At 34.5% G+C, this 52,500-nt stretch overlaps 1 protein-coding gene, 6 non-coding genes and 1 pseudogene across 7 annotated transcripts; all 8 read left to right on the forward strand.

The window, feature by feature from the left end:
* The first annotated feature begins 1,064 nt into the window (after positions 1 to 1,064).
* TRNAS-GCU (transfer RNA serine (anticodon GCU)) lies at positions 1,065 to 1,146 on the forward strand. The gene has a single exon. It is a non-coding gene; the product is annotated as a tRNA-Ser (tRNA).
* A 1,917-nt stretch (positions 1,147 to 3,063) lies between these two features.
* Positions 3,064 to 3,145, forward strand: TRNAS-GCU (transfer RNA serine (anticodon GCU)). The gene has a single exon. It is a non-coding gene; the product is annotated as a tRNA-Ser (tRNA).
* A 1,917-nt stretch (positions 3,146 to 5,062) lies between these two features.
* On the forward strand, positions 5,063 to 5,144 carry TRNAS-GCU (transfer RNA serine (anticodon GCU)). The gene has a single exon. It is a non-coding gene; the product is annotated as a tRNA-Ser (tRNA).
* Positions 5,145 to 7,062: 1,918 nt separating this feature from the next.
* On the forward strand, positions 7,063 to 7,144 carry TRNAS-GCU (transfer RNA serine (anticodon GCU)). The gene has a single exon. It is a non-coding gene; the product is annotated as a tRNA-Ser (tRNA).
* A 1,917-nt stretch (positions 7,145 to 9,061) lies between these two features.
* Positions 9,062 to 9,143, forward strand: TRNAS-GCU (transfer RNA serine (anticodon GCU)). The gene has a single exon. It is a non-coding gene; the product is annotated as a tRNA-Ser (tRNA).
* Positions 9,144 to 11,060: 1,917 nt separating this feature from the next.
* Positions 11,061 to 11,142, forward strand: TRNAS-GCU (transfer RNA serine (anticodon GCU)). Its single transcript has one exon. It is a non-coding gene; the product is annotated as a tRNA-Ser (tRNA).
* An 8,342-nt stretch (positions 11,143 to 19,484) lies between these two features.
* Positions 19,485 to 20,039, forward strand: LOC131641155 (uncharacterized). Its single transcript, XM_058911470.1, has one exon. The coding sequence runs from the start codon at positions 19,485 to 19,487 to the stop codon at positions 20,037 to 20,039; it is 555 nt and encodes a 184-aa protein (XP_058767453.1).
* Positions 20,040 to 33,007: 12,968 nt separating this feature from the next.
* Positions 33,008 to 34,775, forward strand: LOC131641156 (KIN14B-interacting protein At4g14310-like; annotated as a pseudogene).
* The last annotated feature ends 17,725 nt before the right edge of the window (positions 34,776 to 52,500 follow it).

Consider the following 52,500-nt stretch of genomic DNA (forward strand, 5'->3'; position numbering starts at 1 on the left):
GGACGTGTGAATTTTCTAACCAAGTCACAAAGCTTATGAGTTTTAAAAGACACTCAACACCGTATTCATGATGAAGTTATTTGGATTTAAACCATCTTTTTGTTTTTATCTGATGAGCCACGAGATATCTTAAACTAAAAATTTAAGTGTATAACAACAAAGAAATAAAGGTCGGGCAATTCTTATTTTAATGATTTTGGAATGAAAGTTTGCAAGAGTGCCCCAATTGGATGAAATTTTTCAGCTTGTAAAACAAAATACATGTTGAGAAACACATCTTAATTAGAGTAGAAATTGTTTTCAAATATTCTAATACATTTCTATTCAAATAAAATGTGCAGGGAGGGGTATTTAAAAAATGGAAGGCACTAAAATTCATGTTAAGGAAAAATATAACCAATTTTGAAGGTATTGTTTTTGAAAAAAGGTTATCTAAGTTATAGAAAGGAAGTTTTTGCCACCACTTTGACATGTGAAATTACATTTTGAAGGAACAAACCATCATGTTCAGTCTTTCTTCAATCTATAGTAAACTAAAACTGAATAGACATACTAAACAATCCTCTTGTCCTTGAGTAAGATCTTAAGAGAGAAGGCTCAAATTCAACATTGTTTCTCTCATTTTTCAAAAAACAAGTGTTGTTATCCGTGTTACTATGCAATGCATCAAGATATGAATCTTCAACAATTTAGCATATAGTAGTCCGATATCCAAATAAACATAAAAGTTTGTGTGTTTGGTGTTTTCTTTGGTTTCGAACAACTTTTTTTTGGATATTGTAGACTTTTATAAAAATATCAAAATTGAATTTTAGTGGTACCACATTTTTACAGTCAGGTGGTTTCGACGACATTCTCGTGAAGAAGTTATGAATATGCAACGTTTTAATATATTTCAAGATGTGAACTATTAATATGATATTATGGAAAAAAAACCAATTTCTTAAATTGACATCTTTTATGAATGCGAAACTTACTCAAGTTTTATAAAATTATAATATTTGTTCGACTTAATCATTTTGAGTAGAAATTTTAAGAAAATGACTTTCACAACAATACAAGCAGTCGCTTTGGCCGAGTGGTTAAGGCGTGTGCCTGCTAAGTACATGGGGTTTCCCCGCGAGAGTTCGAATCTCTCAGGCGACGGGTATTACTTTTTATTACATATAAAAATTGACGCTAGTGTGCCATCTCAATTTTCAAACCAAAGATAAAATCGGAAAAATACTTGCTAAATCCAATCATTACAATGGTTTTCTATCTTGAGCCTTGGAGTGGTTGTTTATATCAATTACTCAATCTCAGTAGAACTTAATTAGTCATTACGTGCCACTAAGAGCAACCACCCATCTGAAATATACCATATAAAAATTCCCATCCTTTTCAGATCATCCTTTATTTTACCATTTGTTTAAGAACATACTACTTAAATATGGTTTCAAAGAGATGATTAAGAAGAGCTAGTAACACTTGAATACCCTTCTGTTTAGATTAATCCAAATTCCAAAAGTCTTGATGATTTCTTTTGTGCTTTGGCTACACAAGTCTCATTACACTCATAATTCTTTGAGAACTATCAATTTAAATCTACTATCTAGAATCTTCTTTGAAATCTGATTTTTTTTAGTACATCAGGTTTAGGTACGGCTAGAGCAAATCTATTAAGTTTTAAAATAACTTTGTCTTGTATCACTCCAAAACACACTCCCACATAACACTTAATGTCACTCTTTGATTGAGTTCCTGTAGTTGTGCCAATGACAAAGTTTCTTTGATCATGTGAGTCCATGTTTGTGTGCTTGCAAATTGAAATAAGAACAAATGCAACAAAATTCTCTAAAATGGTATCCTCAAACTCCATAGATTTAACTTTACTATTGGAAGTGAAGCAAGCATTTGAGTGATCACTCTATATCTAGAGATATTACATATACTACTAATGTTATGCATTGTTTGCTAATTGTTCATGAAATGATTTTACTTTCATGAATCTAATTATGGACGTGTGAATTTTCTAACCAAGTCACAAAGCTTATGAGTTTTAAAAGACACTCAACACCGTATTCATGATGAAGTTATTTGGATTTAAACCATCTTTTTGTTTTTATCTGATGAGCCACGAGATATCTTAAACTAAAAATTTAAGTGTATAACAACAAAGAAATAAAGGTCGGGCAATTCTTATTTTAATGATTTTGGAATGAAAGTTTGCAAGAGTGCCCCAATTGGATGAAATTTTTCAGCTTGTAAAACAAAATACATGTTGAGAAACACATCTTAATTAGAGTAGAAATTGTTTTCAAATATTCTAATACATTTCTATTCAAATAAAATGTGCAGGGAGGGGTATTTAAAAAATGGAAGGCACTAAAATTCATGTTAAGGAAAAATATAACCAATTTTGAAGGTATTGTTTTTGAAAAAAGGTTATCTAAGTTATAGAAAGGAAGTTTTTGCCACCACTTTGACATGTGAAATTACATTTTGAAGGAACAAACCATCATGTTCAGTCTTTCTTCAATCTATAGTAAACTAAAACTGAATAGACATACTAAACAATCCTCTTGTCCTTGAGTAAGATCTTAAGAGAGAAGGCTCAAATTCAACATTGTTTCTCTCATTTTTCAAAAAACAAGTGTTGTTATCCGTGTTACTATGCAATGCATCAAGATATGAATCTTCAACAATTTAGCATATAGTAGTCCGATATCCAAATAAACATAAAAGTTTGTGTGTTTGGTGTTTTCTTTGGTTTCGAACAACTTTTTTTTGGATATTGTAGACTTTTATAAAAATATCAAAATTGAATTTTAGTGGTACCACATTTTTACAGTCAGGTGGTTTCGACGACATTCTCGTGAAGAAGTTATGAATATGCAACGTTTTAATATATTTCAAGATGTGAACTATTAATATGATATTATGGAAAAAAAACCAATTTCTTAAATTGACATCTTTTATGAATGCGAAACTTACTCAAGTTTTATAAAATTATAATATTTGTTCGACTTAATCATTTTGAGTAGAAATTTTAAGAAAATGACTTTCACAACAATACAAGCAGTCGCTTTGGCCGAGTGGTTAAGGCGTGTGCCTGCTAAGTACATGGGGTTTCCCCGCGAGAGTTCGAATCTCTCAGGCGACGGGTATTACTTTTTATTACATATAAAAATTGACGCTAGTGTGCCATCTCAATTTTCAAACCAAAGATAAAATCGGAAAAATACTTGCTAAATCCAATCATTACAATGGTTTTCTATCTTGAGCCTTGGAGTGGTTGTTTATATCAATTACTCAATCTCAGTAGAACTTAATTAGTCATTACGTGCCACTAAGAGCAACCACCCATCTGAAATATACCATATAAAAATTCCCATCCTTTTCAGATCATCCTTTATTTTACCATTTGTTTAAGAACATACTACTTAAATATGGTTTCAAAGAGATGATTAAGAAGAGCTAGTAACACTTGAATACCCTTCTGTTTAGATTAATCCAAATTCCAAAAGTCTTGATGATTTCTTTTGTGCTTTGGCTACACAAGTCTCATTACACTCATAATTCTTTGAGAACTATCAATTTAAATCTACTATCTAGAATCTTCTTTGAAATCTGATTTTTTTTAGTACATCAGGTTTAGGTACGGCTAGAGCAAATCTATTAAGTTTTAAAATAACTTTGTCTTGTATCACTCCAAAACACACTCCCACATAACACTTAATGTCACTCTTTGACTGAGTTCCTGTAGTTGTGCCAATGACAAAGTTTCTTTGATCATGTGAGTCCATGTTTGTGTGCTTGCAAATTGAAATAAGAACAAATGCAACAAAATTCTCTAAAATGGTATCCTCAAACTCCAAAGATTTAACTTTACTATTGGAAGTGAAGCAAGCATTTGAGTGATCACTCTATATCTAGAGATATTACATATACTACTAATGTTATGCATTGTTTGCTAATTGTTCATGAAATGATTTTACTTTCATGAATCTAATTATGGACGTGTGAATTTTCTAACCAAGTCACAAAGCTTATGAGTTTTAAAAGACACTCAACACCGTATTCATGATGAAGTTATTTGGATTTAAACCATCTTTTTGTTTTTATCTGATGAGCCACGAGATATCTTAAACTAAAAATTTAAGTGTATAACAACAAAGAAATAAAGGTCGGGCAATTCTTATTTTAATGATTTTGGAATGAAAGTTTGCAAGAGTGCCCCAATTGGATGAAATTTTTCAGCTTGTAAAACAAAATACATGTTGAGAAACACATCTTAATTAGAGTAGAAATTGTTTTCAAATATTCTAATACATTTCTATTCAAATAAAATGTGCAGGGAGGGGTATTTAAAAAATGGAAGGCACTAAAATTCATGTTAAGGAAAAATATAACCAATTTTGAAGGTATTGTTTTTGAAAAAAGGTTATCTAAGTTATAGAAAGGAAGTTTTTGCCACCACTTTGACATGTGAAATTACATTTTGAAGGAACAAACCATCATGTTCAGTCTTTCTTCAATCTATAGTAAACTAAAACTGAATAGACATACTAAACAATCCTCTTGTCCTTGAGTAAGATCTTAAGAGAGAAGGCTCAAATTCAACATTGTTTCTCTCATTTTTCAAAAAACAAGTGTTGTTATCCGTGTTACTATGCAATGCATCAAGATATGAATCTTCAACAATTTAGCATATAGTAGTCCGATATCCAAATAAACATAAAAGTTTGTGTGTTTGGTGTTTTCTTTGGTTTCGAACAACTTTTTTTTGGATATTGTAGACTTTTATAAAAATATCAAAATTGAATTTTAGTGGTACCACATTTTTACAGTCAGGTGGTTTCGACGACATTCTCGTGAAGAAGTTATGAATATGCAACGTTTTAATATATTTCAAGATGTGAACTATTAATATGATATTATGGAAAAAAAACCAATTTCTTAAATTGACATCTTTTATGAATGCGAAACTTACTCAAGTTTTATAAAATTATAATATTTGTTCGACTTAATCATTTTGAGTAGAAATTTTAAGAAAATGACTTTCACAACAATACAAGCAGTCGCTTTGGCCGAGTGGTTAAGGCGTGTGCCTGCTAAGTACATGGGGTTTCCCCGCGAGAGTTCGAATCTCTCAGGCGACGGGTATTACTTTTTATTACATATAAAAATTGACGCTAGTGTGCCATCTCAATTTTCAAACCAAAGATAAAATCGGAAAAATACTTGCTAAATCCAATCATTACAATGGTTTTCTATCTTGAGCCTAGGAGTGGTTGTTTATATCAATTACTCAATCTCAGTAGAACTTAATTAGTCATTACGTGCCACTAAGAGCAACCACCCATCTGAAATATACCATATAAAAATTCCCATCCTTTTCAGATCATCCTTTATTTTACCATTTGTTTAAGAACATACTACTTAAATATGGTTTCAAAGAGATGATTAAGAAGAGCTAGTAACACTTGAATACCCTTCTGTTTAGATTAATCCAAATTCCAAAAGTCTTGATGATTTCTTTTGTGCTTTGGCTACACAAGTCTCATTACACTCATAATTCTTTGAGAACTATCAATTTAAATCTACTATCTAGAATCTTCTTTGAAATCTGATTTTTTTTAGTACATCAGGTTTAGGTACGGCTAGAGCAAATCTATTAAGTTTTAAAATAACTTTGTCTTGTATCACTCCAAAACACACTCCCACATAACACTTAATGTCACTCTTTGACTGAGTTCCTGTAGTTGTGCCAATGACAAAGTTTCTTTGATCATGTGAGTCCATGTTTGTGTGCTTGCAAATTGAAATAAGAACAAATGCAACAAAATTCTCTAAAATGGTATCCTCAAACTCCATAGATTTAACTTTACTATTGGAAGTGAAGCAAGCATTTGAGTGATCACTCTATATCTAGAGATATTACATATACTACTAATGTTATGCATTGTTTGCTAATTGTTCATGAAATGATTTTACTTTCATGAATCTAATTATGGACGTGTGAATTTTCTAACCAAGTCACAAAGCTTATGAGTTTTAAAAGACACTCAACACCGTATTCATGATGAAGTTATTTGGATTTAAACCATCTTTTTGTTTTTATCTGATGAGCCACGAGATATCTTAAACTAAAAATTTAAGTGTATAACAACAAAGAAATAAAGGTCGGGCAATTCTTATTTTAATGATTTTGGAATGAAAGTTTGCAAGAGTGCCCCAATTGGATGAAATTTTTCAGCTTGTAAAACAAAATACATGTTGAGAAACACATCTTAATTAGAGTAGAAATTGTTTTCAAATATTCTAATACATTTCTATTCAAATAAAATGTGCAGGGAGGGGTATTTAAAAAATGGAAGGCACTAAAATTCATGTTAAGGAAAAATATAACCAATTTTGAAGGTATTGTTTTTGAAAAAAGGTTATCTAAGTTATAGAAAGGAAGTTTTTGCCACCACTTTGACATGTGAAATTACATTTTGAAGGAACAAACCATCATGTTCAGTCTTTCTTCAATCTATAGTAAACTAAAACTGAATAGACATACTAAACAATCCTCTTGTCCTTGAGTAAGATCTTAAGAGAGAAGGCTCAAATTCAACATTGTTTCTCTCATTTTTCAAAAAACAAGTGTTGTTATCCGTGTTACTATGCAATGCATCAAGATATGAATCTTCAACAATTTAGCATATAGTAGTCCGATATCCAAATAAATATAAAAGTTTGTGTGTTTGGTGTTTTCTTTGGTTTCGAACAATTTTTTTTTTGGATAATGTAGACTTTTATAAAAATATCAAAATTGAATTTTAGTGGTACCACATTTTTACAGTCAGGTGGTTTCGACGACATTCTCGTGAAGAAGTTATGAATATGCAACGTTTTAATATATTTCAAGATGTGAACTATTAATATGATATTATGGAAAAAAAACCAATTTCTTAAATTGACATCTTTTATGAATGCGAAACTTACTCAAGTTTTATAAAATTATAATATTTGTTCGACTTAATCATTTTGAGTAGAGATTTTAAGAAAATGACTTTCACAACAATACAAGCAGTCGCTTTGGCCGAGTGGTTAAGGCGTGTGCCTGCTAAGTACATGGGGTTTCCCCGCGAGAGTTCGAATCTCTCAGGCGACGGGTATTACTTTTTATTACATATAAAAATTGACGCTAGTGTGCCATCTCAATTTTCAAACCAAAGATAAAATCGGAAAAATACTTGCTAAATCCAATCATTACAATGGTTTTCTATCTTGAGCCTTGGAGTGGTTGTTTATATCAATTACTCAATCTCAGTAGAACTTAATTAGTCATTACGTGCCATTAAGAGCAACCACCCATCTGAAATATACCATATAAAAATTCCCATCCTTTTCAGATCATCCTTTATTTTACCATTTGTTTAAGAACATACTACTTAAATATGGTTTCAAAGAGATGATTAAGAAGAGCTAGTAACACTTGAATACCCTTCTGTTTAGATTAATCCAAATTCCAAAAGTCTTGATGATTTCTTTTGTGCTTTGGCTACACAAGTCTCATTACACTCATAATTCTTTGAGAACTATCAATTTAAATCTACTATCTAGAATCTTCTTTGAAATCTGATTTTTTTTAGTACATCAGGTTTAGGTACGGCTAGAGCAAATCTATTAAGTTTTAAAATAACTTTGTCTTGTATCACTCCAAAACACACTCCCACATAACACTTAATGTCACTCTTTGATTGAGTTCCTGTAGTTGTGCCAATGACAAAGTTTCTTTGATCATGTGAGTCCATGTTTGTGTGCTTGCAAATTGAAATAAGAACAAATGCAACAAAATTCTCTAAAATGGTATCCTCAAACTCCATAGATTTAACTTTACTATTGGAAGTGAAGCAAGCATTTGAGTGATCACTCTATATCTAGAGATATTACATATACTACTAATGTTATGCATTGTTTCCTAATTGTTCATGAAATGATTTTACTTTCATGAATCTAATTATGGACGTGTGAATTTTCTAACCAAGTCACAAAGCTTCTGAGTTTTAAAAGACACTAAACACCGCATTCATGATGAAGTTATTTGGATTTGAACCATCTTTTTGTTTTTATCTGATGAGCCACGAGATATCTTAAACTAAAAATTTAAGTGTATAACAACAAAGAAATAAAGGTCGGGCAATTCTTATTTTAATGATTTTGGAATGAAAGTTTGCAAGAGTGCCCCAATTGGATGAAATTTTTTAGCTTGTAAAACAAAATACATGTTGAGAAACACATCTTAATTAGAGTAGAAATTGTTTTCAAATATTCTAATACATTTCTGTTCAAATAAAATGTGCAGGGAGGGGTATTTAAAAAATGGAAGGCACTAAAATTCATGTTAAGGAAAAATATATCCAACTTTGAAGGTATTGTTTTTGAAAAAAGGTTATCTAAGTTATAGAAAGGAAGTTTTTGCCACCACTTTGACATGTGAAATTACATTTTGAAGGAACAAACCATCATGTTCAGTCTTTCTTCAATCTATAGTAAACTAAAACTGAATAGACATACTAAACAATCCTCTTGTCCTTGAGTAAGATCTTAAGAGAGAAGGCTCAAATTAAACATTGTTTCTCTCATTTTTCAAAAAACAAGTGTTGTTATCCGTGTTACTATGCAATGCATCAAGATATGAATCTTCAACAATTTAGCATATAGTAGTCCGATATCCAAATAAATATAAAAGTTTGTGTGTTTGGTGTTTTCTTTGGTTTCGAACAATGTTTTTTTGGATAATGTAGACTTTTATAAAAATATCAAAATTGAATTTTAGTGGTACCACATTTTTACAGTCAGGTGGTTTCGACGATATTCTCGTGAAGAAGTTATGAATATGCAACGTTTTAATATATTTCAAGATGTGAACTATTAATATGATATTATGGAAAAAAAACCAATTTCTTAAATTGACATCTTTTATGAATGCGAAACTTACTCAAGTTTTATAAAATTATAATATTTGTTCGACTTAATCATTTTGAGTAGAAATTTTAAGAAAATGACTTTCACAACAACACAAGCAGTCGCTTTGGCCGAGTGGTTAAGGCGTGTGCCTGCTAAGTACATGGGGTTTCCCCGCGAGAGTTCGAATCTCTCAGCCGACGGGTATTACTTTTTATTACATATAAAAATTGACGCTAGTGTGCCATCTCAATTTTCAAACCAAAGATAAAATCGGAAAAATACTTGCTAAATCCAATCATTACAATGGTTTTCTATCTCGAGCCTTGGAGTGGTTGTTTATATCAATTACTCAATCTCAGTAGAACTTAATTAGTCATTACGTGCCATTAAGAGCAACCACCCATCTGAAATATACCATATAAAAATTCCCATCCTTTTCAGATCATCCTTTATTTTACCATTTGTTTAAGAACATACTACTTAAATATGGTTTCAAAGAGATGATTAAGAAGAGCTAGTAACACTTGCATACCCTTCTGTTTAGATTAATCCAAATTCCAAAAGTCTTGATGATTTCTTTTGTGCTTTGGCTACACAAGTCTCATTACACTCATAATTCTTTGAGAACAATCAATTTAAATCTACTATCTAGAATCTTCTTTGAAATCTGATTTTTTTTAGTACATCAGGTTTAGGTACGGCTAGAGCAAATCTATTAAGTTTTAAAATAACTTTGTCTTGTATCACTCCAAAACACACTCCCACATAACACTTAATGTCACTCTTTGATTGAGTTCCTGTAGTTGTGCCAATGACAAAGTTTCTTTGATCATGTGAGTCCATGTTTGTGTGCTTGCAAATTGAAATAAGAACAAATGCAACAAAATTCTCTAAAATGGTATCCTCAAACTCCATAGATTTAACTTTACTATTGGAAGTGAAGCAAGCATTTGAGTGATCACTCTATATCTAGAGATATTACATATACTACTAATGTTATGCATTGTTTACTAATTGTTCATGAAATGATTTTAGTTTCATGAATCTAATTATGGACGTGTGAATTTTCTAACCAAGTCACAAAGCTTCTGAGTTTTAAAAGATACTAAACACCGCAATCATGATGAAGTTATTTGGATTTGAACCATCTTTTTGTTTTTATCTGATGAGCCACGAGATATCTTAAACTAAAAATTTAAGTGTATAACAACAAAGAAATAAAGGTCGGGCAATTCTTATTTTAATGATTTTGGAATGAAAGTTTGCAAGAGTGCCCCAATTGGATGAAATTTTTTAGCTTGTAAAACAAAATACATGTTGAGAAACACATCTTAATTAGAGTAGAAATTGTTTTCAAATATTCTAATACATTTCTATTCAAATAAAATGTGCAGGGAGGGGTATTTAAAAAATGGAAGGCACTAAAATTCATGTTAAGGAAAAACATATCCAACTTTAAAGGTATTGTTTTTGAAAAAAGGTTATCTAAGTTATAGAAAGGAAGTTTTTGCCACCACTTTGACATGTGAAATTACATTTTGAAGGAACAAACCATCATGTTCAGTCTTTCTTCAATCTATAGTAAACTAAAACTGAATAGACATACTAAACAATCCTCTTGTCCTTGAGTAAGATCTTAAGAGAGAAGGCTCAAATTCAACATTGTTTCTCTCATTTTTCAAAAAACAAGTGTTGTTATCCGTGTTACTATGCAATGCATCAAGATATGAATCTTCAACAATTTAGCATATAGTAGTCCGATATCCAAATAAATATAAAAGTTTGTGTGTTTGGTGTTTTCTTTGGTTTCGAACAATGTTTTTTTGGATAATGTAGACTTTTATAAAAATATCAAAATTGAATTTTAGTGGTACCACATTTTTACAGTCAGGTGGTTTCGACGACATTCTCGTGAAGAAGTTATGAATATGCAACGTTTTAATATATTTCAAGATGTGAACTATTAATATGATATTATGGAAAAAAAACCAATTTCTTAAATTGACATCTTTTATGAATGCGAAACTTACTCAAGTTTTATAAAATTATAATATTTGTTCGACTTAATCATTTTGAGTAGAAATTTTAAGAAAATGACTTTCACAACAACACAAGCAGTCGCTTTGGCCGAGTGGTTAAGGCGTGTGCCTGCTAAGTACATGGGGTTTCCCCGCGAGAGTTCGAATCTCTCAGGCGACGGGTATTACTTTTTATTACATATAAAAATTGACGCTAGTGTGCCATCTCAATTTTCAAACCAAAGATAAAATCGGAAAAATACTTGCTAAATCCAATCATTACAATGGTTTTCTATCTTGAGCCTTGGAGTGGTTGTTTATATCAATTACTCAATCTCAGTAGAACTTAATTAGTCATTACGTGCCACTAAGAGCAACCACCCATCTGAAATATACCATATTAAAATTCCCATCCTTTTTAGATCATCCTTTATTTTACCATTTGTTTAAGAACATACTACTTAAATATGGTTTCAAAGAGATGATTAAGAAGAGCTAGTAACACTTGAATACCCTTCTGTTTAGATTAATCCAAATTCCAAAAGTCTTGATGATTTCTTTTGTGCTTTGGCTACACAAGTCTCATTACACTCATAATTCTTTGAGAACTATCAATTTAAATCTACTATCTAGAATCTTCTTTGAAATCTGATTTTTTTTAGTACATCAGGTTTAGGTACGGCTAGAGCAAATCTATTAAGTTTTAAAATAACTTTGTCTTGTATCACTCCAAAACACACTCCCACATAACACTTAATGTCACTCTTTGATTGAGTTCCTGTAGTTGTTCCAATGACAAAGTTTCTTTGATCATGTGAGTCCATGTTTGTGTGCTTGCAAATTGAAATAAGAACAAATGCAACAAAATTCTCTAAAATGGTATCCTCAAACTCCATAGATTTAACTTTACTATTGGAAGTGAAGCAAGCATTTGAGTGATCACTCTATATCTAGAGATATTACATATACTACTAATGTTATGCATTGTTTACTAATTGTTCATGAAATGATTTTAGTTTCATGAATCTAATTATGGACGTGTAAATTTTCTAACCAAGTCACAAAGCTTCTGAGTTTTAAAAGACACTAAACACCGCATTCATGATGAAGTTATTTGGATTTGAACCATCTTTTTGTTTTTATCTGATGAGCCACAAGATATCTTAAACTAAAAATTTAAGTGTATAACAACAAAGAAATAAAGGTCGGGCAATTCTTATTTTAATGATTTTGGAATGAAAGTTTGCAAGAGTGCCCCAATTGGATGAAATTTTTTAGCTTGTAAAACAAAATACATGTTGAGAAACACATCTTAATTAGAGTAGAAATTGTTTTCAAATATTCTAATACATTTCTATTCAAATAAAATGTGCAGGGAGGCGTATTTAAAAAATTGAAGGCACTAAAATTCATGTTAAGGAAAAATATAACCAATTTTGAAGGTATTGTTTTTGAAAAAAGGTTATCTAAGTTATAGAAAGGAAGTTTTTGCCACCACTTTGACATGTGAAATTACATTTTTAAGGAACAACCCATCATGTTCAGTCTTTCTTCAATCTATAGTAAACTAAAACTGAATAGACATACTAAACAATCCTCTTGTCCTTGAGTAAGATCTTAAGAGAGAAGGCTCAAATTCAACATTGTTTCTCTCATTTTTCAAAAAACAAGTGTTGTTATCCGTGTTACTATGCAATGCATCAAGATATGAATCTTCAACAATTTAGCATATAGTAGTCCGATATCCAAATAAATATAAAAGTTTGTGTGTTTGGTGTTTTCTTTGGTTTCGAACAATTTTTTTTTGGATAATGTAGACTTTTATAGAAATATCAAAATTGAATTTTAGTGGTAACACATTTTTACAGTCAGGTGGTTTCGACGACATTCTCGTGAAGAAGTTATGAATATGCAACGTTTTAATATATTTCAAGATGTGAACTATTAATATGATATTATGGAAAAAAACCAATTTCTTAAATTGACATCTTTTATGAATGCGAAACTTACTCAAGTTTTATAAAATTATAATATTTGTTCGACTTAATCATTTTGAGTAGAAATTTTAAGAAAATGACTTTCACAACAATACAAGAAGTCGCTTTGGCCGAGTGGTTAAGGCGTGTGCCTGCTAAGTACATGGGGTTTCCCCGCGAGAGTTCGAATCTCTCAGGCCACGGGTATTTCTTTTTATTACATATAAAAACTGACGCTAGTGTGCCATCTCAATTTTCAAACCAAAGATAAAATCCGAAAAATACTTGCTAAATCCAATCATTACAATGGTTTTCTATCTCGAGCCTTGGAGTGGTTGTTTATATCAATTACTCAATCTCAGTAGAACTTAATTAGTCATTACGTGCCATTAAGAGCAACCACCCATCTGAAATATACCATATAAAAATTCCCATCCTTTTCAGATCATCCTTTATTTTACCATTTGTTTAAGAACATACTACTTAAATATGGTTTCAAAGAGATGATTAAGAAGAGCTAGTAACACTTGCATACCCTTCTGTTTAGATTAATCCAAATTCCAAAAGTCTTGATAATTTCTTTTGTGCTTTGGCTACACAAGTCTCATTACACTCATAATTCTTTGAGAACTATCAATTTAAATCTACTATCTAGAATCTTCTTTGAAATCTGATTTTTTTTAGTACATCAGGTTTAGGTACGGCCAGAGCAAATCTATTAAGTTTTAAAATAACTTTGTCTTGTATCACTCCAAAACACACTCCCACATAACACTTAATGTCACTCTTTGATTGAGTTCCTGTAGTTGTGCCAATGACAAAGTTTCTTTGATCATGTGAGTCCATGTTTGTGTGCTTGCAAATTGAAATAAGAACAAATGCAACAAAATTCTCTAAAATGGTATCCTCAAACTCCATAGATTTAACTTTACTATTGGAAGTGAAGCAAGCATTTGAGTGATCACTCTATATCTAGAGATATTACATATACTACTAATGTTATGCATTGTTTCCTAATTGTTCATGAAATGATTTTAGTTTCATGAATCTAATTATGGACGTGTGAATTTTCTAACCAAGTCACAAAGCTTCTGAGTTTTAAAAGACACTAAACACCGCATTCATGATAAAGTTATTTGGATTTGAACCATCTTTTTGTTTTTATCTGATGAGCCACGAGATATCTTAAACTAAAAATTTAAGTGTATAACAACAAAGAAATAAAGGTCGGGCCATTCTTATTTTAATGATTTTGGAATGAAAGTTTGGAAGAGTGCCCCAATTGGATGAAATTTTTCAGCTTGTAAAACAAAACACATGTTGAGAAACACATCTTAATTAGAGTAGAAATTGTTTTCAAATATTCTAATACAATTCTATTCAAATAAAATGTGCAGGGAGGAGTATTTAAAAAATGGAAGGCACTAAAATGGAAGGTGTTGTTTTTGCAAAAGGGTTATCTAAGTTATGGAAAGGAAGTTTTTGCCACCACCTTGACATGTGAAATTACATTTTGAAGGAACAAACCATCATGTTCAGTCTTTCTTCAATCCATAGTAAACTAAAACTGAATAGACATACTAGGCAATCCTCTTGTCCTTGAATAAGCTCTTAAGAGAGAAGGATCAAGTTCAACATTGTTTCTCTCATATTTCAAAAAACAAGTGTTGTGATCCGCGTTACTAAGAAATGCAACAAGATATGAATCTTCAACAGTTTAGCATATAGTAGTCCGATATCCAAATAAATGTAAAAGTTTGTGCGTTGGTGTTTTCTTGGGTTTCAAACAAAATTTTTGTGGATAATGTAGATTTTGATAAAAATATCAAAATTGAATTTTAGTGGTACGACATTTTTACAATCAGGTGGTTTCGACGACATTCTCGTGAAGAAGTTATGAATATGCAACGTTTTAATATATTTCAAGATGTGAACTATTAATATGATATTATGGAAAAGAAACCAATTTCTTAAATTGACATCTTTTATGAATGTGAAACTTACTCAAATTTTATAAAGTTATAATATTTGTTCAACTTAATCATTTTGAAACTAAATAAACCAACCATGGTCAAGTCATGCTTCATTAGGAAATGACTTACCAAAGACACAATCATGTTTATCACAGCGGAATAAGAAACATCATCATATACAACCAAATGGAAATATAATCCAACACCAAATAAAATGGAGTAATCTCATAAAAACTCTAAAACTATCACTCCCCAGTGTTACAGATCAGAGCATGACCGACACGACCCAACATAAACGGATAAACTCTACGAGTCATCCTCACCAAGCACTAATGCCGCTACTCCTCAATCTGAAAATGACAACTTTTAAGGGTGAGTCTCATTCTCAATTAATAAATATTATGCAATTCATAAGTAACAAACATCATAATATACCGTTCACCCAATTATACATATTCAGATTCACATCTATTATTCATCAATTCACACAATAATAGATTACAACACATAACACAGAAATCCATACAATCATGTTATGACGAAATGCATATGACACAACTGACACTATGCATGTGGTACCAATAAACCGTGGAATCAATCCACCTAGCCGATCTACGCCTCATCGAGATACGGCCCACCGACACAATTTCCGCACAATGGGAAATATGTCCACCAACAATCCAAACATCACCGGGATCCAACATCAAATGCATATGAATGAATGAAACACACATAACATACTTAAAAACATCACCGAATCACGATGAACAATTCATCTCAACACCACATCACCAAATAAGTATGTACATGTTTTAAACATCATTTAAATAGTCATGCATTCATCACAATCATAATAATAATCACAACCAATTCATCATCACATCAAATACATTGTCACACCTATCTCATATGCACACAATGTTCAATTCTCATCAAGTAATTAAATCGAGTTTTAAAGAAATAAAGTTGGCTACTGCCCATATTCATCATTCATCATATAAAACATTTAATTACTTGCACAACGCCCGAAACAGAACTAAGAAAGGATTCACGGATCAAAAGATACGCTATTTTAAGTTTTAGAAAAATTCTCGTTCAGCAAGGTTCGCTCAGCGACGTAAGGCAAAAGCGAATTCCTTCAGACCTCCGCTCAGCGGACCTCTAGTGATGTTAAACAGAAGCAAACTACGTTGGGACCTCCGCTCAGCAGACCTGCGATTTCAGCAAATCCCAAGTCTGCGATAGACCATGCAATTTCACATCCTTTTCACCCAAAAACGATTCCAGACATCATATACAGGCATACAGACATCATACATTCAATCATACACCACAAAACATCATTTAAACTCATTATTAACCAAATAGTTCACACAATTTTCATCAATTCAATCCAAATTATAACACCCTAACCTAACAATCCCAATGTCTAATTGAATCAAACCATACATCAATCTACCTATTACCTAAGACCACATAAGAGATACTAAAAGGAAGAGTCCCCCCTTACCTCGATGAATTTCTTGAATGCTCTCCTTCCGGTTTCACGTTCTTGCCTCTTTCTCTTCTCTTGCCTTTTTCACGTGTTCTTCCTTTCTCTCCCCAAATGGTTCCTTTTCTTATTTTATGAAAAATACAATAAAATGAACACCACTTGGTAAAAAGGCCTAACCAAATAGCACCCCTCTTTTACTAACATCACACCATAAGCCCAATAGCCCTTATTCCATCATTTTCTAATTAAATCCAAATAAAATACTAAAATTCCAATTATTTAATTTAAATCTAAATTAAATTAATAAACTGAAATTATGGGGTGTTACAGTTGCATCTATGTTAAGAGAAGAAGGATTCATCAGATAATTAAAACAGGGAAAGCGGATGTGTTTTTACTTCAGGAAATAAAATTGAAAACATGTTTGGACTCTACAGCAAAAAGTTTCTGGCACGAAGACGACATCAATTATTCAGTGTCCGATTCTGAAGGTATGTCTGGTGGCTTAATTATATTGTGGAAAGCTTCGACTCTGAATATGGTCTGTGGTTTTAGGGGTGCTGGTTTTCTGGGTATCAAAGCAATATGGAAGGATAGAGTGTTTTACATATGCAACATTTATTCTCCTTGTAGTCTGTCTCTTAAGCGTGTTCTTTGGAAAAAGTTACTGAATTTAAAAGATAGTTTTAATGATGGGGAATGGCTTTTTGGTGGAGATTTTAATTCTATTAAAAATGGAGGGGAAAGGAAAGGAAGGACAGTGGTGGGAAACCAAGTGGAGTGGGACAAATTTTCCGGTTTCATTAATGATTTAGAGTTGGAGGATGTGCCGTGCAAAGGTAAGAAATTTAGTTGGTTCAGCAGTGATGGAAGGTCGAAAAGTCGGCTAGATTGCTTCTTGGTGTCTAGCAATTTAGTTAATTGGCGGGAAGTAGTAGGGCAACAAATTGGAGATAGGGATATATCCGATCATTGTCCCATTTGGTTAGTGGTGGATAAAATGGATTGGGGACCGAAACCTTTTAAATTCAATAACGAATGGTTTCAAGATAAGGGCTTTATCGGTTTTGTTGAGAATGAATGGAATGGTATGAATATTCATGGGCGTGGTGATTTTGTGTTGAAAGAGAAGTTGAGACTTCTCAAAATTAAATTGAGATGGTGGAACTCTACTGTTTTTGGCAAAGTTAACCTAGAGGTGGAGGAAGGTGCCAAGGAGATTAATGTCTTAGATAATCAACCTTCGGATGTGGAGGTGGAGTCGGGCGATAGAAGGAGGGCGAATAGGAAGTTTTGGACTAATCTTAAGATTAGGGAAAACATATTGATCCAAAAGGCAAGACTTAGGTGGTTAAATGACGGTGATGATAATAGTAGGTTTTTCCATTCGATTATGAAGAGGGGTTTGAGGCGTAATTATCTTGGTCATATTTCTACGGCAAGAGGGATTCTCAATGAAGTGGAGGATGTTAAGGAGGAAATTTTTGATCACTTTGGGTCTAAATTTAAGGAGAGTGAGGCGTTTAGACCGGCTATGGAGGGAGACTTATTCAACATGATTAGCAACGAAGACAAGTGTCTTCTCGAATTACCTTTTGAGGAAAGTGAAATAAAACAAGCGGTGTGGAGTTGTGATGGGGGCAAAAGTCCGAGATCGGACGGTTATTCTATCCTTTTCTATAAGAAGTGTTGGGAATTTTTTAAAGCAGATGTCATCTCTTTCTTTAGGGAATTTCACTCGGGGTCTTCTCTTGCTAAATCTATAACATCTCCTTCTTGGCTTTGATTCCTAAATCTAACAATCCGTTAGGTTTAGACGATTATAGGCCTATTTGTTTAGTTGGTAGCATACACAAGATCATTTCTAAAGTGTTGGAGGGTAGAATCAAACAAGTGATCGGAAAAGTTATTTCTAGTAGTCAAAGTGCTTTTGTTCCTGGGAGACAATTGTTGGACGGGGTTCTAGTGGCAAACGAGTTGGTTGATTATGCATCTAAGGAAAAAAAGGAAGTGTTACTTTTTAAAGTAGATTTTGAAAATGCTTATGATAAGGTCAATTGGGAGTTTCTTCGAGCTATGATAATTAGTATGGGATTTGGAGAAATATGGATAAAGTGGATGAATGCCATTGTTTTTTCGAGTCATATGTCGGTGTTGGTGAATGGGAGTCCCACAAAGGAATTCAAGTTGGATAAGGGATTGAGGCAAGGTGATCCAATCTCTCCTTTCCTTTTTGTCATAGTTGTGGAGGATTTGAAGGGTCTTGTGAATAGAGCGGTGGAGAACGGTGATTTCGTGGGGTTTACGTTCAAGAGAAGGTGTTTCATAGATGTACTCCAATTTGCGGACGATACTCTTTTGATTGGAGATGGTAGTTGGTCTCATTTGTGGGCCATCAAATCGGTTTTGAGAGCTTTTGAGACGATTTCTGGATTAGGCATAAACTTCCATAAAAGCAAAATAATTGGGATCAATATTAGTGACAATCGGTTAGAGATGGCCACTAATTTTCTCGGTTGTAGGAGGGAAGGGAAGGAGTTTACCTTCTTAGGTTTACCTATAGGTAGCAATCCTAGAAGGATTATCACTTGGGAGCCTTTGTTAGTGAAATTTAGAAGGAGACTAGCGAGTTGGAAAGGAAGATTCCTTAGCTTCGGAGGAAGAATAACTCTTATTAAGGCGGTTCTTAGTAGCTTAGCTATATTCTATTTATCGTTCTACAAGGCTCCTAAGAAAGTTATAAAGGATATTAATCGTATCCAAAGTAATTTCCTGTGGGGCGAAATGGAAAATAAAAGGTGCATCCATTGGGTTATTATCCACTGCTGTATTGTTTCTCTTCACTGCAGGATGTATCTGTGTCCCTTATGGGTAGTTGGATTGACGGATTTTGGAGGTGGGGTGATTTTGGCTTATCGTAGTATGCTGAGAACAGCCGGTGGACTCCAGCAGAGCAGCCTGTTTCTCCAACAGTGCTGCCCTTTCCTTATGCGCAGCTGCTTCAGCCTTCATTTGCTTTCAGCGTGCTGTTTAGTTCCTAGCAGAGCATCAATCAAATCAGGCACTTGTTCACCAAATCATGGACGCAAACAGCATCGGTCCAGCTTTGTTGGAGATGCTGAAACTTGATCTGCAGGGCGTTTCTGTTGACCATACTAGAGCTGACAGTGTGGCTTGGATTCCTGACAAGGAAGGTAATTTCTCTGTTAAAAGCTGTTACGGAACCCTTTGTAGAAATCATATTTCATTTGGCCCGAAGGGAGAGTTTGATAAGGCTTTAATTCTTGTTTGGAAGGTGGAGGCCCCGATGAAATCAAAAGCATTCGGATGGCGTTGTTTTATTAATAAGATTCCGACAAGAGGAGCTCTTTACCGGAAAGGTATTATCCTTTTTCCCAATTCTGTTTGTGCTTTTTGCCGCTGCTCCGAAGAAGACTCGGCCAACTTATTGTTGACGTGTTTCTGTGTCGATTTGGTGTGGAGGGAAATTGTCGAGTGGATAGGTTTCGTTAATTATAAAGCGGTGGAAATCAAGGATAGTTTTTTGTGGTGGTACAAATTCGGAAGGAAGGCTAGAGTTAGAAAGGGAAAGGAGGGAGTGGTGTGGTTGGCGGTGTTTGGCATATTTGGTTAGTTAGGAATGGTATAGTTTTTAAAGGAGATACTTGGAATATATCGGATATCGTTTGGGGGGTTAAAGCCTTGGTGTGGCGTTGGTCGTTTATTGGGAAAATTATACAGCCCAATTGTAATTTTTACGAATTTAGTAGGGATCCTCTTTTCTATTTGTCGTAAGGCTCAATTGGAGTTTAATTTTCTTTCGCCGATACTCATTCCGTGCTTGTTGTATCCTGCTTTGAGAACTTGGGTTCTCTAGTTTAATATATTCCTTGCTTACTAAAAAAAACATGATATTTATTAGCTATACATATTTGGTTAACTAGAAATGAGTTCATTTTTAACCAAGTAAAACCTTCTTTTGTTGAATGTATGTCTGCTATAGTTTTTAGATCGTGGATTTGGTTATCGTCTTGTAGTTCGATAAGACCAGGCTTTCACATGGAATATTCATCCTTCCCTTTGTTTTGGGAGATGAGGTTTTCCGTCTTGTAATTTCGGTTGAGAAACCTTCTTCTCTTTTAATAGAAATCTTGCCTATTAAAAAAAAACAAATGAGACCATCACAAGATGAAATGATATCATCATAATATATCGTTTGGATGTATCAGAGATTAACTAAACTAATTTATGTGGCGTTTGTGGTCACTTGGTATTTTCTAAAGCAACTTCAAATTTTTAAATATGTTTATCCTATTTAACATAATGGGTCCAATTTAGATCCATAGCTAATCATGCATGCAAATAACAATAGGTGGAAGAAACTGCCCACAAACATATATGTGACAATTATAAAAAAATGGGTCTCGCTAACCAGTGCCTTTGGGGCAGGACCGGTCCCGACTTTTTAGAGGCTCAGGGCAAACAAAAAAATTGACCCCTAACAAAAAATTGATTTTTTACTCGTCTCCAGAATAAAGAAGAATCTCAATAAAAAATATGAAGTCTTAATTGTTTCTAACAAAAAGAATTTCAACGTGGATAAGAAGTCGTCTGCAAATCATTTAAGAATTTAAAATCACAATATGATTAACTAAATTAATGAGAATCTTTTAAAGGCAAAACATAAATGATAATGAATTTGATTTCATCATAAGAATTTGATAATAAATAAGTTAATTGTAAGGTAAATATATTTAATTATAACATATATTAATAGTCTCTAAAATTTATTTTTCAAATAAATTAAGAGAAAATTATAAAAGTTAAAATAAATAATTATCGATTTGATTTAAAATATCATTTAAAATTTTAATTGATTATATACAAATTATTTTTTTATAATTAAAATTTATGAAATGCTTATTGTCATAAATAATTATATTAGAAATTTATTAAAATTTACCCACAATTTAATTTATTGCCATATTTATTTATTGAAGTGCAGTATGATAAAAAGTAATAAGTAAGCAGTGACTAAGTTTACCCACAATTTAATTTAACTTTAATTTATTGTCATCTTTATTTATTGAAGTGCAGTATGATAAAAAGTAATAAGTAAGTAGTGAAGTGGCCTTTAAAAATAAAAAAATTGAAGACAACAAATCTCGAACCCTAAGACATTAGGCTTGCTAAAGAATTGCTAAACCACTAGGCTACATACATAAAATCTGTTGCTAAATTCGCTAACGTGTATATAAAATATTTTTTCAATATAATGATTTCTTAATAGTTTCCATTATTGAGGCCCTCATATTTGTGAGGTCCTAGGCTGTGGGCCTGCTTGCCCAGGCCCAGGGCCGGCCCTGCTTCGGGGCACTCTTTAAGCATACGAAATATAGAAAATATTTTTTTATAAAAGTTAGTATTTTAATTTTCAATAAATTGATTACACGCATTTTTAAAAAAACTTACCACTTTAATCACTTAAAGAGTGCCCTACCGACACTAGTTTGCATTTTCCTAAAAACATCAATTTGCAATTATTAATAAAGTATGGATGGATTTGTCTCCAAACGTGTTTATTTACCAATTTAACTGCTTCTTTTTATAAAACTTTTTACTATCAATAGTCAGGGCCGGCTTTGCGCAAGTACAGGAAGGGATACAACACATGGCCCAAAATTTTGAAAGGTTGAAATAATTTTTATAAATATTAATTGAAATATAGAAAATATTATAATAAGAATTCAATAAATCAAAAAATTGAGATATATCAAAATTTAAAATAATGGCATTTATTTTTGAAAATTTCTTTACCCACCTCCCTATGGGGTCACCCCCAGCGAAATTCCCAACTTACCCCTGCTTCGGAGATTCCGAAGTTTTTTTTTTTGTAGATTTTTATAGATTTCGGAGATGCATTTCCGAAATGCATCAAAATTCATTTATTTTTTACAATCAGGTAAGAAAACCATTACAGGACTCAGACGGTTACCTTCTAAGAAATGTGGTAACACTTTCCTACTTAAAAGCCTACGTAACAAAAATTGGGAAGCTCCACAGCCACGCGCTAATTCCATTTTGTTACTTACAGTACGTAGTACGTATTTTTATTAAAAGAATAAAAAAAACCTTTTGAAATTTCGAAGTTCCCTTTTCCTTCTCCCCACCACTCTCAGACGGTTAACTTCTAAACACTTTCCTATTTAAAAGCTTCTCACCCATTTTTCTTTCAAAATATCCCAAATCATTTTCGATCCTAAGTCTTCTTCTTTGCTTTAACGTTTTCTATCTCTTGTTACTGCTTTCATCACAATGTCTCGCCGCGGTGGAGGAAATCATCCCGAAAATCGCCGGAGTCAACCATCTCCTGCACATTCTCAACAATCATCCGTCAATGCTGCAGGATCAGGCCGTGGTGGTGGTGGCCGTGGCTCTTGCGGTGGACGTACCTCCGGTTCTTCTTCCTCCGGACATCCACCTCCTCCGTCATATGCTCCGGCCCCGGTTACCTCTCCTCCGTCTGTTGTTGCAGCTCAGGTTGTTCGTCCATCTGTTTCAGCGCCGTTTGTTCTATCTGTCGCAGCGCCGGTTGCTTCCTTGAGTTCGGCTCTGATCTCCATCGAGAGCCTGACTGCCGAAGTTAAACAGAAGGCTACTCTAGAGTCGGCTTCGTCGTCTCAGAAGGCGGTTAGGTTCCCTAACCGACTTGGTTACGGTCAATTGGGAAGGAGAGTCGGCTCAGTCGTCTCAGAAGGCGGTTAGGTTCCATAACCGACCTGGTTACGGTCAATTGGGAAGGAAAATTCAAGTTCGTGCTAATCATTTTCAGTTGCGAGTGGCTGATAAGGATCTACACCACTATGATGTAAGTATAGTTTGCTCATAAGTTTTTTGTTGTTGTTTATTATGTTGGTAAGTTACAATGTGGTATGGATTTCTAGAGGATCAGGACTTTCTAACCTGTTGCAGCGTCTCCTCCATCGTCTTATCCGATTAAATAAAGCGAATCGTTCTTGTTTGTTATTTTTCTTCTGTCCAGACTTTTTTCGGAAGTGCATTTCCGAATTCCTCCAAGGGGGGTTAATTCGGAGATGAACTTCTGAGAACACCACATTTTCTGAAAAATAACTTTATTTCGGAGATGCATCTCCGAAATCAATATTTTATATTAAAAAAAACACTTTTTCGGAGATACATTTCCGAAAACACCTTTTTTTTCAAAAAAAGTACATTTTCGAAAATGAACTTCCGAAAATAGGGGTATTGTGGTAAATTCACCAGAGGTGGCCAAGAAGGTTAGGAGGTGGGTGAAGAAAATCTCTTATTTTTTAAATTTAGGCCCTTTTTTCAAAATTAGAACAGACATCTGCGTTGATTGGGTCGGCCCTGTCACTAGTCAACTTTTTCTCTTATTTATAAAGGTTGGAAGCATTTCTTATTTATAAATTCTAGTTCAATTTTTAATTGTTAAGGTGCATATAATTAACAAAGAGTCTATCTATTAGTAAAAATATTTAGAATAACAAATAAATTACCGAAAATATCAAAGTTCTCTTTAAATTATGAATACGTACAAATATTTTGCCACAATGGAAGAAATTTGTGGCCATATCTTGTTTGGTCGCAATTTATGTAGATCTAATATTTTTCATTTTTATATATGTCAATAAGGTTTGATTATGTTCCTTTTATTTAAAAACCATCAACATTATGATTTACTTTATTTTTCTAGAGAATTTCTTTAGCCACCTCCTAACCTTCTTGCCCACCCCTAGTGAATTTACCACTCTACCCCTTGTTTCGGAAGTTCATTTTCGAAACGGTATTTTTTTTGTAAAAAAGGTGTTTTCGGAAATGAACTTCCGAAAAAGTGTTTTTTTTAATATAAAAAATTGATTTCGGAGATGCATCTCCGAAATAAAGTTAAATTTTCAGAAAATGTGGTGTTTCGGAAGTTCATCTCCGAGCGCACCCCCCATGATGGAATTCGGAAATGCACTTCCGAAGTTATGTCTGGACAGAAGCAAAATGAAAAATAACAACGATTCGCTTTATTTAATCAGGTGAAGATTACAACGATAATATTACTGAAAATCAAAGTTACATATTGTTGAACACGGGTAGGTGGGGATGAGTCAACATTTTGATAACGTCGTCCGCCGATCTTTGAAGTTTGGCATCCAACTCGATCGGGGCTTTCGAAGAAAATCGGTCGAACGTTGTCCACATAACCGCTAAGTCTTCGTCGTTCTTGATCTCAAAAGGTGTGAACTTAATGTCTCCCTCGTCGTTAAGCGATGGAGAGCGGTACTCGAGCTTGACAACCTTTCGATTCTCGGGATAGCGCAAAAGCGTCTTGAGCGACGGTATCAATTCCGCAAACGGCGTGTCGCGCGAGAAGCGAAATTGGAATGGCATCGGGTAGCCGGTTTCAAAGTAGACGAATGCTAGGTGAGGGTAGGTTTGTGTCATTTGTGTTTTGTGGTGTGAAGAGGATGAAGAAGAGTGTGTGGTATTTATAGACTTATTGGAGCATTGATGGCCCAACAAACCTTATCCTGCCTCAGGGGACATTTCGGAAATGAACTTCCGAAAATAGGCTCCAGACATGTATATTTCGGAAGTTCATTTCCGAATTATGCAGAAAACAGACTTAAATTTTGCATTTTGTTGATTGCTTAGTGTTTTGTGTAAACAATACCAATGGAATTCAAAATAGACATAAATTAGACATTGATGACATAAAACATACTTATATTATATATGTATTGAATCGGTCCGATTTTACATGATAAACAACAATACATACAAAAAATGATCGTTACAAACAAACAACGATCCGGAACGAACTAAAATTCACCGAACCAATCGGTGGATCCTAAGTCCAAAATAGGCACGTTCTTCGAACGCTCTCTATTTTGCTCGCGCTCCTTGCTCATCATTTCTTTAAACTCCGCCATCCTCGCAACGAACGGATCTGGCCAAGTCTCCGCCTCATTTGAACGATGTGCCGTCCATTGACAAGAAGTAGCCGGTATAGGACAACCCGGTTTCAAAAACACTTGAACAAAGTGCCGCGATCGTAGATACCCGATGCATATGACGCGGCCCGACGCGTCCAACGGCGGTCGACTATGAAGTGGAAAGAAAGTCTCACATAATCCGAACCTCGTCAAATTGACCCACACCATATCATATGCACTTGCTATTAGATGACCCATCTCGGGGAATGACATCCACTTCGAAACCGGAGCGATACCGGTAAGTGATGGAACAAGTGCATCATGAATTTTTGCAAACTTTTCTTGATTTTCATATAGTCGGCCGTAGATATCCCGATACGAAGTCAACTCCGCAATGAGCTCCCGTCGGACTAAAGTGTGATTATTTTCCCCTTTACCGAGCAAACCCGCAACGGCCCGATATCCACAATTACCGTCGCCTCCAACATCAACGATGTTATCGATATATTTGTGCATGAAAAGTGGCATCTCATCAATGTAGACAATCGGTGATTTTTTGATCGGCGGTGTGCGAGGTGGCTTCGAAATACAGGCTCCTTTGTTACCACTACACGTGGACTTCGGTGTCTCTTGAATTTCCGGCAACGATGAATCAACATGTTCAAAGTAGGAAGGAGATCGTTTTGTTGAATTGTCATCTTGTGTAATTTTTGACTTTTTCGGTGCACCTTTCGTCTTAACCGGTTGAGATGGCGGTTTCAAATCGGTGGTCTCCGGAAACGCGATCTTTCGCAATTGTTCTTTTATGTGCAATTTTGTTGTGTCGTCCGCCTTAGCAAACTTCTCCATTATCACTTCCAACTCGTCGGAGATGGTGATTATGGAGTCATTTTCCTTCGGCGGATCAAAATCATCAAAACGAAGTTTCTTCCAATGGTCGGCTACCTCATCCATGCGTATTGGTGAATTCAACTCCTTCTTTTTTGAAATTATACAAGCACACGGAAGGCCGTATGTAGTTCTAATGGTGCACCCACATAAAGAACTATCCGCCCCCGTGGTCTCTGACCGCTTAGCTTCATGAAACAAAAAATTCAAACCCGTTCGAGATATGTTGTAAATCAATTGGGAGAATAGAATTTGGCCCTTATACCGGTGTTCCATGACCGTCTTGCTCCGACCGAACGATGTTTGAATTTCATTGTGTTGATTTTCAAGCATTTGATTCACGGTGTCCCACCCGCGACACAAATCTCCCTTACTATCACCCAACCACCTCTTGAAGACCGCATGTGCGGATTCAACTCGGTTAGTCGTGGTGCAACCAAGATGTCTAACCCGATTTGTCCAAGCGCACACGACTTTTTCTCTAACTTTGTCAAGAATGGTGGATTCGACGTAATGACAAAATGTCCTAATGGAACCACACAAAGACCTAAAGTGTACCAATTTCTCGGTATAATCCTCTTCGGAGTATGCATCCAAAATTCCCCTCCATGCCGCCATTATCCTATCAACCACAACACCGGCTTTGACAAATTTACCATTTTCATCCAACCTATCTTTTGACCCAACCGCGGGTTTCAACTTGCTTCTCACGTTGCAAGTTATGTGATACCGGCAAAGTAAAGCGGTAGATGTCGGGAAGACGGTATCGACCGCATTCATCAAAGCATTGTCCCGATCAGTGACAACGACGTTTGGCATAACCTCTTGATCAACTAACAAAGACTTGCAAATTCCCAAGGCCCACGTAAAGTTTTCTTCTTTTTCACACTCCAAAAAAGCAAACCCCACCGAATAAGTCTTGTCCGTCGAGGTCACACCGACGATCTCTAGAAGAGGAAGCCTATACTTGTTTGTCTTGTACGTCGAATCCATGACTAGAACGGTTGGAAATGTGTTGAACAATTTGATACTTTCGGGATGAGTCCAAAAAATATCACGTACGGTAACTTTGTCCTCGGAGGTTCGGAAGCTTGAAACGTAATTGTTATTGCCTAGAAGTTTCAAAAGTTGTTGCATTTCCGACCGAGGGCCCATATTCAAAACCTTGAGATTGTGCCGTTCATTGTAAACTTGCTTGATATTTGAAACGCTATCCGGTTTCTTACGCTTCAAATCGGCAAGTATGTTGCGAGGCGCCACTTTGACTATCGTTAGGTCCGATATCACATTCCTCTCTTCGCGGGACAAACGACACGCCATTGGATGCCCGTGTAACTTGACATCCAAGGCATGATTATGCATTCCACAAATTACGGTTAACCGCCACAAATCATCAACCCTCCGAGTGGCACGCAACTTAAACGGACACCCGCACTTTCTCGATCCCGTGTCCTCGTGTTTTAGCACACGGTTTGATTGCACATAACTACCACCACGTTCGCAATTCAAAACAACGAAAGCTTTCCGCCTACTATTTCCGTTGTCCGACCTTAAAATGACAATTCCAAATCCAAGTTTACTAGCTTCGTTTCGAACCCAATCAATCAATTGTTCTCGACTAACGAAGCTCCGATCATTTGTAAAATGTTGCCTAACATCGACCGCATTGATCATAGGAGTAGCGTCAATAACCGGATCGTTATTAACGTTGACAATTTCCGGATTTAATACTCCATCGTCTTGCACAATGTTGTCCGGATGCACCATACCTAGCAAATGCAAAAATTAACAAAATTGGCCAAAACTGTTTTTTTTAAACTGCCAGGGCATGTTTCGGAAGTTCATTTCCGAAATTTGTTAGGTAATATATTTCGGAAATGAACTTCCGAACCATATCAGTTTTCAGCATAAATTTGTTGAATCAATGTAGTGAAATAGGGGATGAAATGAGAGATGTTTACCTGAAATTGTAGCTTTCTATGCCCCCTTTAACATGATCAACGGTTTGAAACTTGCTTTTAGGGCGAAAAATTGATGGAGATTGATAGGGTTTAGAGAGGGTTTTGATAAGTTTTTGGAGAAAAATGATGAAAAAGTGAAGGAGGGAAATTTGTATATGCAGCAACAGTTTCGGAAATGAACTTCCGAAAATATGCACGGATTTTGAATTTTTTTTAGTTCGGAAATGAATCTCCGAAAACATCAAATTTTTGATGTTTTCGGAGATTCATTTCCGAACTAAAAAAAAAAACAAAAAAACAATAACTTCGGAGATGCATCTCCGAAGCAGGGGCAGTTTTGAGATTTCGCTGGGGGTTTCCCCCATAGGGAGGTGGGTAAAGAAAAATTCTTTTTCTAAGCTTCGAATAAAAAATAATCACATGTACTTATTTGTTTTCTTACGGAAATATAAGTGTCTTCTCATAAATTTAACAATGAAAATAAAAATCTGTGTACTTAGAAGTATTAATGATGTTGCATTGCCATAAAATTTTAACTATCCATAAAGTGTACAACACCCGTAATACTTCTAAGTATAATAAATTGTATTTCTATTGTGCAATTAATGGGACATTTATTATCATGTAAAAATGAATAAGTAAGTGTGGAGTTATTTTATTAGAAACGAAGTAAAATAAAGTAAATAATGTTGAAATTTTTTAATAAAACAAACGTAATATAATCTTATTGACATAGATCAAAAATAAAAACAGTGAATCCTCATAAATTTCAACCAAGAAACATACGGCCACAAATTTATTCCAATGTGGTAAAACATTTGTATGTATGTTCGTAATTTCAAGAAAACTATAATATTTTCTCTGATTTTTTTGTTATTCCAAAAATATTTTTTTTATTGATAAACTTTTGTTAATTGTATGTAACTTAGAAACTATTACTCAACTAGAATTTATAAATAAGAAATACTTCTAGTATTTATAAATAAGAGAAAAAGTTACTATTGATAGTAAAAAGTAGTATTATCAAAATATCAGAAGCAGTTAAAAAATAAATAAATAAATACACTTAGAAACAGATCCATCCACTCTTTGTTAATAATTGGAAGTAAATAGGTAAATATATGTTTATGGATAGTTTCTTCCATTTATTGTTAATTCTATGCATGTTAAGCTATTGATAAAAAAACAACATAATTTATATTGGATCAATTATGTTAAATAAGAAAAGACGTATATAAAATTTCATATACATAACATGTAATTGTTGAATTGTGTGTCATAATGGATGCATTTGGTATTTTCAACAATCAAGCAATTTAAGATTTATCTTTAAATAACTACATGTTTCAATTTATGAACAAAAACTTCTCAAATAACATTACACTCCCAATTGGTTATTATAGTTTAACTTTAAAATCAAGATAAAAAAAAAAAAAAAAACTCTAACCCTAATTATAAAACATGTATAAGGATTATGAAAAACAACGAGCAAGTTAACGAGGTCAAATATACATACTATCTGAATAAAGAACAATATATATTTCAATTTAAAAGATTACTCACCATTTAGTTATAATAATTCATTTCTAAGTCTTGAGCTGCACATGTCAGTAATGTATTTAATGTATCAGACAACAGTTTAGAAAACATATACATGAAACTGTTATAAAATTATGAACACACATACAAATGTTTTACCACGCTGAAATAAATTTTTAGCCATATCTTGCTTGGTCGTAATTTATGTAGATCTAATATTTTTCTTTTCAGTCTATGTCAATAAAATTTGATTTAAAAACCTCCAACATGATTTAAATTATTTTACTCTGCTTTGAATAAAAAGATATTCACATTTACTATTCATAATTTAAAGGACCATAAATGTATACTTTTAAATTGGACAATAGCAAAACAACTTATTGTACTTAGAATAATAGTATTATTTATGTTGTGTACTTTTTAAACATTATTCTACAATAAATTGTATATACATAGTCATTTATAAGTAGACATTTATGTTCATATAAAAAAGAATAAGTAAATGTGAATATTTTTTATTAGAAGTAGAGTAAAATATAGTAAATAATGTTGAAGGTTTTTTAATAATCATTCCCTTTGTTATTTTTTATTAATTAAATTAAGTGTTTTTTATATGATTTTTAAAATCACTACAAGAAAATTGATGTCTAGTGACGGACTAAATCAGTCATTAGATATTTAGCATCCGTAGCATCCACTTTTTATTTCAATGACACTCACTTTGAGCCTCAACTTTAAGAGAGAAGATGCAATTGAGCTTGTTTAAGAATTATAAAATGTAGAAATTATATAAAAAAAATCATCTCTCTGCTTTAAATTTGAAAATAACATTAGCTTTATGCATATATTATAGAACTACAATTATACGTTAACTTCTATTCTATCACTAAGCAACGTTCAAATGAAAATCAATTAAATTATATTAAGTTGTTGTTACCTTGTAATAATTACTTCTTGTTCCTCTCTCATTGTCACCCATCTATGAGGTCAAAGATTATCCAGCTACGAGGTCAAAAATTGATTTGAGAGGAGAATGAACCTCTGGTACTTTTGTGGAAGACGTAACCCAAACTAGGTATATCAATTATAGCAAACGATTTAAATATATGAGTATTTAATTTAGATACATTGACTATAGGATTTCAGCCACGAGATCTAACGAGAAAAGTGGTTGTGGTGTTTTGAGCATCCGTTGATTCCGTTGTTGCCGAGTAAACAGTACATATGTATGATAATGGCTTGATTTTAGGGTTGTTGCTAAGTAAAAGGCAGTTGGAATCATGTGACGTGTATTATGGATGTTAACTTTGTTTTCCTATTTGAATCTTAAATTTAGAAAGATAATTACAAATCATTTCAGTTTAATACTAATTAATTAAAAACTTTTTTTGTTTAAGAAGTAATCATAAATTACTAACAAATTCAAGAATTTAGTTACAATTTTTTGTTTAATTCAAATATATCTATTTTTTTACTGTAAGCGAGAATCTATTAAAAAGAGAACCTAAGTTCTCAAAGATAAAAAAAAAAAAAAGTTAGAGCTCGAGAAGGAAAATTACACGCCAATTGCGACCTAAGAAAAATAAAGCAAAGGATTTCTACTAAATTCATAAAAGTTACAATTGGGTTGGACAATTTTTCCTATAAAAACCCATTTCCAAACTAACACCTTCACACTCCAAACGATATCCGAATAAAAATTAAACCAAAACTTTTTAAACATAAAAAAATTAACCATTGAGGCACCGTTAATAAAAATTCAAAGTAAAATCTTTTTTATTTCTCTAACTATTTCAATATTTGGTTTTTTTCTTAAAAAAATTCTTTTGAATAATATTTCCTTAAAGTTTTTCGTCCATTAAATTAGTGCTCTTATTAAATCCAACCATCGTAAATGAATGATCATGTTGCAAAATTTATTGACATAATGTTGTTGGTGTAATACGCATGGGACCACAATATTCATGAACTTATTTCATTTCCTTCTAGACATCCTCCTCCTAACCCTTCTAACTAGGGAGGACGAAAATACTCCTATTGCTTCTAATTAACTAGGGAGGACGGAAATAGATTAGGTATGTCTAAAGGGATATATAGCATAACTTATTTAAGACACTACGCCAAATTTGATTTTTTGTATCGCTTAATTTAATAGCACTTTTGAAGAAAGTGCTATTGAAAAGAAAAAAGAAAGTTTATAATAGCACTTTATCGCCAGACGCTATCATATGATGCTAACAATAGGATTTTGATAGCACTTTATGAAAAAATGCTATTATTAAACTTAAAAAAAATAGCACATTTTTAAAAACGCTATTAATACTATTAACTAAGATAGCATTTCCTTTAAAAGTGCTATTATTAATTTTTATAAAATAAAAAAAATAAAAAAGGGCGACTTTTCATTTAAGCACATAAAGATTTGGGTGACCGCTAAAACAAAAACATACTTCATGCGTACTATCAACCCAGCCGTTCGCTTTCATCACCATCTTCGTGAACCTCCATCTTCGTTAACCCAGCCGACCAGAAGTGCATCCTTTCACCGGTGAAACCCTATCACCAGGTGAAACCCTTTCAGTGGCCGAACCCCTTCCAACTGGAACTTCACCAAACCTCCTCTCTCGAAGAACCCAGCCATTTTGTCGAACCCCTTCAGCATCGTCGGAATCTTTGAAGGTAGGTATACAGATTCTTCTTCTTTTTGAGCTTTTTTTCTCTTGCAATCGTGTTTAGAGAGGTGAATTAGGGTAAATTTGTGTTTGATGTATATTGATTTAATTCTTTTTTTATCTTGCAATCATGTGAAATCATTCAAAAAGGGTGCCAAATGGATGACGTTTCTAGTGAATAGTTTATCCTGTATTTACATTTGGGGAGGTGGATTAGAGGAAACAGAGCCTTTTGTAAGTACCCTCGTTCTTCCTTTTCTCTTGCGATAATTTAATAGAGATTAGGGACATCAGTGACTGTTCATTTGGATCATATGACCAAAAAAATTGTAGATTTTAATATTATAACTTGAAATACTGAGCTAGAATCTAAACCATCGTTCTTGATTGAAAGAACACCGATGTCCCGACCATGTGAATGCAAGGAGACCCTAGTCCTCTATGTTTTCTGGTGAAACTTTTCTCTTTTTCAACGAAGGCTACATAGTTTCTCCTATATTTTCATCCCTATTTTATGCCTCATTACTATTATACTTTGTTTGCACTCAATTCTATGTTAAATGTTTATACTAAACCATGACATCATCCCAAAATCCTGCATCCTCAACTAATTCAATTGAGAAAGTGATTCAATTAATCACTTGTATCCTCAACTTGGCATGACTTATGCCTTGACTTATTGTAATAAACTTCTTTTTTGCTTCTTAAAAAAAAATACATTTTAAGTAGTTTTATTATAATCTAGGCTATTGAGCAATGCGAGCAATCACCAATTTGCGGCTTAGTATCTACAGCTGCGATGAAAAAAAGTCACGTTAGGATCTAACACGGACTAATGAATTTCTAATTGTTGATGATCATCTCTTTATATAAATATTATTCTGCCCATGAATCCTTGTATGATCTGTAGGCTAATATTAGCTGCTGAAAATTTATTATGCTTTTAGGAAAAATATGTATATATTCCTCCTCCAGGAGTTTCACCTAGCATATGGAGAGATTGTTGGTTAATTCGTGCTCAAAGCTCGGATGGTTGCTCTGGAAGATACTGTATGTAGTTGCTGCATCAGCTGGCAACCCAATGGAATCCGGCTTTTGTTCATGGGATTTTTACACTAAGGAAGTAAAAGCTTTCCAGCAGAAGCTAGTCAATGGTGGTATAAACCCTTGGACCTCTTGTTTTCTCTACTTGTACCTCACAGAGAGGGATGAAAGTTTTCGATGTTCGCGACGGAGAGCAAGTGATGAGGTGGGAGGTTCCAAAGCCTGTTGTTGCTATGGAATATTCTTGTCCTCTGCAGTGAAGAAATAGAGGGAAAGTAGTTGTAGCTGAAGCTGAATCACTTTCTTTGTGGGATGTGAGCTCACTTAGTCCCTAGGCTTTAGTCTCTGTTCCTTTTGGTGGTAAGAAAATTTCTGCTCTCCATGTGAACAATACTGATGCATAGCTCGATGGAGGGGTCAGGAAAAGGTGAGTTGGATTTGAACTTCTACTTCTTGCTTTTGTTATAAGTTATAACATACCATGTTTCTGAATTACTTAGTCACTATTTTAGTGTTTTCTTGTTTGCATTGCAGTAATATTTTTCTATTTTCATTTTTTGCTGCCATTTTCGTTTTAAAACTCTCACTTTCCTCTCATCGTAGCAGCTTATTTCCAGCAAACCGATATTTTTGTTGTTGTATTGCATATATGTTATAGTAGTTATCTTTCCACTAAGAAAAAATAGTGTGTTCATAATGCAGAGTAAGATCATCAGAAGCTTAAGGAAAGGATGGCGTGTTTTGTACATCAGATTATATCAATATATTAGACTTTCGTTAAGCGTTCGGCATAGGCCTCAAGATACCAAAACGCGGTGTCAACGTACAATCTATTTTCTCTCGTGGTGATTCTCTCTTCCTCGGATGCACCACTTCCAATTCAACAGGAAAAAGACAACCTTTATCACTGATACACCAATTTTCGTTGAGAAAACAAAGACTATTCAGCTCCTATGCATTTCCAGAATCCAATGTACACTCACATTATGTAGCAGTTTCACAGGTTTGGGGTAACTCTAACTTTGTCATGGGTGTTTGTGGCCTAGGACTGTATGTGTTTGACACAACAAATGATTACGTGGCATCAAGGGTTTTGAATATGGATTATGAGACTAATAATGGTGAGAATTTTAGAGAAGTTGTTGGACTTGATGACTTGTATTGGCCTTCCTTTGACTATATGGGATCTCGGTCTCTTTTGATATCAAGAGATGGATATGCTATGTGGAGGCATCTAATAGTATGATACTGATTTATGTATTTGTAGTAATTAGATGCATTAGTTAGTCTTATAAATTTTCCAAACACGAATTTGGTTTTTAAGACTTAATGTTGAACTTATGCTTTTCCATTTCCTTGCAATTCATAAAACACACTAAACAAATTTAAATATTAATTTATTTTTATACCCATATTGTTTTCTTTTCTTGGTTTGGCTATATTGAATTGATTTTATGCACTTAAAAAAATGTACTACAATAGCATTTTGTAAAGAGAGTGCTATTAATGAAATATCCTATAATAGCACTTTTAAGAGAAAGTGCTATCAAACATGTACCATATAATAGCACTTTGTTTAAAAGCGCTATCAAACACATGCCCTACAATAGCACTTTATTTGAAAGTGCTATCAAACATGTGCCCTATAATAGCGTTTTGTTTGAAAGTGCTATCAAAATCAAATCAAAATATGTTTGGGAAAGCGCAAAATGTCCACTTTAGTAGCGCTTTTTCAAAAACGCTATTAAAAATCGGTACATTAATAGCACTTCTAAAGCGCTATTAAACAACAAATATTTACAATAGCCGCTCGGTTAATAGCACTTTTAAGCGCTTTCAAAAATCAAAAAAAGTGCTATTAAATAACTTTTTTGGCGTAGTGAGACCATGCCAAAAAAAAAATCCTACAATATGTTATAAGACAGCCTCGGGCCTTATAAATTTATCATAGGTCAGACTTGGGTCTTTTAAAGTCAGGCCTGACCTATTTCCACCTCTACCTCTGACATTAGTGGAAAGACCGCTAATGGAAAGTTAAGGAGTTGTGACAGCTCTAAGTAGAAGTTAGATTCTTTTTTAAGACTCTTCCAAAGATAAGAAGCAAAAGTCGAAGAAGAGCGGTTTGCTAATCCGGGCATATGTACTTTCACCACTTGTCATTGTGGTTGTTGTCATCAATTTCTTTGATGTAATAGGATATTTTCATATTTTTCAGCAAATAAACTTTTGTCTTTTTCTTATTTTGGCATTTAGTGAATTTTTCTAGATAAATGACGAGGTGTTAAGTTGTTAGATTCCCTTGCAATATATGATTGGATGACATGTATCCAACTCATATTTATATATTTGTTGCAACCATAATGAAATATAACAAGTATTACCAACACACTCTTGTGGCACCCTAAAATTTTCTCTCTCTTTTTTTAACTTGGAAAAAGCTTGAATCATATTCATTTGCATACTTTAATAGGTCATGATCAATACATTCATCCATAACATTGGATTTCTATTTGCCACAAGAGACTCAAGACTTTGAGGTATGAGCTCCTCATCCAAAAAGACTGACATCATACTCAGATAAGGTTAAGGGTTGATCATATATGCATCAGGTACTTCTATTCATTAAGTCACAAGTTCAAAATAGTATCTCTCCTTCAATAAGTCAACAAGATAGGAGTTCCATCTAAGTCTCCTTGGAAAAATCATCTGAGTAAGTAAGGAACTGAGCCACCAAGAGATTACTATACTCTCCCATATCCTCTCAAGTAGCTAGTGGATCACTCTTAAGGCCATCAAGACCATAGATTCAAATACAAGCATCACACAATCATTTGGCCTCAAATTAGGGTTTCTTGACCAAAGTCAACTAAGGATTGACTTTCTGATCAAGACTTATTTTCATGAGTCAGGACATATCTTGAGGAGCCTACAGGTCTATCTTATGCCATTTAATTAGTCTCAATGGTTATATAGTGATTGAAGTCAAAATTGTGTGCAATGGATTAAGAAATTCATCTAGTACACAAAGTCAGCAGTTAACTTTTCAAAAATTTGGTCAAAATTGGTGTCATACACATTTCAATATTTTGGGAGAATTGGTCAAGAATTGCTATAATAAATAAAAAGGGGTCAATAGCAAAGGTGTGCGTTCAAAAAGTGACGATCATGGTACTTAAGGCTTCATTTTAATGAGATTAACACCAAAATTTCCCCCTTTCATGTTCTCTTGGCATTGGCATCAAAATTGGATTAAATGATGCACCATGGAGGATTTACCAATATATAACTTTATTAGAAAAGAAATTCCAATATACCATCCATATGCACACTAAATACCAAGGTTAATATTGAGTGAAGATCCTCTCCATTTGTTCTCTCCATTTTTCTTCTCCATTACCAAGGTTTAAAGACATTTGTATTGTATAAAAAATAAATTGATACATCAATTGTCACATTATTACATTTATATTCTTAAAACTTTGTTAATGCACAAATGGAGAAGGAAGAAAATGGAGACGATATTGACTCCTTAATATTATGAAGCATCTGTCCATCCAACCGCGGAGCAGTGCTTTTTCATTTTTTAATTTAATATTTAAAATAAATAAATACTAAAAATAATATCAAATATTTTTGTATATTAAAATAAAGAGTAAAAATAAATATATATCAAAATAAATATTATTATTAATAATAAATAAACATATATAAATTAGATTTTAATTATAATAAATAAATAAATAAATATATATATATATATATAAATATATAAATATATATATCTATATATATATATATATATATATATATATATATATATATATATATATATATATATATATATATATATATATATAAATATATGTTTTAGTAACTAACTTTTAATTGTTTAAGTTCTGTCACTGTAATTGGGCGGAGCCTTTTATTTTTTAGCATTGATTTCTTATTTGATACTAAGTTACCACTTATCTCTTAGTTTCACTCTTAAATATGTCTTCAATTACGCTTTCAACGTTTTAACTCATCAAAAGAGATGATCAACTTATTTTTTTTACAATAAACTCTGATAAAGATCAAACTTTGGAGCACAAAGACCTTCGAACATTATCAAAGACACTTGATCTGTTGATTAGACTGAGATATACGGTGAACAAATCAGGAGAATTAAGAGGCAATACGGTGCGATGGAAATTGAAATAACGAGGGAACCAAATTAAATTATGGTAATTTACGGTTCTTCATGTGGGACCCCATCCATCATTTAACACGACCCGACCAAAATCGTTGCTAAAAGTCGTTTATTGTAATTTATTGAATTAAAAAATGGGAAAAGCAAACCTGTGCCCCAAAGGCACAAGTTAATGAGATATTTATAAAAAAATATTCTTGGAACGCATGCATTCAATGTATCGAAACTTTAAATATAACTTTATTACATTTAATTATATCTAACTTTTTCTAATTATAGTATCCTTAACATGTGCCCTAAGGGCACACGTTAGCATGACCCTTAAAAATTATTGCATTAATTAGTATTTTATTTTTATTTTTATTTTTACTATTATTTAATTTATCAATTAAATTTAATTATTGTATATTTATATTAATTAAATATAATTAAACAATTATAATAACATTAAATTAATTTTAAAAAAATTGTTTAACAATCTTCAACCCATCCAATGAGGGAGCCTCCTCTTTTTAAAACAGTTCCACCCATCTAAAGGGCGGATCCCTTTTATTTAACACTCTTCCGCTCATTCATATGGTGGAAACTCTTTACCAACAACTAGTTTTTTTTTAAATGATAGTACTTTGGTATTATTGTTGAAAAGTATGGTAAGATGGTATTTTTTGTGCAAAAGAATGGTACAAAACTCAATATTTGTCATACAAAAAATGTTGGCCTTTTATCGTTTTGTAGTAAGAAAATGAGGTAGTAGTTTAGTACATCATGCATGTGACTCATGTAATAATGCAAGCAAATGCCTTTTCACCATGCAAAATTCAAATCCAAAACAATCTTACTACAAAAGGCATTGCATAAGGAATCTTTCCTTTGGTTCTCTTCTTGAAGAAAAGCTGGCAACAATAAAGCCCTCGTATAATACTTCCTCTCTCCACAAAAACAAAATAAAAAACTCTCCATTCTTTTTCCAAATTTGCTTATGCTGCATATAATACTCGATTTTTCACATTACGTTCAAATGCTGTGCGTCTTCGTTCTGAATGTCATGAGCCTCTAATTGCACTTTTGAGGCCGGACTCGAACTCACCTCGCAATTTCGAGTGGGAGAATGATCTTGTTAGAGTTTTATGGGCGTTCTTTGTAGCTCCGGCGAAGGAGCAAACGGAAAAGATGACCGGAGCTAGGGCTCCGGCATCTGGCTTTTGTTTGAAGGGTTGAACAGAACGCGTGGCATTTTATAATTGGGCGCAGCTTTAGAACTTTGCCATCTCAGCACCCTTTATTTGAATTCAGACTTTTTCTTCTTTTTTTCGTTGGATCAATATGAGATGGTGTTGATGGACTTGGTTTTTTTATTGGGCCAAGAAAATACGCTTTTGACACGCCCCCATATGATGAGCCCAATAGTGCCATAGCTGAGAATTCAGTTCAAGGCTTTTACTTGAACACCCCCCCATAGGCAGATTTTAGTTATTTTGTTTCCTTCATAATTTTTTATTGGTAAATCAATTTTAGATGGAATAAAAAATGCATAAAAATATATTTAAGACCCTTTATGAGAGGATAATTGATGATATTTTTGTCAATTTTTCTAATTGTTTTAGTATTATTTTCCAAGGGTTTGATTGGCATGTATGTTTGTTTGGATATGTTTTCATGTAAGCCTTAAATTACCAAATTAAATGGCATGCAGCCAATTTTTTGGCCATGTTTAAACATCTTAAAGGTGATATGAAGTTTTCAAGTTGGGATCTTTAAGTGTTTTTTTAAGTGCTCTTTGATTTGAAGTTTTAAGAACTGATTCCCTCCTTATATGTACATACACATGTTTGCTTGTTGTGACTCTTAGGAAATGAATTTATACAACCATAAGGGAGTATTTGTTTGACATGATTGTGAGGTCTTTAAGGGGGTATACATGACCTCTAACTTGAATTTTTTTATCATCATCATTGCCTTGTTCAAGTTAAATATTTGCCATGCCTAATGTTAAATGATTGCCTATCCTTGTGGCCTATACTTGTTTGTAATGACATGAGTGTTTGTGGACACATAATGAGATATTTTAGGATTTCTAAGACCTTTTTTATAGCTCCTTATTTGCATGATTTCCTGAACCTTACCATGATAAGTCTGCCTCCTAATAGACTTTTCTTTTGATGTAAGATTGGTAGGCCAAGACATGACACCTTTGTATGTTCATTGCTATGTTATGAGTCACTTTGATGACATGAAATAGCACGAGGTCTTTTGACCTATAATTTGAATTGTTTGGTTATTATTGTATTTAATTTCTTGGAATCTTTATTCCTTAATCTCTTTTCCCTTCAAATGAACCAAGTTAAGAGATAACTTTGCTACTTGATCCATGTATGCACTCAATGCTTGATATGTGTAACTTCAAATGCTTAGAATTTATTTGTGAATTCTAATAGGATGCAAACACATGTTTTTCTACCGCCCAAGGTCTACTCTCATCCATTTAAATTATTTGTGACACCTCTTAGGTGCTAATTGTTTGTCAACTTGAATATGCATGAATACTTGTCTCTTCTCCACTATTTTGTGATTGATTGTGTGAGGTTAAGAAGCTTAGTGCCCAAACCTTGAAGATCATGACCCCTAAGATTTAGGGAAGTCTATTTAGGTAGACACTTTGAAACTTCTCTATCCCTTGTGTGAATTTTACTCTTGTAATAACTTTTCTCAATGACTTCATCAACTTTGAACCAATCTTTGACTTGTTTCTTATGAAAATGCTTTGATGCCTTGAATGATGTTCAATTGATGTGGTAGGCTATCCTTTGACATGATTATGTACTTATGTTCCCTGATTCCTTGAGAAAATTTGAGTCATATGCTAATTGAACTCATTGTCCTAGTTTAAGGGGGAACGCATGTCTAGTTTGTTGATGAATTACATGTTCTCCTTTTGTGAACGCTTTAAATGTTGAACATTGAATAAAGTACTCTTGTGTTGGGTTTGATACTACCCTATATGGATATATATATCTTATTTAGCTTGTTCTTAGCTTGTACAACAAGTTTATATTCCTTCACATGTTAAAACTTACTCCTTCCATGACTTGATGAAGTATGTATAATCTTTGACTAGTTTCTCAATGTTTGCTTGCTTGAACTTGTATAAGTGAACCATGATTGTATGAAGCTACTTTTGATACATATCACATGACATGTCATTATTTCTTCATTGTATAAATGTTTGGTTTGATAACATGAACATACTCGAGCCTTTAGCTTGTTGGTTTGAAACTTGATGTTGGTTGTGGAACCACTTGTATGACTTGAATATCTTGATGAAGGGTATGATATCTTGATCTCATTTGGGATATTTGTTTAGGGTATTGACATGTTTTTTGAATGATCATTTAAAATTGGATTTAGGAACTCTTTTAGAATGCAATTCGCCTTGAATTCATAGAGAGTGCTAATTGTGTTGATAGCTTAGGTATACTACCTCCTCTTTGTATGTAACACTTCGATGTTAAGATGGAATTAGATACATGTTTAGGGGCTGAAATTTGCATGTGAAAAGTTGTTTGATTGATTAATCACACTTGTCTTTCCATGTAACACTTGTGGTGCCTTGATTAAGGGAATGCAAAACCCATATCATGTTTGTGATGATGTGTAAAACTTTTGTTCTTACTAGGGTTGTTGATTGTTAATCATGTTTACTTGTGTGGTTGCTTCCATGGTATGTTGCCTTACCTTTTGTTCCTTCAGATTTGTTAGTTTTTTCTTAGCTTTTGTGATGATGTCGAAACCTCTAAGTTTGTTTTACTTGTGCTTAGGTGTTTGTTTAAACACTTGAGACTATGTCTTAATTCTCTTCTTTTGCTTTGGGATTGCCATGCTCCCTTAGGATCTTGATTAAGAAGAATAAAGTAGACTTTAGAGTTGTATCCAAGCATGATCACATAAGTAGGATTCCTTTATTCTTGACCTTAGGGCCACTATTGCATGATAACACTAAGTTAGGTAACCCTTTGATATTTCAACTTTAGGTACATCATTGCATGACAACAATTAGGAATGAGATCCCTTTAGATTTTATGCTCCGCATGTGAATATAATAAGACTAAAATCCCTTTTCCTAAGAAAATCATAAAACACCTAACAATGGTTAAACACTTTCATAATAAAGGAGGAAAGGTTCAAGTCTCGCTTGTTTAAGGGAAGCACTTGAGATTATTCTCCTAACAAAAACACAATCAATGGCAAGTTATAAGGACAATTTTCCACTAAAAACACACAACAAACAAAAAACAGAAAAATTTTCAGCAGAACTATGACGCTCTGACTTCTCCATTGCACAGTGGAGGTACGTATGCATAGAGTTTAAGAAACTCTAGCAAGCATAATTATTAAAAACCTTTGTTTATTCATGAATTGCATTTCCCTTTTAGCAAGTAAGTAGTATTGTAGATACACCCTTTGATTAGAGATAAACAAGAGTGAATCATGTGGAGTACCATATACGTGAGGGGTGCTAATACCTCCCCCCGCGTAACTGACCTTCATACCCATTTCTCTGATTGTGAGACCTTGTTCTTGATCGTTTGAGGTTTACTGATATTCCTTTCCCCCGGTGGGATAAATATGTTCAGTGGAGACTCTATTATTTTTCGTGGTAGCAACAAATGGCGACTCTACTAGGGACAATCTAAGAGAGTCAATCCTAGATTTTGATTGTTTCCTGTTCATTGGGTGTTTAATAAGATATATATAAAAATAAAACGGAATAGAAAAAGAGAGGGGGGACTATACCAAGACCCTCTCAAGAATAAGAGAACCTAAAGAATGGAAAATCTAGCCTATTCTTTAAAAAATGTGCTATAATACACGAAGGTATATAGAAAAAGTGAGTAGTATTGGTCAAAGCTAAACCTAAGTTAGCAAGGGAATCTGCACAGTTATTCCCTTCTCTATAAATATAAGAAACAGAAAAATTCATCTTCGACACAAAGTTGATACAATGAAGCCAATGGTTTCTAATCAAATAAGCCACACTATACGGGGGACTAAAAGCTCTAACTACCGCCTTCGAGCCTGATTCCAACCAAACAAATTTCTAATTCCTCTCATGAGCGAATTCTAGGGCAAACATTGCACCTTAGAGTTCGGCAATGGGAGAGTTAGAATCACCTAAAGGAGAAGAAATATAACCCCAAAAATAACCTTGATTATCTCTAGCAATAACCCCACAAGCAGAGACACTCGAAGATAAGGAGGCACCGTTACATTTTAACTTAGTCCAATTCTCCGGGAGGCTGCCACAGAACCTCCTGAATATTCGGGGCACAAGGAGGACGGATGATAATTTAAAACCTTTTAAGAATCCCAAAATCATGCATAGAAATATGCGAATCAATAGCAATGGCATTCCTGATAATGGAGACCGCTGCCATAATAAAAGAAATAGAGGAAGAGAAATAGTAAGGGGTATCATTAAATCTTACAGAATTGTGAGCCTTCCAAATTGAGTTGAAAGTAAAAAATGATGGTGACTTTGGAGATTACCTTACTATGCTCCGAACCAGCCGTCCCATGAAAACTCCAAATATTCGGCCAGCCCAAGAAACCATGAGTGGTGTTAAGCATGATCTTAATCCACAACCAAAGCTTAGAGGCAAAAGGGCACGCGAAAAAAAGGTGAGAAACTGTTTCCTCATCTAACCAACAAAGGTCACATTTGGAAGGGAAATAGAAACTGCGCTTTTTTCAAAGATCATCAGTCGGGAGTTTATTATGAATCACCCGACACACCAAGAAAGACATAGCCGTAGAAATGAACTTATTCCAAATACACCGCCAAATATCCAAAATAATACCTTTATGATGTTTAAAGGTTTAAGCCAAATTAAGAGATAAATCACCGCTAATATAATGATGCCAAATTCGAGTATCTGTCTGAGCATCACAAGGAATGTGAGAAGTGCTAATTCAGGCCTGAATAGAGGGCGGAATGATGGTGGAGGATAAAGAAAAATCCAAACTGCCATCAACAATAATATTGCTAATCGGTATGACATCAATAACCGCTGGAGCATCATCCTCGAGACATAATGGAATGCCATCCCATTTATCGTGCCAAGATTAATCGAGCTACCATTCCCGAGACACCAAGAATAATTTTCCAACATGTTGCCCATCTCATGCTTGGTGTTGCACCATAAGGAGGAGTAAAAGTGATGATTGATGAAATTGTTCTTGCAAAAAAACTTGACTCCATGGAGAATTAAAAATGGCCCAAGCTCTTTTCAAGTTGAAAGTGTAACACCCGAAACCGAAAAAGGTGAGGGGTGGTTGCACCGCATGGAACGCATGAGGCCGAAGAGGGCAAGGGTGGTCGCCACATCGGAATGAGGGGGGTTCTAAGGCTGTGTAGGTATGAGACTGCATGGTTGAAAGGAAGCTTATAAGTATTGATAGGTACTACCTATACAAACAAGATGCATCTTCTTTTCGGTAGCCCGTTCCATAAGAACTCCATAGTTAAGCGTTCTTAACTTGGAGCAATTCTGGGATGGGTGACCTTTTGAGAAGTTTCTCGGAAAACGTGCGAGTAAGGTCAAAGCACGCTGAAAAGACTCGTGTTGGTTTGTGGGGTCAGTCGATCATCTCGAAATCAGTCTAGGGCGTTGCAAATGGTATCAGATCCAGACCTCTCCCAATACGATGTGGTTCGAGGACGAACCATGCGGAAGCTGGTGGGCATGTAACACCCGAGACCGAAAAAGGAGAGGGTAGTTGCACCGTATGGAACACTTGAGGCCGAAGAGGGCAAGGGTGGTCGCCACATCAGAATGAGAGGGATTCTAAGGCTGTGCAGGTATGGGACTGCATGGTTGAAAGGAAGCTTATAAGGATTGATAGGTACTACCTATACAAATAAGATGCATCTTCTTCTCGGTAGCTCGTTCCATAAGAACTCCACAGTTACGCGTTCTTAACTTGGAGCAATTCTGGGATGGGTGACCTTCTGGGAAGTTTACCGGAAAGCGTGCGAGTGAGGTCAAAGCACGCTGAAAAGACTTGTGTTGGTTTGTGGGGTCATTCGATCATCCCGAAATCACTCTAGGGCGTTGCAAATTTAATTGGTAGTGGGAATGGATTGAATATGTACTTGAACTGCAGGGTACATGGTTCGATTCCCATGAAAGGCAAAAAATTTACTAGAGAGGGGGGTAAAGAAGATCGTGAGGTAATAGTGCCGGGAGCTCATTGTGAGGGGCCCGGGCTGTTACATAAAGCATCATTGAGGTTGAGGAGCGGTCTAATACCAAGCCCTCCTTCAGCTTTGGGTTTGCAAATATTCCTCCAAGCCACTCTCACTGTTTTATTTTTGGATAATTTCCCCACTCCAAATGAATCTCCGAACTGCCCCCTCAATATCATAAAGAAGAGGCGCCGACAAATAATAAACTGACATGCTATGATTCCGCATACCATATATGGTGGATTTAACTAATTTAACTCTGCCAGCATAAGATAAAATCGAACCTTTCCTAGCACCCAGCTTGTTGATGATTCTGTCGGTAATAGGCCGTAGAAAACCCTCTTAAATTTCCTTTTAAAAATCGGCAACCCCGTGTAGATGAAAGGGAAAGATCCCTTTTGGAAGCTTGAACGGTTAGCAAGAATATTGAGGTGAGACAGTGACATGGAACCACCGTAAATAAAATATTTTCCACAGTTTACAACTTGACCCGAAAGATTTGCATAATCAGTGAAAACCAAAGTGAGAGCTTGGATATTGAGGTGAGAAATGCCGAATGAAGAATATAGGAGATCCACGAACGAAACTTCATGTTAAAACCAAAAGATCTTGGGACTTTTAGAAGTAAATTCCAGTTAAAAGTATCGAAATCTTTCTTGATATCCACTTTTAAAGCAATATTTCCACACCAACTCTTAGAATCCAAAAGATTAACCGCTTCCAAAGCCAAGCCTATACAATCCTGAATATTCCTACCATGAATGAAACCCCTCTGTTCCCGCAAACTAAAAAAGGAATCACACAAGCAAGCTTGTCTGCAATGATCTTCGATACATTAGTCTTGAACTTGAAATTCAAAATGGAGATCGGGCGAAACTGCTCCAAGGAATTAAAAACTCCTAGGATCCAACCATTAAGAAAAAAGTCCAAAACAACGTTCAAAAAGTCCACTTTAATAATATCCCAGTAGGTTTGAAAGAACCCCCCCCAAAACTGTCCCGGCCAGGAGCACTATCCTTGTTCGAAGAAAAAATTGCAGTAGAAATCTCCTCCATAGAAGGAAGCCTTGTGAGAATATCGTTCATATTTTCGTCTACCACCAAAGGGATGATATCACCCACTAAGCTAAAATCATGCACAACAACAGAGTTAGAAGAAAAAAGATTATGGAAATAATTAATAGTGCGGGCTGCAATCTCTTGGGGGTCAGTAATCGCCTTTTTCTAGTGCTTCAACAAGGAAAGCGGTTTCAACCTGTGCTTAATTTTGGTGACACGATAAAAGTTAAAGTGTTTCGATCACCTTCCAAGTGCCATTTCACTCTAGCTTTTTTCTTCCAAAAACACTCCTCCATGTCTAACGCAACCTCAAGAGCAATTTGAGCCGAAATATCTTGTTGCCGAAGCTGGGCATCACCTCCATCAGATTGAATTTGACATTGAATTTTCCCTTAAGCCTCTTCCACACACTTAACATTGTTTGACACATTTCCAAAGATGTTGCGGTTCCAATCTCTAAACGCTCGTTTCAGCATGTGCAATCTTTTGTTCAGAACAAACATACGGCAACCGACAACCTCTTTAGCCCAAATCGATTCAACAAGCCTTCTATAAACGCTATGGAGGGAGCAAGTTTTAAGGATTTTGAATTGGGCACCACCTTAACTTCATTGGTATGGAATTTGAAAAGTAGCGGGTAATGATCCAAAGAACTTTTATTAAAAGTGGAGACCGAGATCTTAGTACAGATTTCAAGCCAGAGCAAATTACCAATAGACCTGTCGAGTCGTCTCTCCACATACATATAAGAATCCCTCTTGTTTGACCACGTGAATATAGCGCCATAAGTGGGAAAATGAATAAGGTTATTGGTATTAAGCTAGTTTTTGAAATCAAACATAGGTTTTCTAGTCGGGCTATGTCTTCCACGATGCTCATGGGCGCCAATAATCGCATTAAAATCCCATATAAAAGCCCACGAAAGAAGATGTAAAGAAAGAAGATTCTTAAGGTCCGCCCAAAGAATACGCCTTTGAATGAGATTGTTAGAGGCATACACTCCGGCACAAGCCAAAACACGATTATTCATAATGAAGGAGAAAGCCACAAACTGATATGAAGAAGAAATTAAAATAGGGGACAGATTCATAGTGCATATGCACAATAGAGAGGACTGAGGCTTTATGTTGGAAGAAAATAGCTTAAAACCTAAATGATGAAACCAGTTATTCAGAAGATTAACAAAATCAATTTTTGGCTCCGCAATGAAAATGAAATCAGGATGATGCAAATTGATGAGTCTTTTCAAGGCTAATCTAGAAGGAGCATTAGCCAACCCCCTAATATTCCAATAAAGACACTTCATAAGGAAGATTTTTTTAGTCCTGCTTGAGACCGAGTAGTATATTGTTGTTTTTTATTAACCAATTGCTTCTTATTAAGTTTTGGTACTGAAAAGTGAATATACCCTCTACAGGTATTGGTTCCTCCCTAACTTTGCTAAGTTAGCCCATAAACTGTTAAGGAAAATCACATTCTCCGAAGGGGCAACAGTGGTTTCTGCCTTTTTATCATGAACCTTTTCGTTTGATATAGGAGAGGACTCAACAAAAGAAGATAGTTGAGAATTAGGTGCTTCTGTCGGATGGTAGATAAAATTTAAAGGATTATTGATAATCTTCTCAGGAACCAGGGTAGGATTCGGAACATTAACCATTTCTAAAGCAAGACCACCATCCCAAGAGTTGGAAGTGTGGTTAACATCAGCATTACCAGGCTCCGAAAGGTTAACATCACCATTGCAAGGAGCCAGTGGGTCAGCCAACGGTTAGGAAGGAGGCTTTTGCACATAGGCTGCCTTAGCTTTAGGAAGATGTTGTGCAGAGGACTTCATTAGAAACCTGCACCTTTGCACATCATGACCAGATTTCTTATAATGAGAACAAAACTCCGGAAGGTTTTCATATTCAATATTAGAGAATAATGCAAATCCTTTTCGTTCCACTAGGATATTATAGTTGATAGATTGTGTTAGGTCCATATTAATTAGAACACACACAAATTGGCTGAAGGTTCTTTTAACCCTAGCTTTAGATGAAACAACGTCAATACAGATTGGAGATCCAACGCAACTGACAGTTGCAAAAAGAATATGAGGCCTCCAATATTCCTCTGATAAACTAAAGAATCTTACCCAAACCTAAGCAGGTGTGTTTTTTTGCGAAGCAGGATTAAAATCCTTAGACCAAGCGAAGAGTTTCAGAGAACCATGGCTTAAATTGATTGAACTAGAAGCTCTGACTCTTACCATATCCTCAGCATTGGCAAAAGTGAACTCATAGTACCCTTTTCCCAAGGATTGAACACTCTAGTTTTTGATATTAGACCTAATCGATGAAAGTTTTTTCCGAAGAGTTTAAACAGTGAGAAGCATTGAGCCTTTGGGCTAGAGGTGAAGTGATGATCTTGATAGCTTCCTTGGACCTAGGTGAACCTGTTTGAATGCTTGGTGTAACACCCAAAAAATATAGATTAAATATTTAATTAATTTGGCATTATTATATGAGTCCTTGTGAAGTCGTGATGTTTTAATGATGATAATATGATGTTTTGGTGATTTATGTGATGTTTCGATGAATTTTGGTGGGGCATAGGTGTTGTGAGAATTATTGAGGATTAGATGTATTTTAAAATAATTAGAGTAATCATTTGGGACTATTCTAATTAGATAAGTAGAATAATATTGATGTTAGAAATAATAAGAGCGAGATGGTAAAATCAAGAGGGATAAGTGGAACAAAAAGAGAAAAGAAGGAAAAAGGGTTTTTCATTCGAACGTGAAAGTTTGGGAGAACGTGAAAGAGAGGAGAGATAGGGAATTTGAGAACTCTCAAAGTTTTGCAGAAACGCGATGAGGAATTAGAATCAAGCTTCAATCTGAGGTAAGTGATTGATAATTGTGGGATAGGTCAGGGGCTTTGAGGTTTGTTGAATAGAGGGTGATGAAAAGAGTTTTGATGCATTAGATGTTAAGTTGTAATAGAATGATGCCTATAATGTGAGATATATGAATTTGTAATTGTATGATGAAAACTTGAGTTTAGATGATAATTTAGGGCCTGTAATGTGAAGGAATTGCAGGAATTTGGATTGAATTATACAGGAAATCACATCAGGAGATTCTAGATCGCATAACTTTGCTGAGCGAAGAAGGGCTCGCCTGGCGAGCCGTCTATATTTTTCTAGAACACGCTAGGCGAAGACCTAAGAAACTAAGAGGGTTGGATACTGCCTTGAGTCGCCAAGAAAAATAGGGTGTTCGCTGGGCGAGGGATCCCTGAACCAGAAAAATTGTAAAGGCCATAATTTGAGTTTCCGGACTCCGTTCTACGCATTGTTCGAAGCGTTAGAGATATATTAAAATAATCTACATCCCGATGAACTAAAATGAGTTGTAAGATATATTTTTGTAGTACTTATTTTTATGATGAGATGATAATGCCTTGTGATGAATAATAGTAAGTTATGCTTGTTATTGTGAAGTTGATTCAACAATGTCTTATGTTACTTGACTTGCGTACTATGATGTTTTGGTTCTATTAATGTTGATATGTGTATTATGAAGCTTGTGATGAAGAATATGATTAGTGTGATGAATGATGATGTGTTATTGACTAGCCATGGTCGTATTGTGTAATTGTTAGACATCATGCACTCATAAAATTTGTATTGTGTTACACATCATGCATTCATAAAATTTGTATTGTGTTATTGACTAGCCGTGGTCGTATTGTGTTACACATCATGCATTCATAAAATTTGTCGGACAAGTAGTCCGGTGAAGTTTTGCAGGATGATGATCCAATGAAGTTGTAGGACAATTGGTCCGGTGACGGTCTTAATCCCATTGTGTAGATCAAGTGCACATTGTGATGTGCTCCAGTACCAAGTGGGAATCCATCCTATGGTAGGGATCTTTGGAGATTAACGATGACTAAGTCATCAGTGACATTTGATATCACATGCATGAGTCTAATAATGTTGCATTTTATTATTTGTGGCATTGCATAATATTTGAAATATATGATATATGTGATTTACTTTTGGGTTGTGATGGTTGATGCGAAGACTTGGAGGCTGCGATTATACTGTGGATGTAATCGATGATGCCATGTTTTGTTGTTTCCATGCTTTGACTACTATATATATTACTTATCCTTTTTATAATGATTTTGATTTACTCACCCTTTCAGTTTGAATGTTGCATTCAGGTGGGTAACATGCAGGTAATCAGCAGTAGTCCACTAAAGTCTAGATGATAGCTTCGTAGTGCATTTACTTTAGTTCCGTCGAGTCTATGGGCCTTGCTCTGATATATAACATCTCGGTTGGGATTAATTGATTTGAGAACAATGATTATTCCCTGTTATTTTTGAGAATTTTGTATTACCTTTATAATCATGAAGACTTAACATGAGTTAAGGTGATTTTGTTGATGTTGAATTACCCGACATGGTATTGGTTATTTATGATGAAGATGTTTCATTTATTTATTTTGCTGCAAAGCTTTGAAGTAATCTATTCGATGATACTAAAAAATTTATCTATATTTCATGTTTTTGCAACCCGTGTTACGTAGCAAGGCTATTTGTTAACTGAGGTTATTATGAAGACGCGACACCCTCGTGGATGTTTGTTTTGTTTTTCGTTAAAATTATATTTGAAATTCTATGTGGGGTAGAAGGGTTTTACATTAGTGATATCAAAGTAGGTTGGTCCGTACGACCAAGTTATTGAGTCTACAGTGTGACGGTTGAATACTCTCGGTAGATATTCTAACCTTAATGTTAACTTTGGTGTGAACAGATTATTGCTGGAAGAAACGATGCTGCGAGTGCTGCTTCCGTGGAGGCTATAGCCTAGGCTATGCAGAACCAACCAAATTCCATAGTGATTGATGAGTCCCAAAGTTTGAGTACGTTCCAGAGAGAGAATCATCCTACCTTCAAGGGTAAGTACGATCCAGGTGGAGCGCAAGAATGGCTTAAGGAGATTGAGAGGGTCTTCCAGGTGATGGATTGTTCTGCAGCGCAAAAGGTATGCTATGGTACTCATATGTTGGCTGGGGATGTTGATGACTGGTGGGTTGGTACTTGTCAGAGGTTGGAGACTATTGGTGAAGTGATGACTTGGGTTGTATTCATGAGGGAATTCCTGAGAAAGTATTTTCCTGAAGATGTCAGGAGAAAGAAATAGATGAAGTTCCTTGCCCTAAAACAAGGGAAGTTGATTGTTATTGAGTATGCTATTAAGTTTATGGAGCTTGTGAAGTTTTATCCACACTATAGCACGGTGACGACAGAGTTTTACAAGTGTATCAAGTTTGAGAATGGGCTACGTTCGGAGATCAAACAGGTGATTGGATATTACAGATCCGTAGGTTTGCATAATTGGTTAATAATTGTCGGATTTATGAGGAAGATAGCATTGCTCAATTGGGTCATTATAAGAGTCTTAAGAAGAAGGGGAAACCATATCATGATCGTAAGAAGCCTTATGATGCTCATGCTGATAGGAGAAAGCAAGGTTTTTTTTATGGGAAAAAGTCAAGTGGGGGAGGAGCTCCCACTTCTGTCTGATGTTATAGATGTGGCGAACCAAGTCATTGTGCTAATTAGGGGTGGAAATAGGCTGGGCCGAGCTAAGCTTTGCCAAGCCTAAGCCTGGCCTATCAAAAAAACTGAAGCCTAAGCCATGCCTCTAGCCTGACGTAGGCTTATTTTTTAGGCCTGAGTCTGGCCTTTTCGAAGGCCTGGTTAGTGTGTTAGCCTACATAAAATACTATTTGTTTTAGACATATGTAAATAAGCAATTAAAATAATGTTCATGTAGTGTTTTCATCTTATAACTTATTTTAACTTATTTTAACTTACCTATCAGCATAAGTTTTAGGAGACTATTTGTTTAAGAAAACTTATGAAAATAATGTTCATGTAGTGTTTTCATCTTATATTCACAAGTTCTTCAAGATAACAAAGTTTTATTTATGCATTTTAATTCAAAGTACAAAACATAACATAACAATCATAAAAAAGTATTCATATTTATTTAAATAGGCCGGCCTGATAGGCTTAAAAGACTTTTTACAGGGTCTGAGGTCTAGCCTTTTTAACTAAATAGGCTTATAAAGAAGCCTAGGCCTTTTCTATTTAAAAATAATGTATGGCCTAGCCTGAGCCTATAAAGGCTAGCCTGTAGGCCCCTGCTATCGGCCTGGCCTATTTCCACCCCTAGTGCTAATGAATGGGAGAACAAGGTGCTGAGATATTACAAGTGTGGTAAGACCGGTCATCATGCTCCTGATTGTAAGGATGATGGTTTGACTTGTTTCAGTTATGTTGAACAGGGTCATATCAATACTAGTGTCATAAGCCGAAGAAAGATGCAGATGCTGCTAAGAGTGGAACCGAGGACTCCAAGAAGGAAAACTTGATTTAAGGTATTTGTTTTATTAACAACGTCGAAATAAATGCTATTATTGATACTGGTGATACTCATTCATTTCTTTCGCTTGATTGTGCTACAATGTTGGGAT

This window comes from Vicia villosa, unplaced genomic scaffold, assembly GCF_029867415.1.
Source record: "Vicia villosa cultivar HV-30 ecotype Madison, WI unplaced genomic scaffold, Vvil1.0 ctg.003540F_1_1, whole genome shotgun sequence".
NCBI classification, from domain to species: domain Eukaryota; kingdom Viridiplantae; phylum Streptophyta; class Magnoliopsida; order Fabales; family Fabaceae; genus Vicia; species Vicia villosa.

Coding starts and splice junctions, on each gene's coding strand:
- LOC131641155 (XM_058911470.1), top strand. CDS start 19,485: ATGGACGCAAACAGCATCGGTCCAGCTTTGTTGGAGATGCTGAAACTT.